Genomic DNA, 71,009 nt, shown 5'->3' with positions numbered 1-71,009 from the left:
ACGTCTGCTTGTTGAGTTTTGTATTACTGCATGGGCGTAACGGACGCGGGGTACGCGTGGGACATGTCCCCCGCACTTTCCACATCTGTCCCCTCTGTCCCCCGCACTTTTTTCAGCCGTTGCAACAGCTAAACCCGTTATTAGCATCCAGTAACGTGTTTTCCCGAGCTGTCTTTGAATGCACCATGAGCGCATGCTAACGCAGGTGTTCCACAGGAGACGTGCTGCTGTGCTGAGCAGTGCTGAACGTGCGTCTGGAGTAATGTTTAGTAAACCAGCCAGAGCCAGCAAGAAGCAAAAAACTTTACACAGTTTTTTTCCAAACAAACCGTGTAAGTTGTGTGACCTTGTTGGATGCAAACAATGTTAGACTTGTTAGCTAAATGATGACAAGGTAAAACGTGTCAATATATCAATGTGTTAAGCTGGTTAACAATAATTCAATTGTGGTTGCCTCTGTTACATTACTTGCTAATTAGTTTATTCTTGGAATAAACCCAGTCCTCTTTCATTTCTGGGCAGAAGATGTGCTCACAATTGCTCTCCATGTATTTAAGTCTTTTGGTCCCAAAAGAGGAGAGTCAGGGAGAAGAAAAAAGAATAGGCTATCTATAGTATGAAAGTGGTTAAATTTACAACTATTTTTACTGCTTCTCTTTCAAATTCTATCCCAGAATTTTGATTTTCAGATTTTTTTAATGATTATTTCCATAACAAAGAGCAGAGTCAGGCAGGAGATGGACCAGAGGCGGCGGCTAGCAGTAATGTTGACCATGCAGGGTCTGCAGAGGTGAAAAAAATATATAAGTGGCTGAGAAAAAAATATGTATCTATGGGTTAAAGTGATTTTGAGGTTAAATTCTACTGCAATTTTTACTCTTCCTAATGCTATTTCAGAATTTTTCTTACCACATTTTTTAATGTTTATTGCCAGAACAGAAAGAGCAGAGTCAGGGAGGAGATGGATCAGAGGCCAGCAGCAGGGACAAGGATGTAGGGTCTTTACAGGTAAGGAGAGATTATAACTTCCTGAAAATAAGATATCTATTGCAGGGAGAAACCAGGCAGTACTGATCATTTCATGTTCAGTGTTTGGCACCTTTGGCTACTCGTCCAGTAGATGTTCAAGGGACATTGTTGTCAACTCAACTAGAGTTTGGCCACTAAAACTTTAGATTTTATATTATACTTTATAGTTTAAAGAACTAGCCTAGTTGGTCCCCTGGTATTGTACTGTGGCTGTTAGGGATTATGTGGTTCTTTAGCCACTAAGGACGGTGCAATTAAATGTAAGAGAATGATAAATCGCTCTGAAAAATTTGTCCCCCTCACTTCTGAGATGGTGGTTACGCCCATGTATTACTGTGACAGTTTCAGTCATCATTGCATCAGTTATCTGATAGCAGTGAGACTTTTACATGAATCACAGTTGTAATTAACAGAGAGCCTCGCCCAAATATCTAAAATAATCACATCTGTTTATTATATTAGCCGCCTGAAGAGCCTTGTTTTGTATTCAGCCACCTATTTCTGATTTTTAAATTCAATTATGTCCAGCATGCTGCTCAGTTTTGCCTCTAATACAAATGAAATAAGCTCAACTGACCGTCCACGTTGTCTTATGTCCTTGCGGTGTTGTTGCTGTGTGTTTTTCCTCCCGCTGCCTCGCTGCAGTTTGACTCTACCTTTCATTTTCTACCAGTTTGACTAGTTGGTTGGCCGTACCTGAACAAGTTATGACTGTGACATATTTGTACGTAATGCAGGCAGCCTCAGAATAGTCAGCAAATACTTCACCACAAATCATTGCTAATAAAGTTGATCACATTATCCTGCCTACTGTGTATAAATAGTGGTTTACTGTAAATCATTTTACCTTCATTCAGCAAACAAAGATAAGATCCCTGCTGTCTTAAAAATGTGTGATCTGAATAATTAGTTAACATTATCTCATGAGACTTAACATCCCTTCACTTTTTTACCCCAAATTTCTTAGTTTTTTTTTGTCTTCATTTAACATTGAAAGCTTACATTCTCAGTTGTACAAAGACAAGTGTGAGGACTGAACTCAGTGCTAACCTTCAACATGATTAGAAATGTATTGATTATTATGAAGAGAAACTAGATATTTAGCTATCTGTAATTGCTGACCAAGAGGACAAATTTACTGATGGAAAAACATAAAGAAAAAAGTGAAAAGAATTCGCCTTATCCTGACAACATGTATAACAGGGTTGCATGACGTAGAGTGAGACATTCAATCAAGGCTGACAATGTTATGAAAATATGAAAAATAGAAGAGAGGACATAGCTTTGCCCTACCCGTTCTTTTGGAAAGCTGTTTGATGATGTTAATTCCAGCATATCTCGTGATTCACTGTTTTTCCACAAATAATGGAAGAGCTAAGCATCCCCACCTTTAGCCAATCACATTTCAATATTTGAATTATATTCTTGTGTTTTATAACCAATCACATTTCACCATATTGTGTAAAATATTCATTTCTTTTCTGTATAAAACATTCTGCTCATATCAGACTATTCTTTTCTGGGAGGCTGCTTCAAACAGAAAAGGTAATTGTCCAATATCCTTTTGAGACACTGATATTTACAAAATAAACAGCTTAATTGACGAGAAGTAGTTTGTCTTCTATCTAAAAGAAAAACCCAAACATGCTCAACATTATTTAAAATATTATGTATATAAAAAAATCATTCTCACAATTACAAAAGACATCAATGAAAAAAAAAACACAAAAAAGGAGATTTAAATTTCATTTTAACTGTTTTATTTGAGATTCAATTTGATCATCAGGTGGGTGGAACAAGAGAAAATGGTACTTTAGGGGGTACTCCGGACTTATTTGGCATTTAAAAAAAATATTTTCAAAAATTCTGTTCTCTTGGTTTATTTTTTATTGATTTATTTTTAGATTTGGTCTCAGGACAAGTAAATTTACACAATAATCGCACGTTTCACTATTTTGTACATAAAACGTCGTCCAATCCTGGAATGATCCAGGTGGAGCTCCTCCTCTGCTTGTCGGAAACCCCCCTTCCCCTCAGGTCATGTACAGCACTACTCTTGAAAACAGTCTTCTTGAATCAGCTGGAAAACTCTTTCCTGCTTCCAATGACTGGATTTTCCAACAACACAATGCCCCTTGCCACACGACAAGGTCAGTTAAAGGCTGGATGGAGAACCAGAACATTGGAACCATGCCTTGGCTGCTCAATCACCAGATCTAAATCCATCTGAAGACCTGTGAAAAATCATCAAACGCTAAATGGAGAACCACAAGCCCAAAAACAAAGCGGATTAGTTAGAATTCATGCAACAGGAATGAGCTGCTGTGACAGCAGAACAATGTCAGAAGTTGGTAGAGAGCATGCCAAAATGCTTGGCTGCAGTCATCAGAAACAATGATTATGGATCAGTTCTAACTCCTGTGTGGATCATGACACTAAAACAGACTGAAAAGAAAACATGGAATCCTAAAAGCTGTTTTTTGGCAGTACAATGCCATAGTTATTGATGGAAGAACTGAAATAATTTTGGTTATTATCAAGAAAACCATGGAAAATGTCTGATATCAGCTCTGAAATTTAACTCTCATGAGTTTTTTTGTTGTTGTCATTATGTTTGTCCAAACAAATGTACCTTTAATGTTACCAAGAACTAAAGTGAACAAGAAATTGAGGAAAACAAGGGTGGTCTAACATTTATTTCCATGAGTGTATGTTCACATTTTAGAAGTAGGCAATGCCATACCTACAATTTTTTAGTGATGAAGACTAATAGCTTAGTGTAAATACATCACAAAGACGATTGTCTATTTAGATGTCTGCACCACTGTGTGAACATGATCCATGACATCTCCAGAAAGACATGCAAAGCAGCCTCTGCGTGCAGCATTTGCATGGTGCCTTACAACCAGTCTTAAATTTGCACTTGAAAAGATCTGTGCAAATTTAAGTCCTGTGCAAGTCCTTTGAAATAGTGGCAGTTGTAGTGTAGACAGGAGTTGGTGGAGAGTCTGGGGAACCCTGCTGCCATCCCCATAGAGATGGCAAAATTGTCACATGGTGTTGGACAAGTGCCTTGCCCCATACTTGTCCACTCTAAAGAGAAATATGATTCGTGATACCAAGGCCCTCCATTATTCTTAGCCATATTTATATTATGTCCCTACACAATTTTTTCTTATCTGATAAGCTACTTGAAGGAGGTGCTGATGGAGTGCATCACTACTTGGTGGAATGTGGTGAAAATCTTTTCCTTTGTGAAGAAGAGGGAGAGTTGTGCAGCATCCACAGTTGTGATGATGTCCTCAGATACATCACAGAGCATCAAGACAAATTTCTGGAGCATGGGTGTCTGACCTGGACTACGGTAGCTGAATGTTTGTCTGAGGACTTTCATTGCATGCTAAGCTGTAGTGGGGCTGATAGGCAACTCTGTGAACAGTGGCAACATGTATGATTTTGATGGGTGAAGTAGCCTCTGTGATGCTGCAGCTTTTGTGCTACATGGCAGGATTTTAACTCATCACCTGCACTACATACTGACTCGCACCACTTCAGGAGGGTCCTGGATCTTATCTACAACTTTTTTTTTAAACATGATTGCAATCACTGTCATCTTCCCCCTGGACAGAGCTCTGTCCCATTTGGAGAAGCCTGCAAGTACTGCGAGAATCATGTTCTTTGATTTCTCCAGTGTTTTTACAGTTTTTCTCGATTGCTAAGACACATTCCTGGAAAGCTGCTCTCCTTTTTCCCTAAACTGTGAACACAAAACCCAATTTTCAAGCTACATTCACAAAACCTCTGACTCTTCTTCCAAAACCAAACTTTCACCCCAAAACAATTCAATCTGTGCTCAAAACTGAACTATGCTGTCAAATCATGCCTCAATTCAATCGAAATTAAATACTCTGACTAGTCACTAAACACTACATAGAAAAAAGGAAAACACAATGCTCAGGACATGAAGCGGTAGAAATAAATGGTTATTTAGGCTAAATGCATGTTGCAAAACAAAATACCTGGGCATTTGTAACACTTGTACATAGAAAAAAGAATTTGCAAAAAACAGAAATCCTGTGCATTTACATGTAGCACTTGTACGTAAAAATAAAGCACAAAAATATTCAAATGAAGTACAAAGAAAAGAAGTGCATTACTCTGCCACAGCACCATTTCTCCGTACTGGGTCAGGCCACAGGACTTCATCTACATCACAGGCTGCATTTTCTCTGGCCGGGCAACAGGGGGGAAAAAAACCCTGGCATGTCGTATCCATGCTCCTCTTCTTAGATTTCTATCCATTGGAGTGCCTCACAAACCAGTGCTTTGGCAAGTAGTTCTAGGGGATATCTTGAGTTAGTTAGATTCTAGTCGCCTGAATTCAGCATCATTATTGGTATAGTTCAGGTATCATTGTGTTTGTATTTCATCGTTCTGTAAATAAATGCTGTGTTCATTCATTTGTCCTCCTTCTCATTCCTCCTCATTCTCATTCATACGATGTTTCAATATCACACAGTGTGTCTGTTCTTTTACAGGGTGATCATATTCTTAGTACAAGCTCGTGCACTGAAAAATTGAGGTGTATTGACAAAATTCAATGCTGATGTCACGCAGTAGGCAACAATCAGCTTCCTGTGTGATGAGATAGACATCCAAAAACTGGACCTTCAGGGCATTAAAACGTTTGGAGCTCTTGATGCATCGATAGCAACATCTACACAGCAGTCAAAGCCAGTCACTTGTACTCAAAGGCTGGCTTCAATTCAAGGTTGGAGTGCTTGTGATGCTGTACCCGTCAATTCAGATCAGGAAGGAATGTGGGAGAATAATTGGAGTTTCCCTGGAGCAGAGCTTCATGTACAAACTTAACTACTACACACCAAAATTCCTTTCCCTAATTTCAAAGTGAATTCACAGTAAAACAAAATTAAATTGATTTGATAATTTAAATGTCCTTTGCCTTGAGTTCAAAGTTTTATGTCCCCTCCTCTGTCAACCTAGCTGGACAATTTCAGAGGGTTATTTAAAACTTACATTTGATTAAAGAGGAAATGTTGATTCTTCTAATTTAATGTAGTATGAGCATAATTTTATTATAAGATGTTAAGTCAGAGATTGATGTAAATTGTTGCTTTAGGTGTTTTTGTTGAACCCAATAATTATTCTGCGGCTGGAGCAGCAGTTTGGGGCCACCAAGGGCCTCCACTGCAGCAGATTCTGAGAGTGTGAAAAAGAAAGCTATACACATGGACAAAACAGTTGGTACCCCTTGTTTAATGAAAGAAATACCCACAATGGTCACAGAAATAATTTAAATCTTACAAAAGTAATAATAAATAAAAAATTATCTGAAAATCAAGCAATGAAAATCAGACATTGCTTTTGACATCAGACATCATTTTTGTCCAGGCCTGTTTCATGAATTTATTTTTTTAAATTATTTCTGTTAAACCACGGTTCAAAAGCAATGTCTGATTTTCATTGGTTAATTTTCAGAGATTTTTTATTATTATTACTTTTGTCAGATTCAAATTATTTCTGTGACTATTGTGTTTTTTTTTCATTAATCGAGTGGTACCGACAATTTTGCCCACGTGTGTATGTATACTACCAGTCAAAAATATTAGAACACCCCATTTTTTACAGTTTTTTATTGAAATTCAAGTAGTTCAATATTCTCATACTATTTATTAGTTGGCATTATCTGCAATACATTTTAAACAGTTAAAATCACTGTAAATAAGAGCACTGTGCCATTTATGTGTTTTAGATTAGATCACAGTGTAAAAAGTGGATGTTTTCCTGTCAGACATTTCTAGTGCCTGTCATTTGTCTACTCCTTGTAGACAAATGACAGGCACTCCTTTGCAATTCAGAGTCTATGCAAAATAGACCATTTGCATAGACTCTAAATGAAACCTGCAAGGTACCCAAAGCACTTCAGATACATCACATTCACACACTGATGGCAGAAGCTGCCATGCAAGGCACTAACTACAACCCATCAGGAGCAAATAGGGGTTAGGTGTCTTGCTCAGGGACACCTCAGCATGAGCACAATGGGCTGAGGATCGAACCGGCAACCCTCTGGTTCCAAGATGGCCACTCTACCCACTGAGCCATGCCACCGACTCTATGCAAATGTCACAAATAAGATCCTACTCTGCCAGTCCTTGTAGGCAAAGAAGTCAAAACTCTGTTGATTATTTTGCTGAGTCACTCTGTTTTGTTTGCAATTCTTTGCATTTTTACATGTCATTTCCTTCTCATTTAAATCTGTTCTTTAATATGCTTAAGGTAGAGACACAAAATGAAGTGAAAACAATGAAATCAAGTGTGACCATTTATTATAGTTTTCAAAGTGACTCGTGCTGCTTCATCTGCTCGCTGTGCAGGTGAAACAGAGTTGTCACCAGATGACCAATCACAAAGATCCATTATCTGACTGATGAAAAGGAGACAAACACTCAGATAAACAGCGTTACTACAGGCCTTACATCACCATGGTAACTGAACTCCTCACGTGCTCCAGAGAAGGTTTAGTTCCAGATAACAGATCAACACCCATATAAACATCAACGACTGAACAATCAGTTTTCTTGTAAAATATCCAGACCGTGAAGCCAGATAATGACAACGCATCCTGGGTTTGTTAAACTCTCTTTGTTGTTCAGTCTATATCACAAACTGCACACTCTTGTATTTCTGCTGTTCTTGTTTCTTAGTGACACAGAATAAAAGTTATCAGGCAAGTTTCATGGATACATGAACACATCTTGATGTCAACTTTTTATACATTCATTCAAGAAACAAAAATTACAGTTTTTCTGAATTGCTAAAACACTAAACTCTATTGTCTGAACCAAATTCTCAGTTGCCTGAACCCACTTCTTGAATCAGTCACTCTTTTGGCAAAACCATAAGCACTTTTCACCTGTTTAGACACATCTTGTCAACACATTGTCATTGTGATGCACCTGTGTTGCATAATGGTGAGCACAGGCGGCAAAAGTCAAACACAGTTAAAGCTCAAAATTGATCATACTTGTGGCTAATGATGTGAGGGTACATATAAGCCAAAGCACTGGTTTGTGAGGCACTACAATGGATAGAAATCTAAGAAGAGGAGCATGGATACGGCATGCCAGGGTTTTTTTCCCCGTTGCCCGGCCAGAGAAAATGTGGCCTGTGATGTAGATGAAGTCCTGTGGCCTGACCCAGTACGGAGAAATGATGCTGTGGCAGAATAATGCACTTCTTTTCTTTGTACTTCATTTGTATATTTTTATGCTTTATTTTTACGTACAAGTGCTACATGTAAATGCACAGGATTTCTGGTTTTTTGCAAATTCTTTTTTCTATGTACAAGTGTTACAAATGCCCAGGTATTTTGTTTTGCAACATGCATTTAGCCTAAATAACCATTTATTTCTACCGCTTCATGTCCTGAGCATTGTGTTTTCCTTTTTTCTATGTAGTGTTTAGTGACTAGTCAGAGTATTTAATTTTGATTGACTTGAGGCATGATTTGACAGCATAGTTCAGTTTTGAGCATAGATTGAACTGTTTTGGAGTGAAAGTTTGGTTTTCCAAGAAGAGTCAGAGGTTTTGTGAATGTAGCCTGAAAATTGGGTTTTGTGTTCAGTTTAGGAAAAAGGAGAGCAGCTTTCCAGGAATGTGTCTTAGCAATCGAGAAAAACTAAAAATTCAGAGTCATACAAATTAAACAATAAAAAAAAAACAACGTTATCAACACTTCAAAGTCCTGTAGGACAACAAAACAACCCAAAATTATTGACATTTTAGAGTCCTACAAATAAAACAATAAAAAAAACAGCACAACATTATCAACACTTCAAAGTCCTGCAAATAAAACAAACAGAAAAAACACAACTTTCAAAGTACTGTAAGACAACAAAAAATAGCACAAAATTATTACCGCTTATCAACACATCTGAGTCCTACAACTATAACAACAAAAACAACATAACACTATTAACACCACCTAGGAAAGAAGAGAGAAGAAAGAAAATGTTAGTAAGAGTGTAGTACTGACTTAAGTTCTGCATCACTGACTGAAGGATTTTAAAGAGAGAGGTGAACTGATGGAACTGTTCTGATGAGAAACAGTCAAGAAAAGTCCAGTCGGTTTTAGAGTTACTGTAACCTGATTACTGAACATTATACTGTAAGAATAAATGGCTTGATTTTCTCTATTAGGCCACTGGAAAGTGCATGAAAAATGTATACACATTACATGTAGGTACATATGTTCATAGGAATGTAGCTTTTTGGGGTTTTTTTCTGATATCTGCAGGAAGAGCCCCATACGACCACATATTTCTATATAATAATGTTGAAAAAAATCTCAATATTCTACACATTTTGTTTGTATGAAGCTTGAATGGACTTTGAAATGAGCTTGTTCTGTTTTTTCAGGTCTTGGGTGATGGTCCTGGTCCTGCTTTGACATCTGAGGGCAGGAAGGTCAGACCCGATGATCCTCTGTGCTGCCGTGATGATCCATTGCAGTGCCTTCTGCTCCCTCTTGTGGCATCATGCTTACCATGTTGTGATGCAGTACATGAAAACGCTCTCTGTCAAGTGCTGGTAAAATTTCAGGAGGAGGTTGTGAGGTTTCCTCAGGAAGTAGAGGGGTCGCTGTGCTTTGCCACTAATCTGGGAGGTGTGTGTGGTCCTGGAGAAGTCCTAAGTGATGTGAACCCTCAGGACAGTCTCTCCGTTGATGGTCACAGGATAAGATAAGATAAGATAAGATAAGATAGACTTTATTTATCTCACAAAGGAGAAATTTACTGTTACAGGGCTCTTAGAAACAAAAAACAAAGGAGTGCAAAAGTCACGAAAGTGCAAGAACAAGATAATAAATATTGCACATAATAACAACTACACAGTAGTGTTATACAGTCTGATGGCAGTGGGGATGAAGGACCTGCGGTAGCGCTCCTTCTTGCACTGAGGGTGTCTGAGTCTCGTGCTAAAGGAGCTGCTCAGCTCCACTACAGTCCGGTGCAGTGGGTGGGAGCTGTTGTCCATGATGGATGAGAGCTTGGTCAACATCCTCCTCTCACCCACATCCATCACAGAGTCCAGTGGGCAGCCCAGGACAGAGCTGGCCCTCTTGGTCAGCTTGTTCAGTCTCTTCATGTCCCGCTCTGTGCTGCCCGGGGCCCAGCAGACGACAGCGTAGAGGAAAGCAGAGGACACCACAGTGTCGTAGAAAGTCCTTAGTAGAGGTCTGCACACTCCGAAGGACCTCAGCCTCCTCAGAAGGTGGAGGCGACTCTGGCCCTTCTTGTACAGAGCATCAGTGTTGTGGGACCAGTCCAGTTTATTGTTGAGGTGAACACCCAGGTACTTCAAACTGTCCACTGTTTCAATGTCCTGCCCCTGGATGTTCACTGGTGGATGTGGGAGTGTCCTCCTCCTGAAGTCGACCACCATCTCCTTCGTCTTACTGGTGTTGAGGCACAGATGGTTGCGCTCACACCAGTCCACAAAGTCCATGATGACCGACCGATACTCCAGCTCGTTCCCCTCAGACACACGGCCCACAATGGCGGAGTCATCGGAGAACTTCTGGAGATGGCAGCTGTCCGTGTTGTAGGTGAAGTCCGAGGTGTAGATGGTGAAGAGGAAGGGCGAGAGGACGGTGCCCTGGGGCACCCCCGTGCTGCAGACTACCACCTCTGACTCACAGCCACGCAGCCGCACGTACTGTGGACGGTCAGTGAGGTAGTCAGTGGTCCAGGCAGTGAGATGTCCATCCACTCCCGCGTCCACCAACTTCCCGGCCTGATGGTGGGCGCGCCGGCCTGATGGTGTTGAAGGCACTGGAGAAGTCAAAGAACATGACTCTCACAGCGCTGCCGGTGCTCTCCAGGTGAGTGAGCGCTCGCTGCAGCAGGTAGATGACAGCGTCTTCTACCCCCATGTTGGGCCTGTAGGCAATCTGCAGCGGGTCCAGGTCGGAGCTCACCACTGAGCGGAGGTAGTGGAGGAGGAGCCTCTCCATGGTCTTCATGAGGTGGAAGGTGAGGGCGACAGGTCTGTAGTGGGCCAGTTCCTTGGCGTGAGCTGTTTTAGGAACTGGGACCACGCAGGAGGTTTTCCACAGGACGGGGACCCGCTTCAGGCTGAGGCTCAGGTTGTAGAGGTGGCAGAGGACCTCACAGAGCTGGTCCGCGCAGGTCCTCAGCAGCCTGGGACTGATGCCGTCTGGTCCAGCAGATTTCCTCTGCTTCAGTCGCCTCAGCTCTCTCCTCACCTGGTCCAGTGTGAAGGAGAGGGGGGAGTGAGGGGGGAGTGAGGTGGGCTGCAGGGGGTGGGAATAGTCTGTGAGGGTGAATTGGGGGCCGGTGAAGGTGTCACAGGAAGGGGAGGGTCTGCTGGGCTGGGGATGTGTGAAGAGGGGGGAGCAGGAAGGGGGGCAGAAGGGGTGGGGGGAGAGTCAAATCTGTTAAAGTAACAGTTCAGGTCGTCCGCCCTGCGCTGGTCTCCATCAGCTGTCCCTCTGGCACTCTGTCCATGTCCAGAAATGTTCTTAAGTCCTCTCCACACGTCCCGCGCGTTGTTCTGAACCAGCTTCTACTCCAGCCTCTTCCCATAGTCCTTCTTGGCCCTTCTGATCCGCCACTGGAGCTCATGATGCACTCTCTTCTGCTCCTCTCTGTCCCCTGAGATGAAAGCCCGTTTCTTCTGGTTCAGGAGGGCTTTGAGCTCAGGAGTGACCCAGGGGTGGTTGTTGGAGAAGCACCGTACCGTCCGAGTTGGCACAGTGCTGTCCATGCAGAAGTTGATGTAATCTGTGATGCAATGCGTGAGGCCATCGATGTCATCTCCATGAGGACTGTAGAGCACACTCCAGTCTGTGGTCTGGAAACAGTCTCTGAGTCTCTCACTGGCCTCATCTGTCCATGCCTTCACAGTCCTCTTCTGCACAGGTCCTCTTCTCACCTTGGGTGTGTAGTGGGGGAGCAGATGAACCAGGTTGTGGTCCGAGCGGCCCAGTGGGGGAGGGGGGCAGCGGTGTAGGCACCTTTCACGTTCACATACAGTAAGTCCAGTGTCTTGTCGCCCCGCGTGTGACACGTGACATACTGTGTGAAAGTAGGGAGAAAGGCAGAGAGGGAGGCGTGGTTGAAGTCTCCGCTGATCAGGACAAGCGCCCGGGGATGGCGGCTCTGGGCTTCGCTCACGGTGCTGTGGAGTCTTTCACACGCTGTCCCTGCATGAGCTGATGGTGGGATGTATACGCAAAACACAATCACGTGCGACAACTCCCTCGGTAGAAAATACGGCCGCAGCGCCACCGTAAGCATCTCCAAGTCCCGCGTGCACAGCTGTTCCTTCACATGCACGTTTGCTGGGTTACACCACCGCTCAGTCACGTACACAGCCAGTCCTCCCCCAGACTTTTTGCCGCTTCCCACCGCGCTCCGGTCCGCGCGCGCTAGTGTAAAACCGTTCAGGGAAACCACAGAGTCCGGTGTATGTCCATTCAGCCACGTCTCCGTGAAACACATGAGGCTACACTCGCGATGCTCCTTCAGCCGCGTCAGCGTGGCCAGCTCCTCTACCTTGTTGGTGATGGAGAGGACGTTCCCCATGATGATAGAGGGAAAATAAGTCCTGCGCTTTCGCCGTCCTCCTCTGCAGCCTCTTCTTTTCCTCCGTATCTCCGCGGGGACATGGGGCCTCTCCGTGTAGAGAAAGGATGAGCTGTGGAGGCCGAGAAGGGTCTCACGCGTGTAGCGTCTTTGTTCCTCAGAGCGGCCGCCGCTGTGTCCAGAGGGCTCACCTGAAGCAAGTCCAAAAAGTGCAAAAAACAGCACAACGCCGAATAAAAGTGGGATAAAAGTGGGTTTCCCATATGCACGATTGCACGAAGTTTCACCCACTTTAAGGAGAAATAAGAAAAAGTGCCTATTTACAATAGAAAAAACGAAAAGTAAGAAAATAGGGTTGAGAGCTCACGTAACCAGCTGCTGCTCGCACAGCGCCATCTTTACAACTTTCTTAGACCTCCTGTAGTTCACCAATTGAGAGATGGCCTGGCGGCCATCTCTCAATTGTCCTTCGACCTTCAAAAATTCTTGGATCCAGACGGTGATTCGGATCACCTCCAAAATCTAATCGGTTCTTACTCTTGCTGTTCCGGACATCCTGTAAAAAATTTGGTGAAAATCTGTCCATGACTTTTTGAGTTATGCTGTTAACAGACAAACAGACAGACAGACAGACACACACACACACAGACAGACAGACGGACAAACTCTGGTGATTACATATCTTCCTGGCGGAGGTAATTAACAGAGAGCCTCGCCCAAATATCTAAAATAATCACATCTGTTTATTATATTAGCCGCCTGAAGAGCCTTGTTTTGTATTCAGCCACCTATTTCTGATTTTTAAATTCAATTATGTCCAGCATGCTGCTCAGTTTTGCCTCTAATACAAATGAAATAAGCTCAACTGACCGTCCACGTTGTCTTATGTCCTTGCGGTGTTGTTGCTGTGTGTTTTTCCTCCCGCTGCCTCGCTGCAGTTTGACTCTACCTTTCATTTTCTACCAGTTTGACTAGTTGGTTGGCCGTACCTGAACAAGTTATGACTGTGACATATTTGTACGTAATGCAGGCAGCCTCAGCGTCAGCAAATGCTTCACCACAAATCATTGCTAATAAAGTTCATTACATTATCCTGCCTACTGTGTATAAATAGTGGTTTACTGTAAATCATTTTACCTTCATTCAGCAAACAAAGATAAGATCCCTGCTGTCTTAAAAATGTGTGATCTGAATAATTAGTTAACATTATCTCATGAGACTTAACATCCCTTCACTTTTTTCCCCCCAAATTTCTTAGAGGTTTTTTTCTTCGTTTAACATTGAAAGCTTACATTCTCAGCTGTACAAAGACAAGTGTGAGGACTGAACTCAGTGCTAACCTTCAACATGATTAGAAATGTATTGATTATTATGGAGAGAAACTAGGTATTTAGCTATCTGTAATTGCTGACCAAGAGGACAAATTTACTGATGGAAAAATGTAAAGAAAAACGTGAAAAGAATTCGCCTTATCCTGACAACATGTATAACAGGGTTGCATGACGAAGAGTGAGACATTCAATCAAGGCTGACAATGTTATGAAAATATGAAAAATAGAAGAGAGGACATAGCTTTGCCCTACCCATTCTTTTGGAAAGCTGTTTGATGATGTTAATTCCAGCATATCTCGTGATTCACTGTTTTTCCACAAATAATGGAAGAGCTAAGCATCTCCAACTTTAGCCAATCACATTTCAATATTTGAATTATATTCTTGTGTTTTATAACCAATCACATTTCACCATATTGTGTAAAATATTCATTTCTTTTCTGTATAAAACATTCTGCTCATATCAGACTTTTCTTTTCTGGGAGGCTGCTTCAAACAGAAAAGGTAATTGTCCAAGGACAAGGTACGTTTTATCCGTTTGATTCCTGGCTATAAAAGACACAAGCAGAAACAAAAAATCAAGCCGTTTTTTCGTTTTTCGTTTTGAGCAAAAAACAAAAAAAGCAGGAAACGGTTCGTTTTTTCGTTTTTTCGTTTTCACCCCCAAAATGAAAATACGACTCAATATTCCGTTTCATTGGTGGGCGGGGCTTCAGAGCCCACCGGTGCACAATAAAGCTCCTGCCCATCACAATAAAGCTCTTGCGCTGGCATTCATAGACAGACTGACTTTCATTGTATTGCCTGCCCCCACTGCACTTCCCCTAACTCTAAATCAAAGCAAGTCGTGTACACAGTAATGACAGTCATAACCAGTGGTGTAGTCTAGTTTTTTCGAGTGGGAAAACTCCAACCTCACAAACCAAAGCCAGGTCAGGTTCTCATATATGTGCGCGTGCACTCACATGTCCACGCGCGCAAGCACACACTCACACTCACACACACACACACACACACACACACACACACACACACACACACACACACACACACATGTTTGTACTTCTATCTTAGTGAGGACATCTAGGCCTAACCCTAACCCTTACCCTAACCCTAACCAAACCTCAATTCATACCTGTTCTCTAAAAACAAGTCTTCACCCTCAAACATGGCTGTTTCAAAGTGAGGACCGGCCAAAATGTCCTCACTTTGTAAAAATGTCCTCACTTTGATAGTTAAATGCAGAAAATGGTTCTCACAATGTAGCAAGTACAAGAACACACACACACACACACACACACACACACACACACACACACACACACACACACACACACACACACACACACACACACAGCAGCAGCAGCAGCAGCAGCTCCTTTATTTCAAACTACTAATTAGATACTTATAGACATTATAGCGTCAGCAGCTCCTCCTCCTGCCATCAGGTAGAGCTGATGTTTCCTCTTCCTCAGGTAGAGCTGATGTTTCCTCTTCATCAGGTAGACCTGATGTTTCCTATTCATCAGGCTCCCTTTCCTAAATGTTCACCTTATCTCCAGCTGTAGTGTTCCCTAAAGCGGCAGTATTCACAGGACAAGCAACAGGCTTATTAAAGCACTGAAATGGTTTCATTTAGCTTTGCTTTCTTATTCTTATTTTTTCTCCACTGACTGATGTTGGGTCATTAGAAGTTCTAGACTCATGTCCCTCTTCTGCTAAGCCAGGGGTATTCAGCTAAAATTCAGAGAGGTCCAGTCAGCAAAGGTCCAGAACATCATAATGTCTAACTTGAGTTACTGTGATATATGCTGATGTAACCTGGTAGTTTTATTAGAGTCTGCCTGTAATCAAAAACTGACCGTCAAATAAATTCAGTACGGTTCAAAAACATTTCGACATTTATTAATAAATAACTTATATGTAACTGTATATCTTAGAATAAAGTGCAGAACTTAAAAAAGCATGACTGAACAACCTGAATCAACTTCTATACATCTTTAACAATAATTAAATCTCATAAATGTAAACATTTGAACACTTTTACATTTTTGTCTGTCTCATATCACTCCCCTAATATCTCTGCAGCTTAATGGGAGAGCTGAGCTGCTGCTTGTTTGAGCCGTTCTCAAAACATATTTTGATTATGTTCATAGTTGAGAAAGCTGCCTTACAGCTGTTTGCTGAGCCAAACATGGTCAGCATGTGACCACAGTCTGTCCTCTAGAGATGTATAAGGCACAAAAGATACGGTCCGAATTTCCATATAACCACTTAAAAATGCGCAAACACATGTATTAGTATGTTTTTTTGACATAACGTTCACTTTTCTCTGTGTCAGGAAGCGGTGAAGCTGTATGGGACGGGGGAAGGTGTCTGGCTGAGAACAGGGCTCACTAAAGGCCGACCGCGGTCCGGATCCGGACCCAGACGCCGTCTATACGGGTGTAAATTTGACAGGTGAGCCTTTAGTGAGCCCTGTTCTCAGCCAGACACCTTCCCCCATCCCATACAGCTTCACCGCTTCCTGACACAGAGAAAGTGAACGTTATGTCAAAAAAACATACTAATACATGTGTTTGCGCATTTTTAAGTGGTTATATGGAAATTCGGACCGTATCTTTTGTGCCTTATACATCTCTAGAGGACAGACTGTGGTCACATGCTGACCATGTTTGGCTCAGCAAACAGCTGTAAGGCAGCTTTCTCAACTATGAACATAATCACAATATGTTTTGAGAACGGCTCAAACAAGCAGCAGCTCAGCTCTCCCATTAAGCTGCAGAGATATTAGGGGAGTGATATGAGACAGACAAAAATGTAAAAGTGTTCAAATGTTTACATTTATGAGATTTAATTATTGTTAAAGATGTATAGAAGTTGATTCAGGTTGTTCAGTCATGCTTTTTTAAGTTCTGCACTTTATTCTAAGATATACAGTTACATATAAGTTATTTATTAATAAATGTCAAAATGTTTTTGAACCGTACTGAATTTATTTGACGGTCAGTTTTTGATTACAGGCAGACTCTAATAAAACTACCAGGTTACATCAGCATATATCACAGTAACTCAAGTTAGACATTATGATGTTCTGGACCTTTGCTGACTGGACCTCTCTGAATTTTAGCTGAATACCCCTGGCTTAGCAGAAGAGGGACATGAGTCTGGAACTTCTAATGACCCAACATCAGTCAGTGGAGAAAAAATAAGAATAAGAAAGCAAAGCTAAATGAAACCATTTCAGTGTTTTAATAAGCCTGTTGCTTGTCCTGTGAATACTGCCGCTTTAGGGAACACTACAGCTGGAGATAAGGTTAAAGTTTAGGAAAGGGAGCCTGATGAAGAGGAAACATCAGGTCTACCTGATGAAGAGGAAACATCAGCTCTACCTGATGAAGAGAAACATCAGCTCTACCTGATGAAGAGGAAACATCAGCTCTACCTGATGAAGAGGAAACATCAGGTCTACCTGATGAAGTGGAAACATCAGCTCTACCTGATGAAGAGGAAACATCAGCTCTACCTGATGGCAGGAGGAGGAGCTGCTGACGCTATAATGTCTATAAGTATCTAATTGGTAGTTTGAAATAAAGGAGTTGCTGCTGTTGCTGCTGCTTGTGTGTGTGTGTGTGTGTGTGTGTGTGTGTGTATGTGTGTGTGCGCGCGCGCGCGCGCGCGGACATGTGAGTGCACGCGCACATATATGAGAACCTGACCTGGCTTTGGTTTATGAGGTTGGAGTATACCCAGTAGAAAAAACTAGACTACACCACTGGTTATGACTGTCATTACTGTGTACACGACTTGCTTTGATTTAGAGTTAGGGGAAGTGCAGTGGGGGCAAGCAATACAATGAAAGTCAGTCTGTCTATGAACGCCAGCGCAAGAGCTTTATTGTGATGGGCAGGAGCTTTATTGTGCACCGGCAGGCTCCGAAGCCCCGCCCACCAATGAAACGGAATATTGAGTCGTATTTTCATTTTGGGGGTGAAAACGAAAAAACGAAAAAACGAACCGTTTCCTGTTTTTTTTGTTTTTTTTGTTCAAAACGAAAAAACGAAAAAACGAACCGTTTCCTGTATTTTTGTTTTTTGCTCAAAACGAAAAAACGAAAAAACGGCTTGATTTTTTGTTTCTGCTTGTGTCTTTTATAGCCAGGAAACAAACGGATAAAACGTACCTTGTCCGTCCAAGATCCTTTTGAGACACTGATATTTTCAAAATAAACAGCTTAATTGACGAGAAGTAGTTTGTCTTCTATCTAAAAGAAAAACCCAAACATGCTCAACATTATTTAAAATATTATGTATATAAAAAATCATTCTCACAATTACAAAAGACATCAATGAAAAAAAACACAAAAAAGGAGATTTAAATTTCATTTTAACTGTTTTATTTGAGATTCAATTTGGTCATCAGGTGGGTGGAACAAGAGAAAATGGTACTTTAGGGGGTACTCCGGACTTATTTGGCATTTAAAAAATATTTTCAAAAATTCTGTTCTCTTGGTTTATTTTTTATTGATTTATTTTTAGATTTAGTCTCAGGACAAGTAAATTTACACAATAATCGCACGTTTCACTATTTTGTACGTAAAACGTCCTCCAATCCTGGAATAATCCAGGTGTAGCTCCTCCTCTGCCTGTCGGAAACCCCCTGAATTCCCCCAGTCGCCGCACTCTCCGCAGGTGTGGAGTTGATTGCAAATGGCCGCGAAGCAGCAGGAGTTTGGCGCTGACTTGGACCACAGTCACCTCTGCTGTTCGGTATGTCTGGAGCTGCTCTGGGAGCCTGTCAGCATCCAGTGTGGACACAGTTACTGCAGAGCCTGTATCGAGGGATGCTGGGACCAGGAGGAGCAGAAAGAGCCGTTCAGCTGCCCTCAGTGCAGAGAGAGCTTCTCAGCCAGGCCTGTCCTGAGGACCAACACCATGCTGGCTGAGGTGAGGCTTCTGTTCAAACTGCGTCATCCTCAGATAAACTACTGACAGCAACACGTGGCAAAATGTTTCATTACTTATGCAGTGACTATCTCAGTGTTTTCCTGCTTTTATGAACAACTTTTTATTCACTTTTAATCGAATAGTGTGATTTTGTTTTGGGTTTTAGCATGCTGTAAGATTTTCTTGTAAGTGCTTAACTTTATTTTCATTTTTATGGTCCTTTAAAAGTATTTTCTATGTTTTGTTCCGTATTAGTGTGACATGCAGCAACATGTGGTTCAGAAAATATCTCTAGCTGACTTCTGCATTATCAACTTTTTTGTTCATGTATGCTCAAAAATGAATTTTTCTTGACAGGTTGATTTTTGGACAAGGTATGTTTTATCCGTTTGATTCCCGGCTATAAAACACACAAGCAGAAACAAAAATCAAGCCGTTTTTTCGTTTTTTCGTTTTGAGCAAAAAACAAAAAAACAGGAAACGGTTCGTTTTTTCGTTTTGAACAAAAAAACAAAAAACAGGAAACGGTTTGTTTTTTCGTTTTTTCGTTTTCACCCCCAAAATGAAAATACGACTCCATATTTCGTTTCATTGGTGGGCGGGGCTTCGGAGCCTGCCAGTGCACAATAAAGCTCCTGCCCATCACAATAAAGCTCTTGCGCTGGCATTCATAGACAGACTGACTTTCATTGTATTGCCTGCCCCCACTGCACTTCCCCTAACTCTAAATCAAAGCAAGTCGTGTACACAGTAATGACAGTCATAACCAGTGGTGTAGTCTAGTTTTTTCTACTGGGTATACTCCAACCTCATAAACCAAAGCCAGGTCAGGTCAACGCTGCTCGGGGTATTGTGCAGCGAGAAATACGGCCGCCGTCTTGGTCCGGTCAGCCGCTCCACTCAGCGCTGTTCGACAGCGCATTTAATCCATCTTAACTCTGAAAATTAAAATGATTTTCACGCGTTTTTATTTTTATGTTTTGCTACAAACGTCATACATGTAGCTGTGATGTAGTCTACGTGATACGCAGGTATACACCCCACCACTAGAAAAATTTCCAAATTTCTGTATACCCACTTAAAAATGCGCAAAGATACGTATACCCAGGGGTGTAAACACGCAGGTATACGCCTTATACCCACTAGAAAAGGTCCCGAATTTCCATATAACCACTTAAAAATGCGCAAACACATGTATTAGTATGTTTTTTTGACATAACGTTCACTTTTCTCTGTGTCAGGAAGCGGTGAAGCTGTATGGGACGGGGGAAGGTGTCTGGCTGAGAACAGGGCTCACTAAAGGCCGACCGCGGTCCGGATCCGGACCCAGACGCCGTCTATACGGGTGTAAATTTGACAGGTCGCTTCTATTTTACCGGTGCAGGGTGCAGCTTTCCAGTGTTTATCATTGGTCTATCGGCTCAGAAACGTACAGACCAATTATGTACGAGTTCAGGCATTCCACGTGACGCTACTCAGCCAATGACGTCGCTGAATCGCATCGCAGCTCTGCCTTCAAAAAGCAGCTGAGAGATGAGGGACAGAGAGGACAGTAATGATGGAAGTTCGGCTCTTTTCAGAGAGCTTTTGGCACTGCTTCCAAAGAAAAGCCGGTTCTTTCGGCTCCCAAACGGCTCCTAATTTATTATTCTTTGTAGCCTCATGTTTTTGCCTAACCTGGCAAATATGAATCGTTTGTGTTTTGACAAACTCTTTTTCATTCAGTGTTTTTATGAGAAGCCTTATAATTGACTCATTTTGTACATTTGCTCTGTTACAAAAACAGGTATTCTTGCTTTTGTTTATTATTTCAACCAAACTTTTTGCACAAAAAATAAATGAACAAAACTCTGCACATGAACCCACAGAACCAGAACAGAAACAGAACCAGACTCAGTGTTCAAACAGTATAAATGTCCTCAGAGCAGGCTGACATTCAGAAAAATCAGATGGCTGAGCTTGGATGGGCTGATACATTTCTTCTTTCAGTGAATATCTGCCGTGTTTTTGAGAAGATTCTCTCAGATGGAAGAAGTTGTCTCTCCTCCATCACCTTCACCAGGTGGGGCAGACTGAGGCCTTGTCCTGCTCCAGCTCAGTGGGTCATCTGCTGGTTGGATGAGGGCTTCCTCTAGATATGATCCTCCATTACCACATCAGCTGTAGGATTTCTCCTGAATCATCTCCTGTAGCTCTTCCATCAAAGAGCCTCCACACAGCAGAAGTTTGAGGTTCCTCGTCCACTTGGTCCTCTAATGGTGGAGGTGTCAGACTGCTGCTCTTATTCTCTGAAGTGTCTCATCAACAGCTCTGTTGTCACTGAAGGCAAGCTTCTTTAATCTAGGATCCAGTAACATGTTTTCTGCTAGGACAGTGTTAAACTCCATACTCCATTAAATACGTTAGGAGTCAGCTCTTCAGATTCACTACAAAGCATCGACTCTGAGAGTCGTATCTTTTGTGCCTTATACATCTCTAGAGGACAGACTGTGGTTACATGCTGACCATGTTTGGCTCAGCAAACAGCTGTAAGGCAGCTTTCTCAACTATGAACATAATCAAAATATGTTTTGAGAACGGCTCAAACAAGCAGCAGCTCAGCTCTCCCATTAAGCTGCAGAGATATTAGGGGAGTGATATGAGACAGACGAAAATGTAAAAGTGTTCAAATGTTTACATTTATGAGATTTAGGTATTGTTAAAGATGTATAGAAGTTGATTCAGGTTGTTCAGTCATGCTTTTTAAGTTCTGCACTTTATTTTAAGATATACAGTTACATATAAATTATTTATTAATAAATGTCAAAATGTTTTTGAACCGTACTGAATTTATTTGACGGTCAGTTTTTGATTACAGGCAGACTCTAATAAAACTACCAGGTTACATCAGCATATATCACAGTAACTCAAGTTAGACATTATGATGTTCTGGACCTTTGCTGACTGGACCTTTCTGAATTTTAGCTGAATACCCCTGGCTTAGAAGAAGAGGGACATGAGTCTAGAACATCTAATGACCCAACATCAGTCAGTGGAGAAAAAATAAGAAAAAGAAAGCAAAGGTAAATGAAACTATTTCAGTGTTTTAATAAGCCTGTTGCTTGTCCTGTGAATACTGCCACTTTAGGGAACACTACAGCTGGAGATAAGGTTAACATTTAGGAAAGGGAGCCTGATGAAGAGGAAACATCAGCTCTACCTGATGGCAGGAGGAGCTGCTGACGCTATAATGTCTATAAGTATCTAATTGGTAGTTTGAAATAAAGGAGCTGCTGCTGCGTGTGTGTGTGTGTGTGTGTGTGTGTGTGTGTGTGTGTGTGTGTGTGTGTGTGTGTGTGTGTGTGTGTGTGTGTGTGTGTGTGTGTGTGTGTGTGTGTGTGTGTGTGTGTGTGTGTGTGTGTGTGTGTGTGTGTGTGTGTGTGCGCGTGTGTGTGTGTGTGTGTGTGTGTGTGTGTGCGTGTGTGTGTGTGTGCGCGCGCGCGCACATATATGAGAACCTGACCTGGCTTTGGTTTATGAGGTTGGAGTATACCCAGTAGAAAAAACTAGACTACACCACTGGTTATGACTGTCATTACTGTGTACACGACTTGCTTTGATTTAGAGTTAGGGGAAGTGCAGTGGGGGCAGGCAATACAATGAAAGTCAGTCTGTCTATGAATGCCAGCGCAAGAGCTTTATTGTGATGGGCAGGAGCTTTATTGTGCACTGGCAGGCTCCGAAGCCCCGCCCACCAATGAAACGGAATATTGAGTCCTATTTCATTTTGGGGGTGAAAACGAAAAAACGAAAAAACGAACCGTTTCCTGTTTTTTTGTTTTTTTGTTCAAAACGAAAAAACGAAAAAACGAACCGTTTCCTGTTTTTTTGTTTTTTTGTTCAAAACGAAAAAAACGAAAAACGAACCGTTTCCTGTTTTTTGTTTTTTGCTCAAAACGAAAAAACGGCTTGATTTTTTGTTTCTGCTTGTGTCTTTTATAGCCGGGAATCAAACGGATAAAACGTACCTTGTCCATTTTTTTATTTATTTTTTCATATTTAAACTCCCCCAAAATCAATGACTATAGACCCCTTCAGAGCCTACGTCATCAACAAGCTGCTTGCGCATCATGGAGCCGGAAGTACTGCTTCATATCATTTACCTGGCATTGTTCGCACCACATGAAGTAGCAAAACTAAAAGCTAACACTGAACTATCGGCATCATAATGTTAGGTTGTTGTGTTTTTGGTTGTATGAACCGAAATAGTGAAGAAGGACTTAAATTCTACCGCATACCAAGGGGCTCTCGACTAGGGTTGCCAACTTTCTCACAACTAAATAAGGGACAGGTGCACAGTGCCACTAAAAAACATCCTCTCAACTCTCTATCGTAACTATCAGGTAGCTACTCCTTCCTGTTCAGTGCTAAAGTTATTGATCTGCATAAGCAGCACATGGCTAATTGAATATTCATGAGATAAGCACAGTGGAGCCGGTTAGCATTCTAAAGACTATCCACGCTAGCAGCGGTGAAGACGTAAAGCTGATAGAGGGATAAAAAACAAAGGGACAGCACAAAACTACCAACAAACGGAGGACAACACCTAACTATTACTGGACCAGAGGACAACACCTAACTATTACTGGACCGGAGGAGCCATTTTTCCAAGGCTGGATGTTTAAGTTTAAGATGACCAGTGGCTGCAGCTAAATTCATTGGCTTATGAAGATCGTAAGATCGTCAGTGGGTGAGCGACACAGTTCATTTAAAATGCAGAGTTTGTGTTGGTGTTTTGTTTGGAGGATATGTGGCTGTGAGCTGCTAATCAGAGTTTAAATTCTATGGGCTAACTGGGAGTTTACTCAGGCTACTGGTGACTTAATGTGTGAAATGAAACCAAAGACAGATATGAAGCAGATTGTCATGCTGAATGATCTATTCTATCCAACTTGCAAGCAAATAGATGGAATTATGACTTTTTCAGTCATTTTGGAATTGTGTGTGATCTGTGTTCACAGACGGGCTGTAGAAACAGGACGGTCAGCTCAGGCTGAGGTTTGGTTTGTTATCGTCTTAAACTCTGGTGAACTAAAATATGTGGCTCCAGCCTTGTTCTTGTGAGACATGATGATGGCTCAGTGTTCGTGTTTGTTTGTTGATGTTGATTATGCCCGGTAGTTGTTATTGACTGAATTCTGGAGTGTGGTCAGCTGCCAGAGTGTAGCGTGAGCTCTAGACCTATATATTTGACAGTACTCTTGTGGTTCTGTAATGTTTTGATTGCAAGCATATCTGCCGCTTGTCTCAGCAGGCAGCATTTAGGAGTAGACGCGCTGTTACACCACAGTAATGGCGGCGCCCACAAATACGGGACATTTGAGATCCCGTATGGGGGGGGAAAAAAAAAAAAAAAAAAAAAATCAATTTAGCCCAATTTACGGGATGTCCCGGCTAATACGGGACAGTTGTCAACCCTACTCTCGGCCGTTTCAGAGCAACTGAAGGCGGCTGTGGCTCCAGGCTATCAAGCGAGTGGATTGGACGGAGGACACCCATCAACAATGCACGTGTGTGCTCTGTTGTGGCAAATAAAGTGAAATCATGCAAAATATACTGACGAGCTGTCGGTTCCCACACGATTAGAGCCACTAATAAAAGCCCTGTCGACTGTTACGATCCAACCTCTAGGGTTGGCTGGATGCAACAAAATAACCAGATGGTGTTGGTTTAGGTTAAGGGATTTATTGCTTAGTAGTAAAGGAACGAAAAAAGTGACAATAAAACACAAGGACTGGTGAGTGTTTGCCAAAACATTGAACGGAATAAAACATAACGAAGGCTAACAGAGTTTGTAACTAAGCTAAACACAAAGAAAACAACTAAACTCCCTAGCCAAACCGAACTACAGAAGCAACACCCACCACAGGAACATAAACTAATACAAAAGGTGTACAAAACAAACTAAACAAAACTGGTGCCTCTAATAAGTGTTCATACTGAGCACAGTTCACAAAAGCTCAAAATACCAAAGTGGCTTCTACACATAGTTGGCAGGCTACAAAACTGGAGCCCTCAGTCTCCACTGACACGTAGGGCTCCACACTAAACTAAAGCCGCAACAAGAGGTCAAAGTTGTCAGTAGGACCCACCACAAGTGCTTCCAGACCAAAAGACCACACAGAACAACAATACAGAGCCACAATACAAAGAGGCACCAGGGTGGGACTGGTCAAAGTACCAGCCACCAAGACTAATGGCATGGTGGGACTTTATAGGTAGCAGGTGTGGGTGCCTGGCTGCCTCTGGTTGGTTGGAGGAGGAGGAGTGGGGGTGGCCCAATCAGGACGGTCAGAGGGCGGGGAGAACCAGACTGGAGTGCAGGTCGTCATCAGCTCTGTCGTCAGCTGAAACGGCTGGCAGCTGGGGTTCCAAAGGCTCTCCAAAAGCCCCAGCTGACCACTCACAATTACTCCCAACAAAGGCCCTACAAAACACCACCTCAAAATAAGACGGCACACCAATACTGGTGGCCGTACAGGGACATAAACAATAATGTGGTTGGAGTCGCCGCCGTACAGGTACAGTTTGCTGTGTGGATGTAGTTCTCCACTTTGTTGATGATCACCCATGCCTCATACATCGTAGTCTTCTGCCCTTGCCTTTGGCTGGGTAGGATTCAGAATCAAAACACAAAACTCTTAGTCAGTGTCCTTGTATAAATTACATAATCATAGGCCTCTATAGATTTGTATGCTCGCAGCCTTCTCTCTAGTGTACATGCTAGGTTTTTCAACTAAATATAAAATAAATATTGGGCCACTTACTAGCATCATAGTCCCATTTGGTAAGTGTACAAGGGATGTGGGAGCCTCTTGCCATTTGTTAAAGTGAGTTTCTTAAAATATTTTTCGCGATCTTTACTGATAATGCACCCGCATGGCTTGACAAGCCACTGCGAGCCTTCTGGCTCCAGGGTGCACGCGCCAGCCCTCTTTATTTACCAACAGTAAAATGGTCTATTTGATCTACGTGTTCAAATTGCAGATTCTGAACCAATGGCATGACAGGAAATAACTGAGGAATTTCTGGCTTTTATCCAAGTATTTGCTGAGGCATTGTTTTGTTCAAACATCCTCAATTTACAAGAAATGTCAAATATAATTTGATATATCACCCTAAAACTTCACAGATGCCATTTTAAAATATCCAAAGTTCATGCTAAAAATAGGTATCAAATCAACAGAAAATTGAGAAGCAGGTTCTTGATGATTTGTGATGGAATAACCTCTTCATAGACTTTCGTTTATTGCCATCCTATTTTTATTTATTTTTTGTCATTTCTAGGTTGTGGAGAGGCTGAGGAGGACGAGCACTGAGCAGGTTTCTTCCTCTCTGGCCTGTGCCGGCCCAGGGGATGTAGTCTGTGATTTCTGCTGTGGCACCAGAAGAAACAAAGCCTCAAAGTCTTGCCTGACGTGCTTGGCATCTTACTGCCCCGCTCACCTCGAGGCCTACCACAGTGCTCCCGTGTTTAAGATGCACCAGCTGGTCTCAGCTACATCTGACCTGCAGAAGAAGATGTGCACAAAGCACCACAAACTGATGGAGGTCTACTGTGAGACAGACAAGATGTGTATCTGCTATCTGTGCACTGTGGATAAGCATAGGTTCCACAGAATGCTGTCAGTTGCAGCAGAAAGGGCAAGGAACAGGTAACGACACAAACATGTTAGAGCAGAGTGAACAGCAAGTAATTCCTCTGTAAGTGAAATGTGACTGAAACATTCACAATAAGGCAACACTTTCCTTCAGAAACAGCTGATTGCGAAGCAAAAAGCAAGTGCAGGAGAGATTCCAGGAGAGAGAAGTGGAGCTAAAGAAGCTGATCCAAGCGACAAAGAAATTCAAGGTGCGAACTTTAGAACATGTTTCAGTGTTGATGGCTGCAGTATGTTCTGTATCACAGATTGTGTGATATGCCAGCACATGGAGTGGTTTGATTAGTTTAGTTTTTACATTGGTAATAATAATCTGTTTGACAGTGATGGCAGGTTCTACTTTGCATCTTCATGTTTTAATAAATTGGCTTCTTTGTTATATTTACTGGTGTAGACATCGTGCTTTATTTTCCCTAATAGTTGCCTTTAGAGCCACTGCAGATAAGTGCATTCATGATTAAATAATTACAAAACTCTGACACAATGTGAGCAAAACTCTTGATGCTTCTGTATACAGAGTTGTTGCCAGACTGCAGTGAGTCCCATTGATAAGATCTCTAATGAGCTGGTCCAGACATAAGAAACTCTAACTACAGCCAATAGGCTTGTTGCAGTCCAGGAGAAAAGGCAACAGCGAGTGCTGAAGTGTTGCAGCTGCAGCTGGAGGAGGATGTCACAAGCTGAGGAGAAGACGATGACCTGGAACAGTTTCTCATATGGATGACCACGTTCGTTTCATTCAGGTAGCAGACGTTTGTCGCAAATCTACATCATCCCTCTGTTTCTTTAGTATTTCTGCCATATATGTGTCATTTTTCAGTTTTGCCAGTGCTTTATAGGGAGTCACAAGTAGGTTTCTAAAAGCATTTACAGTGCCTTGTGAAAGTATTCGGCCCCCTTGAACTTTTCAACCTTTCGCCAGCCGGATCTGTATCTGCACTTGGGTTCCCCGACCCCTCCCGTAACACAAAGATGAATTTCAGATGTGTTTTCATCATGATTCCATCATAGAAAATTCAGAGTTAAAGGCGTCATTGGAAACTCAAGATGCCATGATATACATGCTCTTTAAAGTGTGAGTGTTTGCTCATGACTGTACATATTGTACAGGTGAATATTTTTCTGCTTTTCATTAAATCTTTTTCTGGTGCCTATCTTACTGATTTCCCTCCAGATGTTCCCGTCTCTCTCCACTTCGTGTGAATCTCCAGATCTGCCACTCGGCGCTGTCAGTTGTCCCCGGCATTCGATGGAAACAGTAACTGACTGTGTCTCTGAGCTGAGACACAACATCAAGGATCTGCTGAAGTCTGCATTACCCAAGATCTCTGCTACAGGTACCTGAAAGAAATGTAAAAATATTATAGTGATTCTTATGTGACGGTCTTATTCAGGTAGTGTGATGGATGAGATGCTTTTCTTCTGCTAGTGTCTGCTGTACATGTTATACTGCCAGTTGTGCCGAAGACCAGAGAAGAGTTTCTACTTTGTAAGTAAAACATTTAATACTCTATTTCATACTATACAAATACACTGACAACAAATTTGTTGATGGCTGAGATTGCCTCATACTCATGATCTGTTTTTCTATCAGATTGCTGTCCTCTAACACTGGATGTCAACTCAGTCTCCCAAAGGTTTTCGTTTTCACAAGAATATCGGCGGGTGCAAAGCCATTCCTGTCAACAATATCATTCTTCTCACCCAGACAGATTTGGATATGACAGGCAGGTGTTGTGCAGGGAGGGTTTGACAGAGCGATGCTACTGGGAGGTCAGTTGGAGTCGTTGTACTTTGAGTACTTTGAGTTGTTGTACTTGGTCAGTGGCAGTGTCTTACAAAGACATCAGCAGAAAATCGTCTGACTCTGAGTTTGGAAACAATACCAAGTCGTGGAGTTTAGAGTGTTCCTCAGGTGGTTATACTTTCCGACACAACAGCAGAAGCGTGGCAGTATCAGGCCCTAAAACTTCCAAGATCGGAGTGTACCTGGATCACAAAGCGGGTAGTCTGTCCTTTTATAGCATCTCTGACTCGATGACTCTGCTCCACAAAGCGCACACCACGTTCACTCAGCCTCTCTATCCTAGCCTTGGGCACAAGAATTGTGACAGCTGTGGGAGTCATGCAGAAGTGATGAAGTTATGGTAGTGAGATTTATATTGGAGTACTGGAGATTGCACTTTACTCCGGTATGTCTGGTGGTGGATTAGATGATGTGATTTCAATGAAAGAGCCAATTTTCTTAGCAGTGCTTACAAGAGATGCTGATAAAATGTTTGGTTTTCTGTGATGAGGGTTTTTTGTCTTTGATATTCTATAACTATAAAGTAACATGTTAAGCATCAACTTTTAAAAGCCAGTATAAGGACTTTCCTAAAACCTGCTAGAACTGATAGAAGTGACTTGTTTTTGTTACTTGGCATCGGCAGGAACAAAATGCTCATCGCAGTTCAAGTGGATTTCTTAATGTTTTTTGCAAAGAGTTACTTGTTTATACTTGATTCATTTGAGTTTCTGCTCAATAGTCTTTGTCTTAACTCTTTTTGTGACTTTTACTAACTCCTGTGGGATTTGCAGCATCTGGTTCTTTAGCTGTCTGTGGTTTAGTGTGTCGTTTAGTGCAGAGCACTGTTTAAAACTTACACGTTTGCAATGTTATGATGCTGGATTGCCAACTCTTTTGGAATTCCTACTTGCCTAAAATGGCTATTTGGGAAATTATGACACTTGCTTTCATCAGAGTTGCATTCGTTTTAGTGCGTTGGACAGTTGTTGTTTGCAATCTGCAGTTGTCTTGTTCAGAAGAATGGATCTGTCTTTTTTTTTGTCTGTTATTCCATTTATCCAGCCAATTTGAGCATAGTTAAGCATAAAAATTAATAAAATAAATGCGTATTCACACCATTGTTTGATTTTTATTTGTCTTTTGGCAGAACATTTATAGGCAGAAAGTATCTTTTGTGGCTTAGTGTCCTGGGGATAATGACATACAGTTCTGACTTGGCCAGCTTTAGCCTCAAACTGCACGTCACTGATTTCTGCACAGCTTGAGAACACCACGGCACTGACACTGGAGGGCGCCTGGATTCCAAGTAGTCTGTTCCTTTTTTTCCTCTTCTGAGCAGATCAGAGTGATTTGTTGAGTCACTTCACAGGACACACCTATGTCACTATAGCAACAACTAGGTGTGATGTGGAATGTAAGGATACATTTAATGGTGTAGATTTTAAAACTATTCCAAAGCTATTCATTTCTTGGCCTGATCTATTAAAAAGGCAACATGAGAAATTGAAAAAATATTTGCCATGTTGTGTGTCATGCATGCTACAGAATGTTACGTTCTCTACAGGGCTGTGTCATTAAAAGTAGGAGGCTCATGCTCCCTACTACTGAAGTCATTTCGTGAAGAAGTCACTTTTGCATTTGTTCTGTCGCTGGAGAGTTGACAAGCTTCTGATGAAAAGCATGCAGCGTTTGTAGAGGTGATTCTCGGGAAATAATTTAGAATAAACACTATTGGGGAGGTGGGGATAATTCACAAAAAAAGGAAAGTTCTAAACAATAAAAGCACAATAATGAACTTAGAGATGCTAATACGCTCTGAAGGGATGATGCAGTCATTTTTTTTTTTTGCATTTGTTTCTCTGAAAAATTTAAGAAAAGCAAATTGTCTCCCCCTAGTGAGGATAAAGCGGTGTATAGAGAATGGATGGATGGAAATTGTCTCCCATTAATCAAGAAAATATTCAACAAACTCAACAGTCAATCAACTCTAACTTCCAGCTACATCTGGCAGCTGACTTTAGTGAAAATGCTCTCAAACATCTGTTACTGCATCTAAAAAAAAATAAAATGAACGGTTAAATGCAGCTTTTTAAGCAGATTACTGTGCTGTGTTGTACTGTTTTACATGGTGCTGATTATTGTGATGTAGCAGGTGTGTCTTGAGATTTTATTTTCCAATATCTGATGTTCTTAAGAGAAGCTTGCGATTGCCACTTAACAATCATAAATGGATGAATAAATGTACCATAGTATTTAAAATAAAAAAGAAAATTAATTAGACAGGAGCGTACAAAAGATCTTAGCATCAGTATTCATAGACACGATAAGAAGGATGAGATGAACTCATGTTTTGTCAGTGAGCTTCTAGTTTTTTAGTGTTTCTGTTTTAGTGTGGCTGAGGCCAAACAAGTTATTTTTTTGCTCTTGGATGTTTGCTGCTGTGGTTCCAGTAAAAAAGAAAAGGTTTTAAGATTTAGTGCTCTGGTATATCTTGTCTCTATATGTTAACAAGCTTTGGTCAGCTGTTCTTTTTTTTTTTTTGAACATGAGACTGAAATAGCTGGAGATTAAGCATACCTGAACCAGATTCACTGTGAGCAAAGTGCACTGGAGAGAGAGAGAACTGATTAGCTGCTGTGTAATGGCACTGCCCCTCAGCCATCATTAACCACCAGTCAATTAAACCTGAACTTTAATTCCCATGAAAAGCCGTACTGCTGTACAGTATCAGTCAAGCTCAAAGTTCAATGCAGACAGTAAAAGATATTTTACATTTACCTTTGAGCATGTCTTCAAGAAATACATGCAAATACAATTATGTAATGTATGCATTTATTTTAAAAGTACTTTAGTGAACTAAAATAACTTACTAATGCATCCATGGTACTGACATCAAAATATTACAAATCTAAATTTTTGCAATAGTAATTTTAATACTGTTAATTTGCTTCATTAATTTACCTAATATTACTAATATATTGACAATGTTAACATAATATTGCAAATCCACATTTATGCACACAGTAATAATAGTTTATAAAATGAAACTATTACAATCAAATGATTTTAATCAATATTACTAATGCATCAAAAGTCCTGACATTTTACAAATCCAAATTTAGTCAGTGACAATAATTAATCATTTAAATTGGTTGATTGATATTAATTTACTAGTACTATTACTAACATTTTACAAATTATGGATGTGGTTAAAGAGGACATGAAGGTAGTTGGTGTGAGAGAAGAGGATGCAGAAGACAGGGTTAGATGGAGGCAATTGATTCACTGTGGCGACCCCTGAAGGGAAAAGCCGAACGGAAAAGAAGACAAATCCGAATTTATGCAATAATAGTAATATTTTATGTAAATGTATTTATTTTTTAGTTGAATTACATTGAGTAACATTGCTAATGCATCCACAGCCATATTATTGCAAATACAAATTTATACAGCAGTGATTAAATAAGCAAATGAGTGATTTAAACAGCTTTAACATAACTAATGTGATTTCTGCACAAATAATAAACAATTCACATTTCCTTTATTAATTAGAAATACTGTAACATAAATAATGCAGCCACAATATTGACAATGTTTTGCAATAATGATACAATCATTGTAGTTAATCTTGTAAATTTACTACATTATTTTCAATGACTTTACTAATGCATCCACAGTTTTGACGCTGAAGTAGTTTCATACCTTCATTCAGGACTAGGTGCACTAGAGCGCATGCGCACAGGTGGAGTGATTTCAGGGACGGTGAGGTATTCAGACTTAGCAGTTTGAACACATTACAGGTGTTTTCTGAGCTGTTTTGGGGTCAGCCTGGCAGCCTGCATGTCAGATAGGGGTGGATGGCGCCTCCTGCTGGCAGCATAAAGAACCTCCACAAAGGCTTGTTGTCACAGATTTTTCAGCTCGGTTTCAGCTGCTCCTCCTCACACCGCTGGACGCTGCACATGTAGCAGGTCTGCCTCACAACAGCACCATGGCTGATATCTACCGGTTCCCCGTTTACTTTGAGTGTCACCGGCTTGACAGAAAACAGGAGACGAAAGTAGAAATCTATTTCCGTAATCGACGCAAATCTGGCGGAGGAGAGTGCGGAGCGCTGAGCAGAGTGGAGGAGAGGATCTACAGGATAGCTTTCAGAGATCATGAAGGTAAGTCATAAAAACACCTAACGTGAATTATCAACAGAGGTTTGAAATGATTTTATGCTGTGGGCTTCTCTGTGTGTAGAGCACGGAGCGTTATTCTAATCCAGTTTTAGTTTTAAATGCCACTAAACAGTGGTAGAAACAATGATAGAAAAGTCATATATTGTAACGAACTGTTGCTGTTTATGTTGAGGTTTCAGTGGTTATTGTTCGTAATGTCCGTGAACGTGCCATGTTTAGTTGACTCACCTCTGCATGGTGACTACTTCTGGAGCAAAGATGTAGTTTTTAGTTGTTATTTTGGCTATGGTAGCCTGTATGAATGTCCAGTACACATCCAGAGAACGGGATAAAGTCTCCCTAATTCATCACAAGAGGGTTGCCGCAATAATTTAACAATAATTTCAATGATATCTTGTGTTGGGAAGTTGACGTGGTATAGCACTTTTTCCGTTCAAAACTGGGTCAAGTGCAAAAAACAAACTAAAATATTACAACAGTACTGTCTCACATTAATTTAAACACAGTCTTAACCTAAAGGCTTTCTTGTCTTTAAAAGGCATCAGTGACTTGCTCAGAGGTATTAATTCATTATTTTAGTTCAAAGTTATCTTCAAGTAGCTACATTTATCTGTCCACAAATAACTTCCCAGGAAATTGAAACCGAAAACAACATTATGCAACTTTCCCAGCTCAACAGCAACCTCTGTGGCCGTATGTGGTAATGGTCCAAAGTGTTGGGTGGAAGTGCAAAAGAACTGTCATCTCTGCATTACTTGAACTCTTGTCCAGATTATAACCAATGCAGTTATTTTTACCTTTTGAAATAGCTTTAATGTGCCAATTCAGCCCATGCAGTGCAGTTTTCCATCTGCCAAAAACAGACCGAAGCTCTTACATTGTGACTAAAATGTAATTCATGCATCAAAATGATAATTTATGAAGGTTATACTTTTAACATAATGCCTCATCCTATGAGGCGTTATGAGAAGAGATAATTCATTGATTTGACATACAACACTGTCTATAAAATCCTAGTTAATTAAAATCTAAAAAGAATATTAGACATGCCAAGCACATAGAACCTATAGAATTGTCCGTATTCATGCTACATGTCAAACATGGTTGTGCTACAAATCGAGTTGTAGGCGTATATAAACTGGGCAATACAGCTTAATCAAGAAGCATGCAATTGGTTTCCAACTGACTGAATCCACTATTAAAGTGCTAAATATATTGATAAGGAACTGCAGATATCAAACAAATATGAGAAGAATGTTGCACTGAAAACAAGTAAAATCAACCAGCTGTAGTCCATAAAACATAATTACGTGAGAAGCATCTAAGTGGGTCATTGTGACTCATGTGGCAGCACTCTGCACTGTGAGAGGGAGGACATTGATAGCAGTACTGTTTATTTAAACCCTCTGGTCATAAATAAAGGGAGGAGAATGAGGTGAAAAGCTAACATATAAAGAAGCTCAGATGACAACAACACTAAAATAGGCCAGCATTATATGTAATACATGCAATTGTGAACAAAAATTTACATACACTTGTTAAGACTAAGTGTAACATGTCAGTCTTGAGTTTAAAGTGACTCCTACAACTCTTGATCGTCTTTGAAGGAATCATTGGTGCCTATGTGTCTTTGTCACAAAAACAATCATGCATTTTGGTTCTTTAATACATTTATTATAGGTCTTCTGGAAATATAACAAAATCTACTTTGTCATAAGTATACATATAGCAGCTTGAACTATCAGATTTGTTGATGTATGTTCAGCAAACTTTCTCAGTGGCCAAGAATCCTCCAAAGTAGATCTGCAATGAATTAGAAGCTGCCTTTTACAGAAGCAGCACCCTAAGGTTTGACTGAAGTTTACTGCTGGTAACATGGACAAAGAAAAGGCCTTCTGGAGGAAAGTTCTGGGGTCCAGTAAAAACACAAATTGAGCAGAAATATGTTTGGAGGAGAGAAGATGAGGCCTTTGACCCCAAGAGCACCAAACCTACTGTAGAGCATGGTGGTGGCAGTATTATACTCTGGGGTTGTTTTAGTGTTTGTGGATCTGGTGCTTTACACAAAGTAAATGGAATAATGAAGAAGGAGGATTTCCTCCATTTTCTTCAGGAAAACCTAAAATCATCAGCCAGATGGTAGTTCTTGGATATAGTTGTTGATCCCAAACATATCTAAAGAAATGACTAAATCAGTCTAGAAATAAGGCTTCAGAGTGGTCTCTCCACAGTTTTTACTTAATCCCCATCAAGTGGTGAAAGATTCAACCAGAAGCTTATAGAGAGCTACCAAAAGTGTGTAATTGGTGAGAAAATGACCAACCGGCATTTACACAATATTAGCATTGCTGTATGTATTTTTTTTTTTGTCAAAGATGCATGGATTCATTATAGAACATTATTAGCTGTATGAGTCATTGTAAACTCAAGACCTACATGACAGAAATGGTCTTTAGAAGTGTATATAAACTTTCATTTGCAACTGTAGGTCATAAAACTCATAACTGTTGTTCTCTCTTAGTTCAGCAGGCAGTCCTTAAAAGATCAGAGCACGTCGTGGAGCTTCCAGATGGACGTCTGGAGCTGACTGTGCGAGGCAGCTTGGAAGCTCACGCCTCCTTCGATGACAACACACCCGATGCTCCAGCAGAGGTTGGCACAACATGTCTGTCATTTAGTCAAGTTTTATTTTAAAATGTGTGTATAAAACCAATGATGCTACACATCTTAGACCAGTAAAGGGAGATCAGTAAACTGCTATTATCTGCATGTCTTTTAAACACAGAGCCCTCAGTCCACGCCTGCCTCAACTCCTCTGCCAAGCGGTGAAGAATGTAAACTCCAACTTGACAATGATCCCTTTCAGAGCTTGGAATGCCTCAAAGCTGAGAAAGAACGTGAGGAAGACGTCACCTCTGTGGCCTACTCTGCTCAGCTTTATCCAGATCAGGACAGGGCTTTATTCAGGAGGTCGTCTCAGCCTGGTGATGTAGATGAAATTAGTGAGTGGAAACTTGAAGAGGACAAAAAATATGATGGAATGCAGGTGGAGTCTCACAGCTTTGGTCAGACCACAGATGAGGTGGAAGCATGCAGTGAGGTTGAGGATGAAGGTTACAGATCAAGTGGGTATTTGGCCTCTTTGAGTTTGAGTGAAACAGCCACGACTGTTGCGAGCTACAGCCTTTGTGACGGACTCCAGGTGCTGGTGTGTGAAGGGGACATCACCAAACAAAGCGTTGATGTCCTGGTCAACGCCGCCAATGAGGATCTGGAACACCATGGAGGCGTCGCTGCTGCACTGAGTAAAGCAGGTGGTCCTGAAGTGCAGCAGGAGAGCAGTACCTTAGTGAAATACATGGGCAAAATTCCCACCGGTGATGTTGTCGTGACTACTGGGGGCAAATTAAACTGCAAAACACTTCTGCATGCTGTTGGGCCTGTGGGTGGAACAGCAGGTGGCAGGGAGAAGATCCTACTGGAGCAAACCGTCCAGAAGGCTCTGAATTTATCAGAAATGATGGCGTTCCAGTCCATAGCCATTCCTTGTATCGGCTCAGGGGTGTTTGGCGTTCCTGTCACTGTGTGCTGTGAGGCTATTGTAACTGCTGTTAGGAAGTTTGGTAGTCAGGGAGGGAGAAGTCTGAGCAAGATAGTCCTGATTGATAAGAGAGCAGAGGTGGTGAGGGCCATGAAGGAAGCATGTGACAGGCTTCTCCAAGGGATGAGGACCGGAAACGGCACCGGACTGGACGTGGAGTTCCAGATGAATGCTGCTGGTCAAGACTCAGCACCAGGAGCCACAGCTGGAGCTCCTGGAGGCAGTGTCCATGTAGAGATCGTTCAGGGAACCATCGAGACCCAGCAGGTGAGAAAGTTGGCTTGATAAATGGCTTAATGATGTGCTAACAGTTGGATGTTGAGGAGAAGCAGTGAAAAACGTGCTGCTCGTTGAACTCATCATTTTACTGAACAACAAAGCTTCTCTGCTGCATTTTTAGCATCAAGTGTAGCTATACATTAGAACATCAATCTATTATTATGAAGGGACAGCAAAAATGCATACATGCACATTAGGGGTTTTATGATTAGGTTTAATGTTACAAATTACAGTTACATGGACTGCATGGTGATGGAAACGCAGCATCATCCGGAGCAGTAGCAGCTAAGGCCACATTAAAGAGGTTTGATGTGGTGACAAACCCAGAGTGAACAGGAACTGTGTAGTTCCTGTTCACTCTGTGCAGCCTTGCATTGTCCTTTAGCTTGTTGTTGCTGTTCACTCTTTTCATTCTCTCATAACCATTGTTGTCAAGAGGCTGCAGTCAGCTGGTTCATCATGAAAGGCCTGTTCACAATCACCATTTAGCCATTAGCCGCTAAATGAAACCAGATGTTTACCTCACAGTTTGCTACAAAATGAAGCTGAAATGAGTGTAAATGTTGGACTTCTATTCAACAAGTGCTTAGGAACACAACTCCAAATGAATATCATGTTGTACACCTTTGTTTTTTGTTTTTTCCCCCGTAAACTGACTTGTTTACATGTGCAAACACATCTGCTGTTCTTCCAGGTGGATGCACTCGTATCTCCCATGGTCGGCTACGATCCTCTCTCCACCCGTGTTGGAAACATTTTGCACAAAACGTTTGGTTCTAAGCTGACTGCACGGTTTAGAGAAGAAGCAGGGCACGAAACGTTGCCGAGTGATGCAGTACTGGTGGAGGGTTTGCATGGAAGTCTTTCTAATGCGGTGTTCTTCCTCAGTCTTGCTCCTTGGGATGACGACCAAGATGGAACCGCAGTTGAGGTGAATATTTCCATCAGTCTGTCTTTGTGGGAGAACATTTTGACCCTAGTCATTTGACATACAGTGGGTACGGAAAGTATTCAGACCACTTGAAATTTTTCACTCTCTGTGTCATTGCAGCCATTTGCCAAAATCAAAAAAGTTCATTTTATTTCTCATTAATGTACACTCAGCACCCCAACTTGATAGAAAAAACAGAAAAGTAGAAATTTTTGTTAATTTATTAAAAAAGAAAAACTGAAATATCACATGGTCAGAAGTATTCAGACCCTTTGCAGCGACATTCATATTTAACTCACATGCTGTCCATTTCTTCTGATCCTCCTCGAGATGGTTCTGCGTCTTTATTGGAGTCCAGCTGTGTTTAATTAAACTGATTGGACTTGATTAGGAAAGGCACACACCTGTCTATATAAGACCTTACAGCTCACAGTGCATGTCAGAGCAAATGAGAATCATGAGGTTGAAGGAACTGCCCAAGGAGCTCAGAGACAGAATTGTGGCAAGGCACAGATCTGGCCAAGGTTACAAAAGAATTTCTGCAGCACTCAAGGTTCCTAAGAGCACAGTAGCCTCCATAATCCTCAAATAGAAGAAGTTTGGAACGACCACAACTCTTCCTAGACCTGACCGTCCAGCCAAACTGAGCAATGGTGGGAGAAGAGCCTTGGTAAGAGAGGTGAAGAAGAACCCAAAGATCACTGTGGCTGAGCTCCAGAGATGCAGTCGGGAGATAAGAGAAAGTTCCACAAAGTCAACTATCACTGCAGCCCTCCACCAGTCGGGGCTTTATGGCAGAGTGGCCCGACGGAAGACTCTCCTCAGTGCAAGACACATGAAAGCCCGCATAGAGTTTGCCAAAAAAACACATGAAGGACTCCCAGACTATGAGAAATAAGATTCTCTGGTCTGATGAGACCAAGACTGAACTTTTTGGTGTTAATTCTAAGCGGTATGTGTGGAGAAAACCAGGCACTGCTCATCACCTGCCCAATACAATCCCTACAGTGAAACATGGTGGTGGGAGCATCATGTTGTGGGGGTGTTTTTCAGCTGCAGGGACAGGACGACTGGTTGCAATTGAAGGAAGGATGAATGCGGCCAAGTACAGAGATATCCTGGAGGAAAACCTCTTCCAGAGTGCTCAGGACCTCAGACTGGGCCGAAGGTTCACCTTTCAACAGGACAATGACCCTAAACACACAGCTAAAATAACAAAGGAGTGGCTTCAGAACAACTCTGTGACCGTTCTTGACTGGCCCAGCCAGAGCCCTGACCTAAACCCAATTTCGCATCTCTGGAGAGACCTCAAAATGGCTGTCCACCAACATTCACCATCCAACCTGACAGAACTGGAGAGGATCTGCAAGGAAGAATGGCAGAGGATCCCCAAATCCAGATGTGAAAAACTTGTTGCGTCATTCCCAAGAAGACTCATGGCTGTACGAGCTGAAAAGGGTGCTTCTACTCAATGCTGAGCACAGGGTCTGAATACTTCTGACCATGTGATATTTCGGTTTTTCTTTTTTAATAAATTTGCAAAAAATTTCTACATTTCTGTTTTTTTCTGTCAAGATGGGGTGCTGAGTGTACATTAATGAGAAATAAAATGAACTTTTTTGATTTTGGTAAATGGCTTCAATGACACAGACAGTGAAGAATTTTAAGGGGTCTGAGTACTTTCCGTACCCACTATAAAATGGATTCCTTCACCCTCTAAAATGATTGGATTCTGTTATTTCACAGGTTCTTAGAGCGGGCATCAACAACATCCTAACTTCATGTGAGGACAGAGGCTTCGGTTCTGTCGCTTTTCCTGCTCTCGGGGTCGGCATTGCCCTGCGGTTTCCTCACAGCGTGGTAGCTAAAGTTTTACTGGAGCAAATTGATGCATTTGAACGGGACCGAGCCAGCAGCACGCCGCTCCTGGTCCGCATTGTCATCTACCCCAGTGATGACGAGGGTATTGAGGTAGAGGAAATGCATTGTGCTCTAAACACTGACTATTCACAGTTAAGCTGGTGAACTTCGGTCTTTGATGTAAAATGCATTAAGACAGAAATTTCTCTCCATTCTTTTTGTCTCTGCAGGCCTTCGAGTCAGCCCAGAAAGCTTTGAAATGCAAAGAATTCACTGAAGACGGTCAACAAAAGGCCCAAGATCAAGGTAAGTATAGATATTCTAGACTTTAAAGAATTTGAACGCAAACCTATGGCAGCACATGTTCATCTATTTTTTTCTGATTGGTAAAGATATTAATAGTCAAAGGAAACATTCTGTGTCTTTAAATGTATTTGATGCTTCCTTTGGTTAATTTCTGACCAGATATGTTCTCCCCAGGTGTTAAAAAAACATGCCTTTATTACCTAAGCTTTTATTTTTCAACCAAATTAACCAGTGATATTCGGTTCTTAACGATTCTGATTCTTGAAGCTACGGGTGGTCAGGGTTACTACAACTGCACATGACAACTTTACACTGATGCATGTGTAACAATAATACAATGATATAATCTACTGTGTTAGATGTACACCGCTACAGGAGACTTTTCCATGAGCAACTTACAGAGGTTTAGGACACGTTACGCAGTGCTTCTGACTCAGAGCTTCAACTGTTGTGTCAGTACAAAGTTACAAAGTCCTCCTTGTGTAACTGTAGTGCTGCAACAATAAGAAACAAATGAGCCTAACAGAGTGTCTTATTCTCTTCCAGCGTCCACCACAAAGAGGATCATCCTGCTGGGAAAAACCGGATCTGGGAAGAGCCACCTGGCCAACACTATACTTGGAGAGAAAGTCTTTAGCGTAAATCATACACCCAACTCTGGAACAGGTCAATGTCAGTCACAAACCAAAGATGTCAATGACAGAAGCATCACTCTGATCGACACTCCTGGTTTCTTTGACACGGTGAAGCCTGAGGAGGACTTGAAGGAGGAGATAGTGAGGTGCATCACCGAGTGTGCTCCCGGGCCTCATGCTTTTCTCATTGTGCTTAAAGTGGAGAAATTCTGCGAGCACGAACAGGCTGTCATCTCTAAAATACGCCAGTATTTCTCAGACGATGCTTTAAATTACGCTGTGATTGTCTTCACTCATGGCGACCAGCTCCCCAAAGGGACGAAAATTGAAGAGTTTGTGAGTCAGAATGAGAACCTGAGTGATCTGGTGAAGAAGTGCGGCGGCCGGTGCCACGTCTTTGATAACAAACACTGGAACAACAAGCTGCAGAACAACTACAGGAGCAACCAGTTCCAGGTGGAAGAGTTACTCTGCACGATAGATGAGATGGTGGCGGAAAAAAATGGACGGTACTACACGAATGAAATTCTGCAAGTCGTCGAGGAAGAAATACAGAAACATGAAGAGCACATAAGACAAAAACTGGGAGACCTGCCACCAGAGGAGATCACAAAAAAGGCCAAAAGTGAAGTGTGCAATAGATTATTGATCCAGCTGGCAGGGATTGGAACAGGAGCTTTGTTGGGAGCTTTTTGTGGCGTTGCAGCGATGATTGGAGGAATTATCATTGCGATGAAAAACAGAGAGCTGATGACAATTCTAAGAAGAGTTCCAGCACTGGCAGGAGCACCTGCAGTAGCAGCAGCAGGAGGAGGAGAGGTGGCTTTAGTAGCTAGTGCAGCAGCAGGGGGTGTAGTGGCTGCAACAGGAGGGGTCATGGGAGGCATCATTGGAAGTCAAGCAGCTGAAGGAGCAGCGACGCCATTGGAGGCCGCAGAGAGGGCATACGAGGCTGTCCTGGATAAAGGAAAATCTACTTTTAAGCAGCTGAATTTCCCTCTCCGGTGAATATCAGCAGGTTTACCTATTTACCATAGTTTAGTTTAGTTTATTAGTTTATTTGTCAGGGACCATGTACAAATGCATTATTCTTGAAAAGAAGAGATGCTTTGTACCAGATTTAGCTATTGCTATTTTCCATCTGCAGTCCCTGGGCAGGTCACACAAGTAAAATACACATTACGATTAACAGTAGCACTAAATACAATATTATTAATAATACTAATCAAATTACAGTATGTACATTTAAAAAAACAACGCTACAATTTACTTAAAATAAGGCAATGAACAATTTAAGTGGACTGATGCTGACACAGTTGCCTATCAAGGAAGTATTTCTTTATGTTCCTAGAAAAAATGTTCAAATCCACAGACACCTTCAGACTGTCTGGGAGCTGATTCCACTGTTTAATGGTTTTAAATGAAAAGGCTGTCTGTGCAAAGGCAGAGTATCTTTTTGGGATGGCACAGTTTTGGTGAGCAGTGGAGCGAGATGTTCGAGTTGTTTGTTCGGAAAAAAAATGTATGAATTTTTTTAATGGAGGTGGAGCAGTGTTATTTACAATTTTGAAAACTGTTTTTAAGTTTGAATACAAGATGAGATTGTCAAAACTGAGTATATTGTATTTACTGAGGATATTACAATGATGATAACGAAGAGATTTTCTGTCCAATACCTTTAAAGCCTGATTATAAAGTGGTCTGAGTGTGGTCTCATTGGCCTGAGACCAACAGGACAGGCAGTAAGTGATATGAGGAGTAATCATAGCATTAAAGTCCATGAAAGATGCCTCAATTGTCAAACTATTCCTGATGTGTCTAAAAGAGGAGATATTAAATCTAACTGAATTGCATAGATTTTTAATGTACTTTTTGAAGCTCAGCGTTTGGTCCAAATGGACTCCTATAGAGCTATATAGAGTTTTCTATATGGAAGTGAAAGAAGCCAAAAGTACAGATTCAGACTTCTGGGGTTTCATATGTAACAAATCTAAGGAGCCAATCCTGTTATGTTGCAGTAATCTTTATATCGTGTTCCTCATAATTTCAGTTTAACCCTCACGTCGTCCTGCAGGTCAGAATTGACCCGTTTTAAGTTTGAAAATGTGGAAAAGAATATAAAAATATATTTTCACAGTGAAACTTCTGATGTCCAACATTTTTTGATGTAAAAAAAGAAATGTTAAAAATGTTTCTTGAGAACATTCACAAAATTATTTTTTTGTGAATGTTCTTAAAGAAAATATTAGAAGTTTTACTGATATGTAATCACTTTAGATATTTTTAGGATTTGTTTGGAAGATTTTTTCAAATTTTGTTTGAAAATATTTAAAAGAATTTTCTTGCCAAATTTGGGGGAGTTTTTTTTTTTTTTTTTTTACTTTTCAGGGAAACTTTTAAGTAATTATCGAAATTTTCTTCCTGAAGGTTTTGCAAATTTTCAGAAATTTAGGGAATATTTTTTTTTGCTTTGGTGCCCGTAAATGAAGACGACAGGAGGGTTAAACTTCTGTAACTGAATTGCTCCAATATCACAACTTGCAAATGTGTAGCGCAGAGAAGTTTTATATCTGTGCAGAATCACAGGGGAGCTGGTGTGCTGGAGCTGCAGTAAATAGGCGTAGTGTGTGAAATGAGGAGGCAGCAGTGTAGAAAAACATCTAAGCCATTCTCAGGTAGGAAGGGTTTAACATATAGATACGTTTTTAGTGGTTTAATGATCAACTGGAGAGGTACTTTAAATTATAACCATTTAAATTATGGTGTAAAACACTGAGATAATGCACATAGACTTAAATTTGCACCTTATTATATCATTGCCTTTTGATGTTGTTACTAGCTGCATGTCTAGCTTTCATTTAGAGTTAAGTTTCTGGACACCTGGTGGAGGTTTATCCAACATTTTATTTGCTTTGAGCTCCGTTTTTGTCTCGGGAGATGAAAAATCGACTATTTAGCTGCTGCTAGGCTCACAATTTGTGAGCCACAGAGCCAAAAAAGTGAGCTGGAAAGAGGCTCAAAAAGCTCTGTAGGTGAAGTGCAATACATGGTATTTGGTACAACTGTGACTAAAAGGATGATTGCTTGACTCAAAATGAGAACACTAGTGACTTGGGGGAGGGAAACGTTCATTATAAAATGTTTTATCTCTTAGTATTTCTTATTTGTAAATTATGTAGCAATCATAATACTTGGGCAAAGCTGGTTAAATACATTGATGTGTTGATTTTGTATTTTTTCACTCTCTTGATGTCCACTTTTCAATGATTTTGGACAATAAAGTCTTTAAATTCTCTCCATTCGTCTGCTTTGTTTCATTATGGGGATGTGTGAATATGTCGGCTGGTACAATAGGAGTTTTATTATTCTCACGCTACACCTGTGAGCTCTGATCAAGGGACTCCCTAAAGCAGGAAAACACTTCATGAAATCAAATACCGCTGACACATATTCTGCTTTCAGGAAGTGAATTCAGAATACTGGCATGCAAGAAACCTTAGATAGTGATTTTATCATACAGTGGATGCAGCTAAATGTGATTTTATTTTATTTTAGTTCTTATTCAGTGGTCAGAGCTGCATTTACATGTAGAGATGGTGGAGTCTCAGTAAAATCTACATATGAATCACAAAATTCTTATTTCTTTTAACAAATACAAGGTTGGTCCTGGCTGTGGTGTGTTGGATAATGACGATAAAATAACTAAATGTGAAAACCTGAGAAAATTATGTCAACTTTTCTTAAAGGTTGTTGCTAGAGGTATGGACCCGTACCGTAGCCTGTGGACTACGCGTCTACCGGGAGTCACGTGACCAGATCTCGCGTATCTGATTGGCAAATGGCAAGTGCCGTATCCGTAGTCCACAGGCTACGGGTACGGGTCCGTACCTCTAGCAACAACCTACCTATTACGCAAGCTGGTCTTGAGTGGAATGAAATGAGTGTCTGGCCCTTTAACAGGGTGTCTCAGAGCACACAGGTGATGGTGATGACGGTGAGTAGACGTTGAACTCTCACACCCACTGAACCAGGGAGTCATTCCTCTTTAACCGAGTGTTTCAGACCAAATGAAACTCGGGGCTGCTTGCCTCTTTATCGTCTATCAGTGAAATGGCCGCCAAGCAGGAGGATCAGGAGCGTCATGGAGTGGAGCTGGACCAGGATCAGTTCTGCTGCTCGGTGTGTCTGGATCTTCTGAAGGAGCCTGTGACCATTTATTGTGGACACAGTTACTGCAGAGGCTGTATTGAGGGTTGCTGGGACCAGGAGGAGGAGAAGGGGGAGTTCAGCTGCCCTCAGTGCAGAGAAACCTTCATCCCCAGACCTGTGCTGAGGAGGAACAACATGCTGGCCGAGGTGAGCTCTGACATCTGTGCCTGATATTTCACTATAATTGTAAAAAAAAACAGCTAAAAACTGTCTTCACACATGGAACCCTACTACATATTTACTTGTGGTAAATAAAAAATGCAATAAAGTTCATGATTAGATAGCGGTAATTGAAATAATAGTAGTTCAAGTGCTATGTTTTGTATTAGTTTGTTAGCTGAATCTTTGAAAAATACAGAAATAAAACACATTACGGGTACAATACGAGGTGAATGTACACAAACTGATTTTCCTGTAAAATTCTAGTATAACACTGGCAGCTGTGGGTGTATAATTTATGTAAAGATGTCATTTTTGCAGAATGTGAGGTTTAATGCTGTCACTGGACTTTCCAATAATGCACTGTATTTATATAGTGTTGCCACTGTAATCGACCTTAATGCTACATGTAAATTACGACATGTTTTCTTTTGAAATTGTACTGAAACTGCTGTGAATTTCCTGACACATGACATGAATAAGAACATGTCTTTAATCTCTATGATCCTGTTTTAAAATTTTAAAATGCATCCACCACTAAGGCACCTAAAGCAATAAAGGATTATACAAGTTATGTTTTAATGGATGCAGAACATTTAGTCAAAGGCAGCAACGTATGAGAAATGGTAATATTTTTTCAATTTATTGTAAAAAATGAGTATAAACAAAACATTTGCCTTTTACTTTTGTTATCAAATATAAAAAACAGACTTTTGTATGATGTTAACAGACAAATACAGCATTAGTTCATTTAAATATCTGTCGATACAGCAATAAATAACTCCAGTGTGTGCTCTCTAAATAGATCTAATTATTCAGAGAGTTTTCAATATTTATCCTAAACTGTGTTTAGTTTCATTTCACATAATAAAAATCTATTTCTGGATCATCAGTGAGTGGCTTTCTGTTATTTCTAGCTGGTGAGGACCCTGAAGAGGACAAGCACCAAACCAGACTCTCCTCCTCAGGCCTGCAGCGGCCCGGCGGATGTTTCCTGTGATTTCTGCAGTGGAACCAGCCGAACCAAAGCCACCATGTCCTGCTTGACGTGTCTGGCGTCTTACTGTGCAGCTCACCTGGAGCCTCACTACAGTGTTTCTGTGCTGAAGAAGCACCAGCTGGTCTCAGCTACAGTCCCACTGCAGGAGAAGATGTGCTCTGAACACAACAAGCTGATGGAGTTCTACTGTGAGACGGACGAGCAGCTCGTTTGCTCCATGTGCACTCTGGTGGAGCATAAGTGGCACAAATTTGTCTCCGTTTCAGCACTGAAGGACAAAACAAAGGTAGAAACCACATATGAGATGACGGTGGAGCACATTTACCTCATTTGCTTATCTCTTCATAATGCTCCCTTTCTTGTTTCACGTGATTTAATCTTTTGTATCTTCCAGAATCATCTCGATTTGAGTCAAAAGAAAGTCCAGGAGGAAGTCCAGCAGAGGGAGAAGCAGCTGCAGGAGCTGAGCCGAGCTGAGGAGAATGTCAAGGTTTGGGGGTAAAAATATTTTGGCTCCTGGAATAGAGAATTTAACATTAATATGCTGTACAGTTTCAGTTTCACTTCTTTGTAAACCTGGCACTACTGTTTTTCCCCAGTTGATGGCAGCAGAAACGGCTAATGAGCACCACAATGGAAAATGAACAATAACAGTAATTTCTTGAATTAGTTACTTTTTTTTGGCAGATTTTCTCTGTTTTATTGGATTACAGATAATAACTAGTGTTATTAGCAAAAACAGTACTCTTATTTTTTATTTTTTTTACTTCCCATCAAACATAGAAGCCAAAACTGTATATTTTTCTAAAAGGTAATTAATGCTTTTCACTTTGTCTGTAAAATTGGACAATTTTTTTTAAACTGCAAAAATTATAATTAAACAAAAATCTGCTGTTATTTGAAAACAATATGTATATTAAGTCTCAAAAACATTACTGAAAATGTCAAATAAAATCACAGGAAAAAAACAGGTATTAACATGTTAACTGTAAATGAAAATGGGTCAAAACTGTACATTAAGTCCACATTAAAAATCTATATTTTTACAAGTAATAATTCTGTAGTTCATTTGCAATGTGTGACCATAAAATCATGCTGCTTTACTGTATTTAAATTTGCTAAAAATATATATATATATATATTGCAGAATCTTGACATTATTTTTCACAGTTTTTATAGTACAGTATTCTTTTTTTTAAATTTATATATTTTATTTTATCACTACAATTATTTTTTTATATCTTTTTAATTTTTTTTTTTTTACAATAAACACTGTCCAATTTTACTCTTTTTTTCTTCTTTCTTTCACTTACACTGGTCTATTTTTTTTTTATGTCAATCTTATTTTTATTTTATTTTTTTCTTGGTCCCTACTTACCCCTGAGCAAGATATCTGGCTCTTCAGCAGCTAAATACTCAACAAATAATTACTAACTGTGCCTATCTGCCGTTTGATGTTGAGTAGATATTGTACAGTTTTTTTTAGAGCCCTTGAGGCTAAAATCAGTCTGTTACATTTTTAAAAACCCTGCAGTTGAAGAAATCACATTCATTCTAGACTGCAGTGTGAAATACAATAAATGTCCTTTTATTTTGACCTTTAGTGGTCAAAGGTCAGGATGTGTTCATGTATTTTTACCTCAATAAAGAACAAATATTCCACAGAGCTGTGCTCAGACGTCACTGAGGGACTGCGACCAGATCTTTGCCCAGCTGATCTCCTCCATGCAGAAGACAGGCAGCGAAGTGAAGCAGCTGGTTTCAGCGCAGGAGAAAACTGCCGTCGGTCAGGCCGAGGAGCTGAAGCTGCAGCTGGAGGAGGAGATCAGCAGGCTGAGGAGGAGAGACGCCCAACTGGAGCAGCTGTCGCATACTGACGACCACATCCATGTGATGCAGGTACTATACACTGTTCAGACTTGACTTTGACATTTTTATTTTAAAGACGTTTCATTTGTTTTTCATCTTTGACACAATGGAGCGTGACTGTTACCTGCAGTGAAATGCAGCCAGCGTTTACCTTCAGTTCAGAAGCCTCAGAAACAACACAGAATGAATTCGGAAGACTAAAAACAGCCAAATGTGCATTGCATTAGAAATGATGAGGAAATCCGACTTCGAATCAAGTAATAGTTGAAGCTTAAACCTTAACAGCAAATAATTCCTCTAAATATGTTTACCAATATTTTCTCATCTCCCCTCGGATTTTCCAGTTCCTCTCCACATCCTATGATTTTCCTGAGTTTACACCTGCTGCTGCTCCTCTACGTTCCTTCAGAGACGTGGCTGAATGTGTGTCTGAGCTGAGAGGCCGTCTGGAGGCCGTACTGAAGGAAGCGTGGCCCCGAATCTCAGCAGCAGGTAACAAATGGAAATATTCCCAGTAGACGTCACCGAGAAAACCTGACAAATTTCACTCTAGTGCTACACATTCAAACTTGTGTATTACGAACAAACAGGAATCTGTGCAATATCGCTGTTTTGTAACATATAGACGTGTGCAATATTGTTGTTTTCCACATGCACTGGAATCTGTGCAACATCTACATTTCAACATATGGAAGAATCTGTAAAATGTTCCCATTTCTGGCGTATAATTCCTGTTCAGTTTTATTTTACTGCTATTGTTGGTCACATTTTTACAATTTCCTGCCTTTCTAGCAATGTTATATGATGTTATACTATACCTGATGATAAAAGAAGAATAATCACTGTAGCTGATTGGTTTTTGTTTTTTTTGTATAAATGGAGGCAATGTTTATAATCTGCTTGGTTGCTTGGTAACCTTTTTGTCACATGGCTTTGGGCCTTTTTCTTCTTTTATCTTGGCAGGTATGTGTTTGACATCAAGGAAGTGTGTTGTGTCTGATGTGGGATGAAAAAAGACAACTATTTTCTTGTGCCACAACAACAGTGAGATTTATCAAGGCTTATCTTATTACTCCACCAAGGAGGTGGAGCCTCAGCAGAGTTATGTGACGATCGATGTTGGTTTGTCTGTTTGTCCGTCAGTCTGTTTGCAGCAATACTCACAAACAGACTAGCGGGTTTGGACAAAATTCTAAGGGAACGTCAGAAATGACATAAGGACTAAGTGATTAGATTTAGGCAGTGATGCGGCTTATAGTCTGGATCCACGGATTTGTTGCAGATTTCTGTATCGTCTTATTTAGGTCATGTGATTCGGTATCCATAACGTACACATGCAAAACACACACCTGTGCTTAGCGCAAGGTCATTTTATTTGTGGGTACATCTATCTTAAATGGACACATTCTATGGTGCAGTGATTTTTGCCACGAGGTATGTCTGATATAAAGACTTTACTCGTGTCCAGTGGTGTTTAAAAATGAGCTTTCTTTCTCTCTCACAGTCTCTTATGTCGACTTCTCGCTACCACCAGCACCCAACTCCAGAGAAGAGTTTTTACGTTGTAAGAAATGAATTTGAACAAATTTAACTATTTACATTTGGAACTGGGTTTATTGTTCATACTCGCTCTGTTTTCCTGGCAGATCATCGTCCTCTCACTCTGGATGTGACCTCCAATTACCCATATCTCCACCTGATTAATGACAACCTCCGGCTGAAGCCTTCCCCCAGCGCCTACTCTGCTCATCCAGACAGGTTCTCTAAGTTTGCACAGGTGCTGTGCAGAGAGGGTTTGTCTGAGCGATGCTACTGGGAGCTGGAGTGGCACGCTCGCACTCTGTCTGCAGCGGTGGCCTACAAAGACATCGACCGAACCTCAGAGGAGTCCCAGTTTGGTAGAAATGACAAGTCATGGAGTTTAGAGTGCACGGCGGGCAGCTATTTGTTCCGTCACAATAACGTAGAAGAGAAGGTGTCAGGGCCTCCGTCCTGCAGGATCGGAGTTTACCTGGATTATAGAGCAGGAGCTCTGAGTTTTTATCACGTCAATGACCCGATGGTCCTCATCCACCAAGTCCTCACCACGTTCACCCAGCCTCTCCACCCGGGGATCGGGCTGAACTATGAATGGTATGATGTTGGAGTCTTTGCACAGCTGGTCAAGCTGTGGTAGTCTGTGTGAGTGTGTCTGAGGGATTTTTTCCATGTTGAAATAAATATATCCACTGATAAGAATGTTATGAACCATCCTGGAACTCCCCGAGAACTGAAGATGACGAAATAGAGATGCTTTCTAGTGTGAAGCAGTAGATATAAAGGGATGTATTATAGATGGGAAGGTGTGAGAAAAACATTTGCAGACAACTTTTAAATTAATATAAAGTGAAATCTTTTACTTCCTTTATAGTATTCTCTGTCATAACTCCTCTGAGCAGCCTGACATTAGAAAGATATCAGTATTTGTGCAGATCCCACTTCACTCTCAAAGTAAATCCATGCAATCCTGTACTTGTTTTCCAAGACAAATGCTTTGTTTGTTCTTGTTGGTGGTTGATTACGATCAAGACGGTTTTCATCGCCCGCGAGAAAAAAACCTGCAAGTTATTGCAAGTGTGAAATCCCTGCTGCGGTTTTGTTTTCCACGTGGAAACTTTGCTTAGAAAATGGACAAACCTGCTTACACAGCTTCACAATTTGCTGCCGATTGTCACTGTTTATTGCTTCTTTTTTTGTGCTAACTGTATAGAAATAATGATTGACAGGGCTAAGTAGCTGTATGTTTTGACAGCTATTTTTTTTCACTTGAGATTTGAATGTTTCCATGACATGTTTTCACTGTAAATGCCTTCTTAAATTTCACTGTAATACCTTAAATATGGGTTGCACTTTAAAAAATAAATGTAATTGTGTCGCTTATATTGAATATCCAATCTGCTGTGTTGTCATAGTTACCACTGGCAAAGAGCATCAACATTTGGTTTCCTCCTTCCAAACACACACAGGTTTGGTTAACTTCAGTAGTCTCTCTCTGTGTTAAACCATTCAGATCGTTGGCAACCTGGCCAGGTTCAACGCAACCTTCCATCCAGCATGGATGAGCGAGTTTTCGTGCACTATCGCTCAAAGATGGCATGAAATCAGGACAATGTAACAAAGAATCTAATGGAAGTTGATATTTATCTGTCAGGGCTTGTAAAACACACGGATCTGTGTGTTAATGTTAAAGGTTTAAAGGGCTAGTTCAGAGTGTGAAGCAGAAAGTCTGAGTTGGCGACAAAAAATGATAAATGCGGTTATCAGTGACATTTCTAGGCTCTGGTTTCCTGTTCCCTGTAGACCTTGGTGAACTCGTGGCCACAGTGTTCACCAACAGCTATCAGATTTCTGCATCCTGACCTTTAATTAATACAAGACTTAAAGTTAATGTGTTCTGTTGAAACACAAAGTCGAACAAGCGAGAAGATGAAGCTGAGCGCAGATGTTGAGCGAGGAAAGACGTAGCAGAGATCTGCGGGAGAGCAAGTGACAAAACAGTGGAACAACACACGATTGTGTGTGTGTATGTGGATAGTTGCAAGCATTAAAATAGTTTTTGGGCACAGCATAGAATTTTTTGTTTGCTCAGATTAAGTTTCTCTTTGCTCAAAATTTCACACTGCGTGCTCAGGATTGTGGCACAAATGTAATTCCATACACTCAGGTCTCAGATTAATAGTGTTTTTTGAATCTGTATTGTGAGATTTGTCTCCTCCATGTGGCAGTGGGACATCTTATACAAGCTGTTTGTATTTTTTTTTTTATCAGATTTTCTTTTGGATATGTTTTGTGGATGCTTCCTAGAATTTTCTTATTTTTTCCAAAGCCATCGTTGCTGTTACCGCTGCAACATCATGCGAACGTTGCCACGGACATCAGATTTAACACTGCAGTGCACGGTGAAATGCAAAGTGATTGCATTGTGTTAACTCATTTGGCAGAGCTTTGAATGTAACGGATGTAAAAATCCTGCACTCCAGTTTTAAGCCATGCAAGCAATGTTTGTTACATAACACACTATACACACAGAGGAAAAACTGAAGTGCTTTCAAAATGCTTTAGTAGGACAGAAACACTTACTTTATGACCAAAAATGTGTCATTTTGAGGCTGTTTTTTGTAGTTTGAGTTAAACTATATTGTTTCGGTCAGCAGAATTTGGTGCTACTGTATGCTTTAGACAACAGTTTGTGGTAATGGCTGTGGGAGGCCTTTTACAGTCTATTAGGAAAGAGTTTTCATTTTGTCCTACACAGAACCTCAACCCTATCGAATGTTGTGTGAGCTGTCCTTGCCCAGCATCAGTGGTCGACCTCACTGATGCTGAATTGTTAACGATCTCTCTAGCCAGGTCCCAAAATGTGAAATTTTGATCAGGGCCTGAATCTATAAGAGTGGAAGAGCAGCAGCCTCTTGTCCATTACTATGACAGAACATTTTGTGTAACTTGTTTTAAGATATCTCCCTCGAAAATATCAAGTGCTACGTGAATAGAAGTCAGTTTGTGGATGTAACATGGAGTGATAGGAGTGGCTAGAGGAAGTATTCACATCCTTTAAGTACAAGTACTACAAAAATACTCAGTGACTTGTTGCCGTCCCACACTGAAAAAGTATTAAAACTAAAAGTAGTGAGTGCAGATTATTGTCCCCTGTGGCTGATACTTTTTATTGTATCATTAGATTCTTATTAGTCATACATTAGTGCAAAAACAGGATCTCCTTGTTGTAGCTGTCTGAGGCGGAGCTCATTTTGAACTGAAAATAGTAAGAAATGGGGTCACAAATGGTGATCAGAATAGTATTATTAAGCAACTTATCGGTTCAGCTGCATAAACTCTTCTGTAAAAATCTAGATAACTAAGCAGTCAGATAAACACAATAATTCCCTTGGAGATATGGTGCAACTGAAAAGTACCTAGGGGTTGTCTTTAGTGCTTTGGGTGAACTAACCCTTAAAGTTGACAGCATACAGATGGAATTCTTTCCTCGGCATGTGAGGATGTTGACAGACTGCCAGGGCAGAGACGGGCCGTGTCACTGGGACACACCTTCAGCGCTCACTCCTACATGTTACAGCAAGCATGACAAATCAATGGAGAGAGGCAGAGAGCGAGAGACAGGGAAGGAGGGACTGGATGAAGTGGGAAAACGTGGGCAGAAGAAACCGTAAAACCAAGAGGAGGAAAATATACCATCAACGCGAGAGTCAGATTTCTTCTCCAGCTCCTGGTCCTGGTGTCGTCTTCCCTGGTGGTGATTTCTGCTTGCTGACTTGGTGAGTCTCGCTTTTCTGGTCTTTCAGTTGTGCAAGTGTGTTGGTTTCTGATGAAAGAACTCCTATAGATCCTGTATAACTGAAGCAGAAACAAGGAGGTTTCGTTTTATGGAGTTTTAGGACTTTTTTTCTGCAATCTGTATGTTTTTGCCTTGTTTTTGAAGGTGTTGCTACAATATTGTCCAGTTTATTTGACCTATTTTGACCTGTTTAAATGTGCAGCCAAACCTGAACTCTTTCACTCCATGCTGTGTAGTTTCTCTGCATGGCTTTTGTAAGGTGTGAGTTTGTAAGCATGTGCGTGAGTCACACGGCACACAAACACACCTTTTGAGTCAGTCCAGTTTTATGGTCTTAGCTTTTAACAGGAAGCTCTGTTTGTGCAACTAACAGTAAAACGCAAAGACATACGAGTAAAGACAACACATTTAGTCTGAAAGCAAGCAAGCAAAGAAAGCAAAAAACACTACCAGCAACTAGAAGAACGGGAAAAACATAATGCGACAATGACATCAGCTACCTGGTTTCAGTTGGTTTGGTGTCATTGTTGCTCAATATGATGAAGTTTTTGCTGTTTCTGTCAATGTGGCTTGACCGGCTTTTTGTAAACACTTGCCATGTGGCCACATTTGTTTCTTTCTTCTTCAATCTGCAGATATATATAAAAAAAGACAATGTATTTTTTTTTCTTGACCATGATTAGAATGCAATTTAAAATGTCATTTTCTTCCATTCATAAATAATAAGAGAACATTTTTTCCCATGTTTCTGACTGCACAATTCCATATTTAGACTTACTTTTATGTATTTTTTTAAGCGCTCATATCAGCATTTATTATTTTAAATGTACTTGTGCTTGAACTAAACCTGTTATTTAGGGTAATGAAAATCTCAAAAGTGAACTATGCAATAAAAAACACAACAAAACCAACAAATGCAACATAGTATTTACCTGTCAAACACCTTTTAGTAAGACTTTTTCTAAAATTTCACATTACTACTCTCAAAGAGCGAATAGTTTCTAAGGCTCCATCAACTTTACATGCAATGCATATTAAATGCTTCCACTTTAGCATGCAATCTGCTGTATTCATGCACATGTACGCTACCACTCAAACATTTGGGGTCACTTAGAAATGTCCTTATTTTTGAAAGAAAAGCAACGGAGATAACATTAAATTCATCATTAAGACAGTCTAGATCAATCACTCCTGTGTTCTAATGCTAGATTCTGTTAGCTAATGGTGTTTAAAAGCTAATTGGTGATTAGAAATCTGTTGTGCAATTATGTTAGCACATGAATAAAAAAATGACATTACCTGGGTGACCCCAAACTTTTGAACAGTTGTGTATGTATGCCATGGAAGCACTGCTAGTAGTAAATGTCTTCAATCCTTCTAACCTGCTGTGTTTGTACCTGTCATGTCACCTGGTGTGCACTCGCTTCCCACTAAACAACAAATTACACACCGATTTATCCTGTAATAATCCATAATTGCAGCACAGATTGCTGGGAAATCTCAAGCCAGTTTGTTTTGCACATGTGGGTGTGAATGTCTGACTGTATGCACAGATCCAATGCTGCTTTGTTGGAGTGATAGCAGCGTAAATTGCATGCTCTTATGCCAATGTTCCAGATGTGGAGGACAAGTGATGACATGCCACTTTGTAAAAACTTTATTTTTCAGCAACATGAAATAGCTTTAGTACATGAATATATATCTCCTGGCAGGAGCTAATGGGATAAATACAGCAACATGCTGCTTGCTGACTCCTGATTCCTGATCCGACTCCTCTTCTTTAATATTTATTTTGGCTCCCAGTAAGTTATAGAGCGTGTAAAGTGTCCTATCAAGTTCATAGATCTCTTCAGCTACAAAGCTGGTGATATATGAATAAATCAGATCCCATAAAGCTACCTAAACCAGCAATATTAGTCCATATTCTAATGCTTTTCTAATTTCCCGCCTTCTCTGTAGCACTCTATTGCAGTCATTTTTTTTCTTGAAAGTCAACCACTGTGTTAACTAACTGGCTAACTTCATCAGCACAAACCTGCAAATATGACTCAGAAATGAACACACTGGCCTTTTGTTGGGGACTATTTTCAGCCGTGGATGGATACACTGTATTCTGTGTTTGGTAGTTTGTGGAATTGATCCAAAAAAGCTTTAAAATCACAACTTTGGATGCACAATGACAACACAATGGTGGTTTTGGTATTTTTGTGGGATTTGCTGGAAAAGGAAGAAACATTTTAAAGACTTACTGACTTACATAAAGTGCTACTACCGGTTTCTAAATGGCTTTTGATTCATGAGTATTATAATTAAAAAACATAAACCCATTAGCTCCTTATGACTGTAATGAAGCAGCCAGACAATTTTATTGAAATCTGAACTCTAAGAGCTTAAAAAGCCGCATTACTCTTTTGGGATTTGTCCTTTAATGTGCTGTAAAGCTTTTTGTGTCCATGTGAAAGGTTTGCAAACACAAAAAGCCCACATTAAAGCCACCCATTCTCTCCCACAGTAAACACTGCTCCTTACTGACCTGAAATGCCTCATTTGAAGTCGTGGCTTTTCTTCAGTTATTTATTTGCATCATAATGCAACACATTTGCCTGCCAAGGGGCTAGTTTTTCAAGATTTATTTCCTCAATAAGGCTGTTTGTACTTGGGCTATGTCTCTATATTCCTTCATAGATCTAGAGTTACAATACACAACCAACATGCACTGGTTGCTCCAGCTGACCAATCAGAGCAGACTGGACTTCATGTAAGTGGTGCCTTAAATAGACAGGAGTTAAAATGAAGCATTTCAGACAGAAATGTAGAAGAGGTGAACTGTATGAGAAATATAGTGTGTTTTTTGTAACAATAAAGCATTAAAACACTGTTCTAGTAAATCCCAAAATTAAACTTTAAAAGCTGTGAATGTGCATAGTACTGCACAGAAATGGAACCAGCATCCTGATGCAAGCAAATTTCAGAAATCAACACATTATTTTTCTTGTATGATTTCAAGGAAGTCATTACCTTTCAAGTGACGCTGTGCGCTACGTGATCGCATGTGTGTAGACACATTATGCCAACATGTGTCCGTTGATTACCTCACTGTAAAAATACAGGCATCAGTCTGCTTATACAAGAACTTCCACTGCCATGGGCCAACTTTCCACAAGACTTTGGTGCAACGTTTATATATGCTACCGTTCAAAAGTTTGGAGTCACCCAGACCATTCCATGTTTTCCATGAAAGCAAACACTTTGATTCACGTTGCACAGGGGCTTTCTAATCATCAATTAGCCTTTCAACACCATTAGCTAACACAATGTCCCACTGGAACACAGGAGTGACGGTTGCTGGAAATGTTCCTCTGTACCCCTATGGAGATATTCCATTAAAAATCAATCGTTTCCAGCTAGAATCGTCATTTACCTCATTAACAATGTCTAGACGTTAGTTCTGATTAATTTAATGTTGTTTTTCTTTCAAAAATAAGGACATTTCTAAGTGATCCCAAATGTTTGAATGATAGTGTATATGAAAGAGCCATTAAAAGGTCATTTTACAAGTTTATTTTCTACTGTGCTGATGTGTCATATTTTTTTAAAAAACTATTTGAATTTAAAATCTCAATCTGTAGAGTAATTAAGCCTCAGATGAAGGTGGTTAAAACACAAAATTTCCCTCCTAAATGTGTAAATGTTCATTTTCCAAGTGGGTGTCCCTTATAATTTCCAGAAACAGACTTTTCTTGTGTTTCATTTCATGTAATTCTACTTCAATCCTTTTTTCCGCTGACTGCATATCCAAATATCCATATTTCTTCCTCTGCTTTTGCACTGTGATGGTGCTACAAATGATCTCGGCTCATCGGGACTTAAGAAAGGCAGAGGTGATGAATCTCAGTCTGAATCATTGCTCAAATACTGACACCAACACGGGGATTGTTGTTCTTCACTCATGTCTGGTCTCGTTCTTTAGGAATTAAGGATCCCCGTTAAAACCTGTTACACTTGCGCCACACTCCCACATTTTCCCGCATGAAATTCATAGTCGTCAAACTGATGCCAGTCACAGATGAAACGTCAAAATGAGGCTCTTTATTAGGCAGAAAATGTCAGCTTTGGGAGCAGACTGGTGCCGACACGTTATATTTTCAGTTGTGTTGGTCCTACTAAAGAAGATATTAATGTACTTATAGAAAACAGTCATTCATCGATTTTCTCTCTTTGGCAGGTAACTAAAATGGCCCAGAGAAACTGTTTATCTCCAGTAAACTCCACGTTCTCCAGCGCAGGAAATGAGACCATTGTGGATAATAAAATCGCCACCACTATGGGCGCCCTCATCCTCAGCCTTGTCTTTCTCTTGGGCTTCCCCGGAAACCTCTTCATCATCTGGAGCATCCTAGCACGGGCCCGAAAGCACAACGTCACCACCCTCCTCATCCTCAACCTGGCCATCGCAGACGGCTCCCTGATGGCTCTCACCCCGTTCTTCATCGTCTACCTGGTCATGAAGACGTGGGTGTTTGGGAACGTGATGTGCAAGATCCTTTTCTACCTGTGTCTGGCCAACATGTACGCCTCCATCCAGCTCATCATGCTGATGAGCGTCTACAGGCTGGTGGCCGTGCTGTGGCCTCGACGGATCAGCGTCATCACCGGCCGGAGGACTGTCATGCGGGTGCTGGCGGTGGTTTGGGTGCTGGTGATGATCGCCTCCATTCCTGCACCTATCTTCAGAGAAGCGAGGTGTAAGGGCCCCATCTCAGTCTGCGATTCATATCACGATAAAGACAGCGAAGTGAGTTGATATGAATGTTAACTTGTTGCCTTTGAACTTTTTCGCTCAACAAAACAAAATTATTACAAAAAAATTGCACCAATCTTTTTGAGTTATGACAACTTCTAATGAAACTATGTTCAACCAACAAACTAAATTTAGTTGGGGATAATTAGTTTTTCTTCTACAGTCACAGGTATTTTTAATTTCTAGTCTCACCCATGTTAAGGCAGACTTGAAAACCTGAAGTCATGGTGAAGAAAAATGTTTCGAAGCCAGTTTCATTAAGCTACATCAACTCTAATTAAGGTTTAAATCAACTAAAGCAGAAATTTGTGTTTGAATTCAATTTTATACTTCTTTTCTTTTCTAACCTTTGATTAACCAGTTAAAGATCCATTGAGATCAAGACCTTTTTCACAACAAACATTAAAAGATTAAATACAAGCAATTGGATACATAAAGTACAGGAGTTATTTTTACAGTAACAATTTAGGAACACAGGCACTGTTTGAAGGATTTCCGTTGTGATTTCTTAAGATATAGCGGAAGGCTTCTAATAAAACAATTTCAGTTCAGACTGAAGGGCAGAGGGGGCAGATCAACTGAAAGCTTTTTTTCCATTCCAGTTCAAACATGAGGAGCAGAGAGATGCAAAATGTAGTTTGATCGTAGGGCATAACGGCTTTCAGCTCTCAGAAATAAAAAGTAGGACCCAAGCCGAGAAGAGCCATGTAAACCAGTTACATTCAAGGAAGGCATGTCAGCATACAATGCTGATGCAGTTACCAAAATTGTCATGACATGTGTAGTGCTGGCCCGAATAGTGGTTTCTGGCCTCCGAATATTCGGGCCCTATTAAAGACGAATATCCGGATATTCATTCCGCCCCGTAACGTCCAACCGGGGTGGGGGTTTGAATTGCGCGCGGCAGCGGAGACATCCCGAATATTCGGATCCGTTCGTCTGGTCTCCCGGGTCCACATTTTGCCCTCGTTTAGTCTTTAGTTAAACTGAAGAATTCCCAAACACCGGTCTTCAGCATCTTGTCTTGTGTTTATGCAACGAAGTGAAGCGTGACTTCATTTCGTTGCATTGTGAATATTCGGATACCAAAATTAATATCCGGATAGTGCCGTAGCGAACGAATATTCGGATATTGGGGATATTCGGGTCCAGCCCAAGACACGTGTCAGTCCACCTAATCAAACATTGTCTTTGCAGGTTTACCTAAATTGGTAAATTAGAATTTGTTTGTTTGTTTTTATTATGCAGCCATGCATTTGATTAAGTTGCAGTAATCAGTCCCTTGAACTACTTTTTGATAGAGGAAGTGACCTTAAAAACCTGAAATAAAGGCGTAGAAAAACAAAGTTATTAAGCCAGTTTCATTCAGTTACCTCAAGCTGAATTTATATGTAAATCAACCAAAGCAGAAACTTGCATTTTTATCTAAACACAATTCACGTATATAATATTTGCATCTTAAAAGATTTCAATAAATTATTTCTTTTAAAATTTGCAACCATATATTTAATAGTCATGGAGCTAGATCCATTAATGTAGTTTTTATATTGTACTACCACAATCCTCTGAAGCTGCCACATGAGTTAGTCTGTTCAAATTATGTTCAACCAACAAACTATGTTGAGTTAGATGAATTGGCTTTTCTTCTACAATCAAAGGTATTTCTAATTACTAGTCCTACCCGTCTGAAGATGTCCAAACATGCAAAGGTCGACTTGAAAACCTGAAGTCAAGGTGAAGAAAAATTAAGTAAACCAAACTTATGAAGTGACATCTGCTTGAATTTAGATTTAAATCAACTAAAGCAAAAATTTGGAAAGTGGATGCAATCACCAAAATGTTTGTCAAGACAACTCCTTGCAACTTAAAAGGTTTATATAAATCAGTTAATTAGGTTATTGTTTTTTAAATCCTGCAACCATGCATTTATTTAAGTTGTAGGAATAAGACCCTTTAACTGCTTTTCAGATTGTACTATAACAGTTAGTCCAGATTCACACAAACATGTATAACAGTAGCACAATGTATCATTTCACAATACAGGCTGAAAAATTGTGAAATGCTGACGTTTTCATAGGAATGATTCTTGGCTTCTGAGTCACCACAAGTGATGCAAAATAACTGTGGCTTTGTGTTAACATTTGCATGGGTGTATTTTATGCCATACCGTGATCTTATTCTACAATCAACCAAGTTGTTTTGTGGTTTCACTTATCCAAGTAATTTTGTTGCATCAACAGAAGAATTGAAACAGGTGTGTTTTAACCCAAAACTATTATGTTTTCCTAGACATAACCAAGTGTTATTGGTGCCATAAATTAAACTATATTATAGCATAAACAAAAGCAAAAAGCAACTGAAAGCAGTGACCAAAAATGAAAGTCAACAGTGAGTGAAATTGCCACAAAACAATGGCCCCACAAAGAACTCAAAAGCAAAAGGTGATTGAAAATGACAAAAAACGGTGACTGAACACAAAAGTAAGCAGTGACTGAGAAATGTTTGAATGGGTGTGTTCTAACCCAGGCTATTGTATTTTACTGAACATAACCAAGTAGTGTTAGTGTGCCTCAAGTAAATGAGGACATTTTGTAGCGCAAACAAAATATAAAAATGACTGCAAACAGTGGCTGAAAACAAGTCAACAGTGAGTGGAAACAGTTTTGAAAGTCTAGTGTTTTATCCTTGTAGCCTTTTTATGCAGACACTGTTGGTCTTTGTATGCAATGATCATTTGCAACGAAGGAAATCTGTAATAAAAAATTACTTTGCAGTGAGTACAGGTGAGTGTTATACATGTGCACGTTAGTAGGATCACAATCATGTGATCGCCAGAAGGCAGCTGGCGTAGTGTTCACTTGGTGTCAGAGTCACAGTGATGCCGTGCCGCTGTCTCACAACGATACAGAAATCTTTTGCAAATCTGTGGATCCAGACTATAATCTGCATCACTTCCAAAATCTAATCAATTGGTCCTTGTCATTTCTGACCTGTCCTGAAAATTTCATCCAAATCTGTTTGTCGGTTTTTAAGTAATGTTGCTAACAGACAGACAAACATACAGCGATTGTCACATTACTCCACCGTGATCCTTGACAGAGTACTAAATAGACCAAAAAATGTGTGCATGTCATTTTAAAACTGCATTGCCTGAGTAATAGAAAAATGTGTGTGTTTTTTACTTTTATTTTTTATCATACCATAGGTTCAGAGTCTGCATGCTGATTTTTGCTGGGAACATTTCAGTCAACAATGTGAACTAAGCAACATTTTTATTCCCGTCTCGTCTCCCTGCACAGGTGGTCCTTCAGTACATGCTGGAGCTGGTGCTGGGGTTTTTAATGCCCTACACCGTCATCGTCATCAGCTACTTTTGCATCTTGCGGCGGATCCGACAGACCAAGTTCAACCGTCGCATTCGAAGCGAGAAGCTCATCTTGGCCATCGTGCTGACCTTCTGCCTCTTCTGGCTGCCCTACCACGTCGTCAACATGGTGCAAGTGCGTCACTCATCCTGTTGTTACACTTAACACGTTCTTCCATGCATGATGCCTGTTAAGTATACTGAATTTGTCTTTTATAAAATGATTGAAATGACACTGTTAAGCCAGTAATCTTGTGTTGTTCTCAGGTTACCTGGGCTTTGTATCCACCTGGTCCAGTAAAAGATAAGTAAGTGACACATTTGCAGGAATCTCATTCAAATAGCAGAAGTTAAAATCCAAATAGAAAGCAATGATCTGAGTTACTGTAATTCATGGAGCACAGTTGAAAGAAATTAGGTGGGTAAAGTGGAGTTAGAATTAGTCATTTAATTCATCACTTATACGGAAAGTCCTCATCCTCGTTCTACAGAAACCACTCATCTGACTTCACGGACGTTACATTTATTGCTAGTCAATGGAGATGAGACAATTCTTACAGATATGGAGTTTTATAGTGTATAGATATTACTCATTTAACAGTTTTTTTGTTTCTTACCACATCAAAATGACCATTTGGTGTTTTCTCATACACTAGAAGACGCATAAAGGCTGAACTAGACACGAAGCTTAATATCTCCAACCTGAAACTGCAGTGCATGGACAATCTCAAAAACACTGACTTCTGGGATTTTACATGTAACAAATCTTAGGAACAATCATGTATTTGTGGGGCGAGGCTTTCTGCAGCTTTATTCATTTTCAGAATCGATATTCATTTAACTTGTGTGGCCGAATTACTCCAATGTTACAACTCATCATTGCGTAAAGAAGGCAAAGGTGTAGAGTTACATGTAAGCCATTTGAATGCAGGACAAACCAATCAAAATACGTCATTTTAATTCACAGAGATGTGTTAAAACAATGACTGGAGATTGGTAGGTGTGTATACTTTTAAATAAAGTGTAGCTAGCTGTTTTATGTACACTCTCAAACATTTTTTAAAAACAACAGTTTTTTTCCCCATCATTTGTCCTTTATCTAAATGCTCTTCTCACCTCTCCACCCACCAGATTAGGTGAAATATGGCACAAGAGTCGTGCCGTCACCTCCTCCATAGCCTTCATCAGCAGCTGTGCCAACCCGGTGCTCTACTTCTTCGCAGGAAAGTCGTACATCCGACGAGAAGGGCTGGCATTCATGGCTCGCTTGTTCGAGGGCGCGGGAATCGACTCGGGTACCAGGAAGAGCCGACAGAACAGCCAGAACAGCCGTGACAAAGACAAAGATGCAGGTAGCATCATGCTAAAGGACAAAGAGCCGGACTCTGTCACCAACTCGAGCTCAAACACTAAACCAGCAAAGAACGGTAAGTAGGGGATGCATGAGGCTTGAAGGTGGTGTGTCTCTGGAACATTAAACCACTCAGGCCTTTAAATCTCTCATCCGTCCTGTCACAAAAGTTTTGACACGACTTCATGCACAGCTGGTCCATTCTCGTCCGAAAAATAGTCAGCCGCTGCACGAATCTTCAAAATGAGACTGTTTCAAACTTTAAAAAGGATACAACATGCTTGAGGTGATGCTCAGTACTCACAATGCGGCATCATCAGAACTGTAAATATACAATATGGGCCTCGCTCGGCTCTGAACTGTGCTTTAAAGCCAAACTGTGGAGTTTTATCCAGGATGTAACTTGTCACTTCCTCCAAAACTCCTTGTAGTTAAACATTAATCCCTCAAAGGAAGTGGTGCGCTGTCTTGAGTGTACATGTCTACTGTTATTTTTTTGTATTTTTTTTTTGCACCATTTGTTGATTGTCATTTTGTGAATGCAATGTTTCATTTGTAAAAAAAAAAAAAAACTCTTCAAAGTTTAGAAAAATCAGTGTACAGTTACTGTGAGAGAGATGAGCTGACATGACTTGAACAAGGTAGAAATGCTGTTACTAACAATACTTTCTATTAATATGCACACTGATGTATTTCAGGATATTTGGTTTGATACTGCAGATATGTTTAATGTATGTACTGTTTTTTTGGCCACTTCAGGGAAGTAGAACAATTTGTATGTAGACATATTTACATGGTAATATGGTGAAAATGTTGGCAAACAGTGGTTTATTTACACATGCATTCAGAAGCTCAACATTCACTCTCCTTATACACCGCCCATCCAAAAAAGTCTCACGCTCTAATATTTCACTGGACCGCCTTTACCTCTGAAAACACTCACTGTGGCATTATTTTAATAAGCTTCCGCAATGTCACAGCATTTATTTCTCTGTTCAGAGCTGCATTCGTTTTCTAACAAGATCTTACATTGATGATGGGAGAGTCGGACCACTGTGCAAAGTCTTCTCCAACACATGCCAACGATTCTCAATTGGGCTGAGGTCTGGACTCTGTGGAGGACAATCCATGTGTGAAAATGACGTCTCATGCTCCCTGATCCACTCATTCTCAATGTGATCCCCATGAATCCTGGCATCGTCATCTTGGAACATGCCATCAGGAAAGATAAACTCTATTGATGGACAGACCAGGTCATTCAGGATATTCAGGTAGTCAGCTGACCTCATTCTTTGGGAACATAACATTGCTTAACCTGACCAACCCCAGATCATAACCCTAACCCCACAGGCTGGTAGGCACTAGACATGATGAGTGCATCATTTCATCTGCCTCTCTTCTTACCCTGATGCCCCCACCAATAGGGAAACTGGGTAAATCTGGACTCATCAGACCACATGACCTTCTTTCATTACTCTAGAGTCCAATCTTTATACTACATAGCAAATTGAAGCCTTTTTTTCTGATTAGCCTCACTGATCAGTGGTTTTCTTAGAGCTCCACAGCTGTTTAGTCGCAAGCCTTTGAGTTCCCTTTGCATTGTGCATGTGGAAATGTTCTTTATTCCACTATTAAATATAGCCGGGAGTTCTACTGTTGATTTCCTACCATCATCTAAGAGTTTGTTTCGACCACATTTGTTCTTCGTAGATGATGGTTCACCACTATCCCTCCAGGTTTTAATAATGCATTGAATGGTACTTAACTTGATTCTGGTAGTTTTAGCAATCTCCGTAGTTGTTTTCTTTGCTTGATGCAGGCCAGTTTGACCCTTCTGAGACAGATTAACATCCCTTCCATGTCTTTCAACGTGGTTGTTTAAGAATTGATAAGTTCCTCATTGCATCAGCTTGGGTTAAATAAGTTGTTGCAGCTGAAACATATTCATCATTCAGTAATTACCCAATGGAAGACTCTTACTTATTTGCATTGTTAAATCCAAGTGCTGACGTTTTTTTTTGGGACAGGCGGTGTAGTTCTATTCAAGTCTCAACCAAACCCTTTGAGAAGTATCTTGATCATTATCAGCTAACTACTGAAAAGCATGTCAGTATCCCCTTATTGCAAATATTGAACTATGTGGACTCAGTATGTGGCATGAATATGCTATTTGTCATCAAGGCACATATGATGAAAATGATGTACAGTTACAGCAGTAAGTGATATTTTGACTTAATTTTGAATGTCTATGGCAATACTAAGTCAGTGTTTGTGGTACAGTAAAATACAATGTCCAGCTACCTCCTGTGTTTGTCTCACGAGACCTGATAACATGTACAAAGCAATCTGCACCTCGTATTTTACCCAGAGTATGACCAAATCTGCTGCATGTCAGGAATATTCCTTATCTAAATGTATATGATGTAATATGGAGTCCACATATAGTATGTATACACAGAACACGTCAAAGGTGTGTGTACCAATATGTACTGCATTCAGGACAATGTCAGTTGTATGGTAAAATACCAACATCCAAATGGGACCACGTGACATATGTGAGCTTATCATGTGGCCTAAAATACAGATCATATCAAACAAATATGCTGGAATTTGAAGTAATTTAAAAAGACACCCATCACTCTTGCCATCACTCCCATAGTTATGGTTTAGATTGGGCAAACTGCACCTACTTGAAGGCCAAAAATATCTTCCCATACATTCTGTTCATCGTTTAACACAAAGTGACACGGATTACTTGTAAAATGTTTTGCGGTTGTGAGATTAAGAGCATGCAAAATCATGTCGTATACCAGCTGGGCCCCTACAGGGTGAAATGTCAGTGTCAAGGTTTGCCTTGCCGAGGTCTGAAAAAGTAGTTTTTCTTTGATAAATTTAACCCAAACTGTGGTAGTACAGCTGGTTAGCGCTGTTGCCTCACACCTGGGCCTGGGATCTTTCTGCATGAAGTTTGCATGTTCTTCTTGTGCATACGTGGCTTTTCACTGGGTTCTCTCCCACAGTCCAAAAACATGATGAGGTTAACTGACTGTTGCCAGATTCTTCTTCAAAGTCGAGGTAGCTGATACAGTTTCACAAAGTACAATGTCTCTGCTTTGCTTCTGTGTTTTAGTTTTTTGCTCTGCTGCTCCACAATTGCGTCCATTTTACTTGGCACCATCCAAAACCTGACATCATGATGCAAACACAGCCAGAAAACCAATCATAGCTTTGCAAACTAAGTAACTCTGCATTTGTTAGCTTCTGTTTCAACAACTACACACTTATTTAACTAGATTTTTAAAAAGCAATGACAGGATGAGGCCACAGTTGGTGGTGGATGATGCCCCTAGCGGTCAAATGCTGCATGGCACCAGCTATACATTACCCATTTGATCCTTTCTTACTATAAAAATGTTGATTTGCGCAGTTTTAAAACCCTAAACTGGAAAAATGTATACAAAATTAAGCAAAGTATGACAAAAGAAAAACCAAACAACAAAAAAACATGACGCATCACAAGTTTTTATGCAATTAGATACATCCTGTCCCTCACAAGATACTTGAGACAGATGGTTATGTGGAAAGAGGAACATCCGTATATGACAGCCAAAGAAACAGTCTGGTGCAAGAGAGCAGACAATGTACGAGCTATGATTTAATATTCATGTATCGACAAGATCCTGACAGTTTACCGGAACGTTCCCTCCCTCACTTATTCACCCTCATGACGATAGCTGGAGCTCGTTCGATCCTGTTTTTCCACGGAAAGGATGGCATCAGTTTCTCAACATTTTATTTGATTCTCTATAACATGTGCAACTCAATAATGTGACAATAAGGTGCAGCAGGTCTGTGATTTTTTTTTCAATATCATTCACATAATGTAACGGCTTCATTAGAGTCTTCCCTCTGGATGAATGCAAAGCAAACACGGCTCCACAAAGAGCGGCACATGTTAAATCAATATTTTCCGCAAAGCTGATGTGCGTTCCAGTGTTACCTAGTATTTAATACCAAAGCCTGCGACGGTAGAATACAATAGTAGAAAGAAATGAGTAGGAGGAACAATTGGTACCATGCAACCCAGTTAATGCAACATGGCTTCCTGTAGCCAGGGGAGTTCCCCTCACATGACACTTCTTACTCAATACAGACATGTATTTCTTGTTCTCCACACACAGTCCACAAAGTTAAGAAGGCAACCAAGAGTTCAGACGAGGTGTAAAGTAGATGGGATTTATTGCAGTGGATACATCTTTGTGATCACCAGTGGAAGGTCAGTATGTCGCTTTGATGTCATTGACCTGATTAAACATTTGCTACCTTGAGATCATTGAGTTTAATGAAACATTTACGTTTTTGGTCATGCGGTTCTTTTTAATATCTTTTGTAAAAGTACAGCAGGGAGCTCCCTTTTATTTTGAAAACCTATAATTTTATTAAAATACAGCTAATATTTCATTGTCATTTATTTGATTTTGCTTTGTAGCAAAAAGGCAGCATCTTTCTGTGGAATATAGAGTAGAACAGAACATATATTTTATTAATCCTTAATAGGAAATTAATTTGTAACAGCAGCATGTTAACATAGACAACCGAGACAACGGAGAACAGAGATGGAGGAGTGAGTGAATATGTGTGTTAAGACGCTAGAAGATTAACATTTTGATAGGGAAGCATTTAAGCTTTCTTTAATCTACTTTGTTTACGTGCCAAGTGGGTGAGAACTCTCATTTCTCCTCACCACCTGTCCCTTGATACTTTCATGTTATTCATGACATCCTCAATATCCAAAACATAGCATTTATTTAAATATTTCGGCACATAACTTCTTTAGAATTTCAAGCTTTTCTCTTCTTGGAATAATTTCTATCACGACGCAAAAAAGTCAAAATGATAATAAAATAAATATGCTTTTTTTTCTGCTTGTTGTGCAGTTTGACAATCCAATGCAAGATAATGAAATAATTTGTTTGCTGCAGGCAAACCTCATAATGCAAGTAACACCATATCAGTGCCTGCGTTTCCTCAGGAAGCGTTTCAGCTCTCTTCCATTTACTGGATGATTACAGATAGTTCTGCTCTCCACTCTGTTCTTGAAATCTATTGCTTTGAGACACATTAAAGAAATGTGCAATATTTTGCAGCACTGTCGCACATATTCACATCTCAATAACCATATCTCCAATTATCCTGTTTCCTGCCTTTCTTTCCCTTGAAAGGTTGTTTTTGTTGAGGCCAAATTCTTCACAGGCTGTCTCCATGGAATCCATTATGAACACCACCACCTCCTTCCAGCCGCCGTCTTCTGCCTCCTTCTCTCTGCCCGTCCCCCTCTCAGCCAAGATCGGCATCGCCATCCTGACTTTGGCGTTTATTCTGGGCTTTCCCGGGAACCTGTTTGTGGTTTGGTCGGTGTTCTGCAAGGTGAAGAAGCGCTCAGTGACATGCTTGTTGATTCTGAATCTGGCTGTGGCCGATGCCTTGGTGCTGCTCAGTGCCCCTTTCTTCCTTCGGTACCTGGCTGGAGGCCGGGGGTGGGAATTTGGCTCAGCAGGATGCAAACTGGTGCATTACTTGTGCAACGTGAACATGTACGTGTCCATCTACCTGATCTGTCTGATGAGCATGGACCGCTGGTTGGCTGTCAAGAGGCCTTTTCTGTCCCAGAGGATGAGAACCAAACGCTCCCTGTTGGTTGTCCTGCTGCTGGTCTGGGTCTTGGCGTTTCTCCTGGCGTTGCCGATGCCTTTCTACCGCAGGTGAGACCAAAAATGACTTTGCATTTGTGAACTTAATGTATTTTTATATGTGAAAAGTTCAGATTTTAATGAAAAGTGCAAAGCAAGTTTCCGTCTGAGAAACAATGAAGAACAGTGAAGTTAAGTGAATTGAAGTGATATTTCAACTGGTGTTAAAGGTTTGGTTTCTCAAATAATATCAATATCAAATAATATTGACGCATACAGCAGCTGTTTTTAAAATGTCCTTTGCAGATAAAGTTATCTTAATTTTATAATTATCTCACTATTTTCAGCTTTGACGCAGTTTAACAGAAAGGCAGCATGTTAAGTTTGAAGGTTTGTTAACCACCAAAATATCACAACGTTTAAGGCACTAGATGTCATTAAATGAATTATAATTGTACAAAAATCTTTTGAGTAAGCACAAAGCTGTGAGTCTGTAAGTCAGAATTCAGATAATACATGTAGTTAGACTCTACCTGCATTAGAGCATGACCATATACGCCTTCTATGGGCTTGAAATTTCCACTATTGAAGTCATAAGTTGTAGACTAAACTATGAAATGGAATAAATCGATCAGATCAGTCCTAACCCACCTAAGGTTTTGCCTTATTTGTGTATATTTACTGTCATTCACTCAATTTTCATTGGTTCAGTGTTTGCTTTATAGTTTTATGACAACTCAGCTTCCATACCAACCCAAGTCTTCATCCCAGGAAACTATATCTACTGGCACATCACTTTCTATTTATGTGTTCTTTTTTTTCTCTCTACTTCTCTGACAGTAATCTGAAGAAAGTATTCCAAAACAACGTCACTTTGAGCTTTTGCATCCCTTACCACTGGAAGAGTGTGGGCCACCCGGTCTTCCAGTACCTGTTTGAGACCAGCATGGGCTGCCTGGTGCCCTTCTCCCTCATCAGCACCTGTTACTCCTCCGTCATCTGCCGCCTGCAAAGTGCCAAGTTTCAGCGCAGAGCACAAGGCAGGCGCCTGATCCTGATGATCCTCTGTGCCTTTGCCATATTCTGGCTGCCCTATCACATAGTCAACGTCATAGAGGTGAGTTTGCAGTATTATGATCAGACCTGGGGAGACTTAATTTCTTTGTGTTGCAGTTCTACTCACATGTCTTCCCTTAGTTTAGTGAGTGAAAATAGTATTTTCCTCAATAGATAAGCTCACTGGTAAAAAAAAAAAAAATGTTGAGGATGAGATGGCTCTGGTATTGAAGGAATTTTATAATGTCAGCTATCATAGGTCATTTCACCAGCCTCAGTGGTTTTGTCAGGCCTTCAGTAGGGAACCTTATTTGCTCTTGATTGTCATATCACTGGCTAATGTTTAAATACTGGCTTTTATTTGAGAATTGCATACCCATTCTCCTTTCCCTCTCTCAGGTGGTCGGTCTATTGCTGAACAGCGAGCCAGTGCTCAAAGCTGCTTCCACCGCCCGTCCCAATGTCACAGCCTTTGCATACTTCAGCAGCGCCATAAATCCGATCCTCTACGTGTTCGCTGGCAGCTCCCACATCCGCCAGGCTGGGTTCAGCTTCATGGGCAAGATGTTCGAGGCCACCAACTCAGAGAGCAGAAGCACGTCTACCTTCACCCGCAGTGGCCGCAGCAGCTCTTCACCAGATGAAAGTTCTGTCCTGCAAACACTGTCCATCAAACTGGGGAAACCTTTCAAAAGCAAGAACAAGGGAAGGAGCAGCAGTGTGGCAGACAAAGAGATCAATGAGCCTGAGCTCAGGACTCTGGCCAGTGTTGAGCAGTTAGAGTAACATCTCTGATATTTTGCATGGACTGCATTTCAAAACTGGTTAGATGCAGATAATGTTTGGGCCTTAACTTCCATTTAGCTTTAATACATTAAGTTAAGACTAAGACATGTTGTGTATCCAGTCATGGAGCATAATTTACTAAAGATGATATCAATGAAATCAAATTATGTGGAAATGGCGGCAGTGTTGGGAATGATGGAAGTGGCAGAAATGGCGGGAATGGTTGGAACGACAGAAATGGCGGGAATTGCAAGAATGGCGGGAACATTTGAAATGGCAGCTCTACCACCAACAAAATATTTAAAGATACGATTACAAAATGTAAATATAATAAATTTGTTTTGCAGAATCTAAAGAGCCTCAAAAGCAGGCTTTGATTTCAGAAAAAATGAAGACTTTAAGTGTATATTAAATGGAAAAAAAATCATTTTTTTCAAACAGAAAGCAGGATCTTTAATAGAAAAACCACATTCCAAAAAAATCTTATTTATATCTACTTGGTGCACTGTTGGTCCAGATTTGGACAATTTATTTAAAATTTGTTTGCTAAGAATTATTGTTTTGACTTTTTTTATAAGCTTACAATACTGTTTAAGGTTTGACTTTGTGTAGCAGTGACTTATTCACATCACAATGCAGCTAGAATGAAATTTGTAATATTTTGCAAATAAAACTTTTATATTCCTTTGTTGTGTTTTTGTCAAATGATTCCCACACGATTACCTGAAAGAGTGGTTGTCAAAATCCATGATATGTGAAACTACAAGGTTTCTTATGCAATCTTCAGAAGCACGATTGCATAAGAAACATTTCACCAAAATGTCCTTCCTTTCATTGGTTCATGCACCACTCTGCCCTGTATTACACAAGATGTGACTGAAATGGTTACATTACAGGATGTTCTGTGGTTGAACTCCAATGTACCACCAACCATCTTGTGACGATAAACTAACCAGAGGAGAACAAAAAGGAAATAAATTTAAACAAAATATGAGTCATATAAATTTCCACTTCTAGTAACCTGATGATGTAACATCCAGGAGGCACAACTGTAGTTCAATGATGTTGAAGTTGCAAGAGCCACAGATGATCGTCACACTTGTTTTATGTCTAAAGAGCACACAGAAATATTTGATCAGTTTCCCCGTATTTTTTTATTTATTTA

At 40.6% G+C, this 71,009-nt stretch overlaps 4 protein-coding genes and 1 long non-coding RNA gene across 6 annotated transcripts; all 5 read left to right on the top strand.

Moving 5' to 3' along the window:
* The first annotated feature begins 27,809 nt into the window (after positions 1-27,809).
* Positions 27,810-29,504, top strand: LOC127532389 (uncharacterized). Its single transcript, XR_007939772.1, has 3 exons — positions 27,810-27,976; positions 28,069-28,128; positions 28,234-29,504. It is a non-coding gene; the product is annotated as an uncharacterized LOC127532389 (long non-coding RNA).
* Positions 29,505-32,132: 2,628 nt separating this feature from the next.
* Positions 32,133-43,519, top strand: LOC110972738 (uncharacterized). Of its 2 annotated transcripts, none has more exons than XM_051944044.1 (7): positions 32,133-32,594; positions 35,134-35,264; positions 35,398-36,480; positions 37,187-37,423; positions 39,170-39,394; positions 39,514-39,589; positions 40,136-43,519. In XM_051944044.1, exons 1-7 carry the CDS (start codon positions 32,420-32,422, stop codon positions 41,230-41,232), a joined length of 3,024 nt encoding a protein of 1,007 aa, XP_051800004.1. In that variant the 5' UTR covers positions 32,133-32,419; the 3' UTR covers positions 41,233-43,519. The 2 variants fall into 2 exon arrangements, with proteins under 2 accessions (XP_051800004.1, XP_051800005.1); XM_051944045.1 differs by having other exon boundaries at positions 32,470-32,594; positions 35,139-35,264.
* A 501-nt stretch (positions 43,520-44,020) lies between these two features.
* On the top strand, positions 44,021-50,387 carry LOC110970552 (E3 ubiquitin-protein ligase TRIM16-like). The gene is made up of 8 exons (XM_051944048.1): positions 44,021-44,218; positions 44,331-44,580; positions 45,510-45,878; positions 45,987-46,082; positions 47,258-47,491; positions 47,806-47,953; positions 48,966-49,025; positions 49,108-50,387. Exons 2-8 carry the CDS (start codon positions 44,335-44,337, stop codon positions 49,635-49,637), a joined length of 1,683 nt encoding a protein of 560 aa, XP_051800008.1. The 5' UTR covers positions 44,021-44,218; positions 44,331-44,334; the 3' UTR covers positions 49,638-50,387.
* Positions 50,388-57,030: 6,643 nt separating this feature from the next.
* Positions 57,031-62,678, top strand: ltb4r2a (leukotriene B4 receptor 2a). Its single transcript, XM_022220843.2, has 4 exons — positions 57,031-57,591; positions 60,897-61,097; positions 61,229-61,269; positions 62,093-62,678. Exons 1-4 carry the CDS (start codon positions 57,031-57,033, stop codon positions 62,394-62,396), a joined length of 1,107 nt encoding a protein of 368 aa, XP_022076535.1. The 3' UTR covers positions 62,397-62,678.
* A 3,646-nt stretch (positions 62,679-66,324) lies between these two features.
* ltb4r (leukotriene B4 receptor) lies at positions 66,325-70,529 on the top strand. Its single transcript, XM_022220841.2, has 4 exons — positions 66,325-66,588; positions 67,535-68,074; positions 68,843-69,119; positions 69,458-70,529. Exons 1-4 carry the CDS (start codon positions 66,410-66,412, stop codon positions 69,842-69,844), a joined length of 1,383 nt encoding a protein of 460 aa, XP_022076533.2. The 5' UTR covers positions 66,325-66,409; the 3' UTR covers positions 69,845-70,529.
* Positions 70,530-71,009: the final 480 nt, after the last annotated feature.

This window comes from Acanthochromis polyacanthus, chromosome 23, assembly GCF_021347895.1.
Source record: "Acanthochromis polyacanthus isolate Apoly-LR-REF ecotype Palm Island chromosome 23, KAUST_Apoly_ChrSc, whole genome shotgun sequence".
In the NCBI taxonomy this organism is placed as follows: domain Eukaryota; kingdom Metazoa; phylum Chordata; class Actinopteri; family Pomacentridae; genus Acanthochromis; species Acanthochromis polyacanthus.
The sequence above is the reverse complement of the archived record's forward strand: the minus strand, read 5'-3'. Positions and strand labels throughout refer to the sequence as shown.

Excerpts from the sequence above, each read along its gene's own strand:
- ltb4r2a (XM_022220843.2), top strand. The coding sequence starts at position 57,031 with ATGGCCCAGAGAAACTGTTTATCTCCAGTAAACTCCACGTTCTCCAGC. Across the intron at positions 57,592-60,896 it reads ATCACGATAAAGACAGCGAA|GTGGTCCTTCAGTACATGCT; the intron begins GTGAGTTGATAT and ends CTCCCTGCACAG. Across the intron at positions 61,270-62,092 it reads CCTGGTCCAGTAAAAGATAA|ATTAGGTGAAATATGGCACA; the intron begins GTAAGTGACACA and ends TCCACCCACCAG.
- LOC110972738 (XM_051944044.1), top strand. The coding sequence starts at position 32,420 with ATGGCTGATATCTACCGGTTCCCCGTTTACTTTGAGTGTCACCGGCTT. Across the intron at positions 35,265-35,397 it reads CACCCGATGCTCCAGCAGAG|AGCCCTCAGTCCACGCCTGC; the intron begins GTTGGCACAACA and ends TTTTAAACACAG. Across the intron at positions 36,481-37,186 it reads GAACCATCGAGACCCAGCAG|GTGGATGCACTCGTATCTCC; the intron begins GTGAGAAAGTTG and ends CTGTTCTTCCAG.
- LOC110970552 (XM_051944048.1), top strand. The coding sequence starts at position 44,335 with ATGGCCGCCAAGCAGGAGGATCAGGAGCGTCATGGAGTGGAGCTGGAC. Across the intron at positions 47,492-47,805 it reads ACCACATCCATGTGATGCAG|TTCCTCTCCACATCCTATGA; the intron begins GTACTATACACT and ends CGGATTTTCCAG. Across the intron at positions 49,026-49,107 it reads CAGAGAAGAGTTTTTACGTT|ATCATCGTCCTCTCACTCTG; the intron begins GTAAGAAATGAA and ends TTTTCCTGGCAG.
- ltb4r (XM_022220841.2), top strand. The coding sequence starts at position 66,410 with ATGGCTTCCTGTAGCCAGGGGAGTTCCCCTCACATGACACTTCTTACT. Across the intron at positions 66,589-67,534 it reads TTTGTGATCACCAGTGGAAG|GTTGTTTTTGTTGAGGCCAA; the intron begins GTCAGTATGTCG and ends TTCCCTTGAAAG. Across the intron at positions 69,120-69,457 it reads ACATAGTCAACGTCATAGAG|GTGGTCGGTCTATTGCTGAA; the intron begins GTGAGTTTGCAG and ends TCCCTCTCTCAG.